The sequence below is a fragment of the Cannabis sativa genome, chromosome 7 (assembly GCF_029168945.1).
Source record: "Cannabis sativa cultivar Pink pepper isolate KNU-18-1 chromosome 7, ASM2916894v1, whole genome shotgun sequence".
Classification (NCBI taxonomy): domain Eukaryota; kingdom Viridiplantae; phylum Streptophyta; class Magnoliopsida; order Rosales; family Cannabaceae; genus Cannabis; species Cannabis sativa.
Window position 1 is genome coordinate 11,634,004 of NC_083607.1, and position 72,089 is coordinate 11,706,092.

The 72,089-nt window shown below is 34.4% G+C and overlaps 1 protein-coding gene and 1 long non-coding RNA gene across 2 annotated transcripts; both read right to left on the reverse strand.

Annotated features, from left to right (window-relative positions):
• Positions 1–965: 965 nt before the first annotated feature.
• On the reverse strand, positions 966–42,247 carry LOC133028911 (tropinone reductase homolog At5g06060-like). The gene is made up of 5 exons (XM_030624929.2): positions 42,099–42,247; positions 41,619–41,826; positions 32,674–32,890; positions 14,027–14,139; positions 966–1,504 (listed from the first exon to the last, which is right to left on the reverse strand). The coding sequence occupies exons 1-5, from the start codon at positions 42,188–42,190 to the stop codon at positions 1,298–1,300; spliced, it is 837 nt and encodes a 278-aa protein (XP_030480789.1). The 5' UTR covers positions 42,191–42,247; the 3' UTR covers positions 966–1,297.
• A 6,670-nt stretch (positions 42,248–48,917) lies between these two features.
• On the reverse strand, positions 48,918–50,703 carry LOC115697801 (uncharacterized). The gene is made up of 2 exons (XR_004007991.2): positions 49,650–50,703; positions 48,918–49,104 (listed from the first exon to the last, which is right to left on the reverse strand). It is a non-coding gene; the product is annotated as an uncharacterized LOC115697801 (long non-coding RNA).
• Positions 50,704–72,089: the final 21,386 nt, after the last annotated feature.

Below are 72,089 nucleotides of genomic sequence, written 5' to 3' on the forward strand. Positions count from 1 at the left end.
ACCTTGAATCTCAATCAGAAGATTATTGAGAATCCTCAACTTCTCTTCACACATGCCAAAATGAGTTTTATTCCACTTCGACAAGCATCTTCGGGTATTGTCCAAGCGGGCAACCAATTGGCAACTTCTGGAGTCGCGGAGTTCGATGGCCCAAGCTTGTTCGATTACTTCTCTACATGTTTCGTCTCTAGACCACGCATTAAGATATATATTATAGATTGATCATTGTGTGATGCAAATCAACTCTGTGACAATTAACACCGATCAAAGTCCACCAAAAATACAATATATATACACATAGGTATATTCCCATCAACCCATTCAAAAGAAATATATATATATATATATATGATTGTATCTAAAAAAAAATGCGGCAGCAGTATTATTCAAAAAAGAAAAATCAAAAACTTAATTTTTTTTAAAATCTCCAAATTTCATGAACAATAAAATCATCAAATTTTCAATCAATTCAGTAAAAGTGAATCTAATACCACTTGTTAAGATTTATAAAACACTCAAGAAATATAAATATCAAAGATCTAAATATATTCCTAAAAGTGCTTTAATATAGAAAATCCTGAATCATAAATTTATATAACCTTTGCTTAATTAAAGAAGACGATGATGATAAAAGATGAGCGGAAGCACTAACCTAAAGCCATTGTTGGAGATTTCAGAAAAGGTTTTGATCTTAAGAGAATACACTATTTTCTTAGGTATTTTCTCTGATGGGGAAGGAGAGAATACAGAAACTCTTAGTGTCTTGGGTACCACTACCTATTTATAGGCTCATTATATAATGAGTTTTTAGTATTTATAATTTGGCCCCTCAACAAATTATAAATTAACTTGTGGTATTTACATTATTTCTATGATAATTTAATACCCTTTTGATAACATAATTGGTCACTTAATTTTATATCACACTTTATAATAACATATACATTATACATATGTACCCACAATAAAATTTTAATCCAACAAATATAATAATAAGAAATATTTTTTTAATACAATTTTTGTAGTCCTAATTGGAATAAATATAGTTTTTCACACACAATTTATTAGTAGTGTAACATCAAATTTAATGAGCTCGTTAAAGATGCTCTAGCGTGCAAATCCCATAAAAAACGATAATATTGTGCGCACGTGCAAGTGTAACATAGTTTCATAGATATTATTAATTATTCTTCATATTTATATAAGTATCGACCAATAAAAGACACCGAACTAATTTATTTGAGGTAGAGAGTTGCATCCACACACTGCATATTTATGTATATATAATCTTCTAGTTCTAGTCCTCATCATGATCTGGAGATGGGTTTGGGAAGCCACTCACAGTAAATCCACCATCAACGTAAATAACTTGGCCTGTCACATAAGATGCAGCAGAGAAACAAAGAAAAGCCACAACCGATGAAATATCACTAGGCTCTGCTTTTCGTTTTATTGGGTTTCGATCAACTAATTCACCCAAAATTCCTTCTTTATCACCAGGCTCCTACATTACAGTGTTATGAGTCTTTATTAGGAAAGAAATGAAAAATCATTGGATAGGGTTTTATTGACAAAAAATAACATTTTTTTTTTCTTTTAGAAAGAGAGAATATGTGATTTCATCAAAAAAAAAAAAAAAAATAGAAAGAGAGAATATGTACTTCAAATATTTTAGTATTAACATTGATGTGGTCATAGGCATGATATGATATTACATGTTTTCTCACAAAAAAAGAGGTCTCAAACTTGAATACAGTCTCCCAATCTTTTTTTGTAAAAAAAAAAAAAAAAAAAATCATTTACATTGATCATTAGATATTTGTACAAAAGGTCCATCTAATTTTTTATTTTGTTAAATAAGAACTAGCTAATTAATTAATCTATATTTTCAAAAAATAAATAGGAGTTCCAAATATTTTTAATAATGAGTACGGTTGGTGGCGGAATAAAGAATTGAATAAGGGGGCCGAAATATTAAATTAATTTACTTTGAGCTAAATGTTATACATATTGAATATAATATTGCAACTAGTGCTGCAACTACTTTAGAAACTCAAACCGTAAATTTAAAAAAAAAATTAAAAAAATAATATATGAAGCAATTTCCCATTATTTTTTTAGGTTTTTTGTTAAATATGATGAAGTGAAAAAAAAAAATAGCATAGGCTATATAGCCCGCCCTTGTCATTAATGGGTTTGCCACTAAGTAGGGGTATGATGATATAGTTTTTTTTTTTTTTTTTCTGTTTATATCAATTTTTTTGATATATTTAATTAAAAGTTTTATTACTTTGAAGTAGCATGAACTCGAAAATAAACTATTTTCCCATATTTTGGTAAGAGTGATGTAGCTAAAATGATGACATGTGATATAAGGTTAGAAGAGATAAAACGGTGACGAAGATATAAGATTTCCTTAGACAAAGGATAACTACTAAAGTGCAAAAGGTACAACCCTTATACACCAAAGGTGAACCTTTACTATGAAGGGTCCTCGAAAATGGACTAGGACACACTCACCCCTTTATGGATTAGCCTAGGTCGAGTACCCCCCTAGTGATCAGCTTAGGCGGAGTCCCCTAGCCTGAGTCCCCCACTAATGGTCGGCCGAGGCTCAGTCCACCCTTAACGAGAGGTGTTGGCTCCCATCTCGTCCTCATACAACTGTAGTACAATGCCTTGTCTCCACTTGCACATCGTTTGTGATTTACTTGCTCAAGGTCCATATTCACCCCCCCCCCCATTAGAGGTTGGCCTAGGTTGAGTATCCCTTTAGGGGTCGGTTTAAGACGAGTACCCCCTAAGGGTCAGCTTAAGTCGAGTCCTCCGTCACCAAAGGGGTGTTGGACCCATCCTCCTACAACTTTGGTACCAAATCTAATCCCCACTTGGATAAGGGGTGATGGTCTATTTGCTCAGGGCCCCAAGGATCGTCCCGTGTACTCAACATCTGTTTATGCCTATGGTTCAATCTCCATACAACTACAAGTGTCAAAGTAACACATGAAAAAGACCGTCGAGTCCTAGAATTTGATCAAAGTAAGAAGCAAAGGTGTATGTCCCGAGGGTATGACACAAGGCTGAGTGTCCCTCTAGGGGTCAACCTAGGCTGAGTGTCCCCCTAGGGCGGACCTTGTCAAGTCCCATACAGACATTTGCCTAGTTGATTATTTTCCCAACACCTGATAAGGACACACGCTCACAATGTCCAATCCCACTCAAAGCTCAAAAGTGGTTACAAATCCACAAAAATAGTTGTATATCACCAAAATAATCGGGTCTTAATACATTCCGAGAATCAAAAATAATAGTTGAGATATTCTCTCATGTAGTTGGGATTCAACTGAACCTTAGGATGTGCCTCCTGAAGCGAAGTGCATCATCCTTCTCCCTATATAAGGGGTCATACTTGACCTAGAGAGGGGATCAAAAATCCATTATTCACAAGCCAAAACTCTGCGATTTTAACTTCTTGTTGCAACTCAGATTAATAAAATACAAGGGGAGTAGGCTATTACCAACACTTGGGGCAGAACCTTTTTAAATTATGGTGTTCTTTATTAACATTTATTACATGTTTTTGTTTTATTCTCATTAATTACGACTCTGTGTCGATTGGCGAAAAAACTAGTCAACATTTTAGTTTGGTGATTTCATTGACAGCTTAAGCCAATATCTCGAAGCTCTTACCCAAAACAACGGTGTTTACCAGACGATCATCTGAAGAATGACCTGACGAGGGTGTTGACAATGCCCACCAAGTCCTATTGGTGAGCAACTTTCCTGGAAACTGTGGCGAGCAACTGCCACATCCTAGTAGTGGAGGAAACACCACCATTGGGCATACCATCGCCCAAACTAAAGCTGATGGGAAAACTATAGCTTGGTGTACAGCCACAGCTCCCACCATGGGCACAGGCACAATTGGTGGTGCAATCTATAGGGACAATACAAGATATTTTCATTTTGACTGATGAAGGCACAAGTCATTCCAATGCCTTAGGGGTATTGGCGCCTTTAGGCCAAGACGTAACGAGCCCTATATGTATATTCAAGAGATAAATCCTAATATCGATCAGTTGAGGGATGCAATTGGCTAAGTGCAAGGACCATGTTCAAACTGTGCACCAATACAAAGCCTAGGCTCAAGCGACTCTTCTTGAGAGTCTTGGCAAAAAAAGGAGAGAACTCCAATCTTTGTTGGATGAACATGCTCAAGAGATGAGAAGGTGTCAATAAACTATGAATCTACATACTTGGGAAGTGGCTGACTTGATCTGGAGTTATGCAAGCAAGACAACAAAGGTTTAGGCACTCGTGCCATCAACCAACAAGCCCAATGACCAACAGATCAATAGCAAGGAGCTGCCTATCCCTAGGGACCAACAACAAAGGGTGGTCTATGAACCATACCACTGTCTTAAAGATAGGGAACATGCATGTAAGGAGTCATCATTCTAATAGAGACCCTGGCAACAATAACAACAACTTTCCACTCTCTATAGATGACCAAGTCCTTTCAAAGCACCATATGGGAAGAGAAAACAATCATAATGTTTTGATGAGGCTGAACGGAGGAGGAAACCCTAGTAAAAACAGTGTTAGCCAACATGGGAACAAACGAAGGCCAGCCAGCACCGAGTTTGGCAACCAAGGAATAATCAACCAAAAACTAGAAGGGAAGACCTCGAAGTCACTAGTTAATATTTTCCTAACTACCCTGATGGCCATGAAGAAGATAAAGCTAAGAGTAATGCTAACAACCAAAATAATAATGGTAGGAGAGGCTGCTACCAAAGGCCAAGATTAGTCTTTAACCAAATGGGAGCCTAAGGGGTTGAAGATCTTTGGAATACCATTATAAGAAATTAGGCAAATTAGGAAATTAGGGACAATCGAGGCTTAAATCACGTAGCTCTGCATGAGACGATTTGAGAAGATCAGGTCAACGAAGGCTTTAGCAGCGTCCAACCACAAGTCGTTATAGATATGGTTATCCAACCATAGTTAGACGTGCTAACCCGCTTTGTTAGGGACCTTACCGCACCAAAACCAACACACTTAAAGTTAGACAAAAGGAGAGAGTCTTCCTTCTCACAAAGAATCAATGACCTTCCAATCCCAACCAAGTTCAACATGCTGGCCTACGAGATGTACACGGGTAAAGAAGATCCCCTCACCCATGTTGAGAACTTCAAGATTCAGATGGATCTCTAAGGAATAAAGGAGGACCTCAGATATCGTGTCTTCCTCGCGACCTTGACAAACATGACACAAGAATGGATCTCCAAATTAGCTCGAGGGAGGATCACTTCCTAGGATGAGCTTGTTTAACTATTCTATAAATTCTCTTTTGATCAACAAATACCCACAAAATTGGCTGACTTAGTGGCCATTAAACAAAGGCCAAATAAGCCACTCCAATACTATATTTAGCGCTACATGTAAGAAGCATCAAAAGTAAAAACTGTAAGTGACGATGAAAAGCTAGCCGTGGTCATGGGGGCATCACTATGGGAGGTTGACTATGGATAGACATAGGGAGAGACCTGACCCACTCCTAGAAAGCCTTCCTCGATAGAGCTAACAAATTTATTAAGTCAGAAGAGGCTGAACAGAATACCAATGGCCTTGACCGTGCCAAAACTTCAAGAATGGAGCGAGTTTTAGAGATCAAGGCTCCCAAGTTGAAAGGGTAATAAAAATAATGGCTCAAAAAATGGGAAGAGTGCCAACAATAGTAATGATGTTAATAACTCTAATGACAATAATTGACTCAGAATAGTACTGAGCAGGTAAGGCACGAACCCATGACCATAAGGTATCACCCAAAGTACTGACTTGAGTAGCTTACTTGAACCATATATATTAGGATCAGAGAAGAGGCAAGAGAAAGAGCATCCAAAGGATACTTGGAAGCTTCACATTGGTGGCTCTTCTATTGAACAATTCTAAGGAGCTTGTCTTACCTTGACCACTCTTGAAGGGAAGTACATTCATATCGCTATCCACTTAAGATTCACCACTTCCAAATAATAAAGCAGAAGATGAAGAACTCATCGCTGGTTTAAAATTAGAAAGGGAAGATAATGCAATTGCGAATGCTTTGGCCAGGCTATCAAGCATTACCAAGGTCAATAAGGCCAACATTTTCCGCGTTAAGTATCTTCTCGAACCAAGACATCTTTACATAGTGACATGAAGACATGGTGGGCATAAGTCCAACCTTCTTGAGTTTGCTCTTAAATTGAAAGGACCTTACGAAGCAGTAGAGGCAATTCCCCCTAGAACATATATGTTTCCACGGTATGATTCCAACATGAACTTGGTACTAGGGCCTCGCTATTGGAACAAAGTACACCTCTGATGGTACTAGCAGTAAAGTTGCTTTTCAACAACTACTTAAGCTATGGGACAATCCCACCAACAAAGTTTGTTTTCTTTTAGGCATGTGTGCCCAACTTGATGTACTTAGGCACAATTTCCCATTTTATTCATCAATATAAGTTTTAAGTTATTTTTCATATAACAACGAAGCTCGTATGATTGTTATTGAATCTATTTATGAACCTAAAATACTCACTTATCTCGCTAACTTTAGTGACTTAGTCACATAATTTTAAGAGTGTATGTGTTGACACAAAAATTTGGCCAATATTCGTTCGCTTGATTGGTGAGAGGAAAAATAATTTTTAGTAATAAATGGAGAGAAACAAACAATTTATAGTAGTTCACTCCTCATGTCGCGGCGATAATGGACATACATCTACTTTCAATTTTTATTGCTCAAGAGAATTATAAGAAACTGACCAAGGCAAAAGCTCTAATTTTTAGAGAGAGAGTGTAGAGAGAGATTCTCTAACCTTATGGGGAGTTAGAAGAATGTGAAAAAATGAGCTAGAAGAGCTCTCCTTTTATAGGGAAGGGAGTGCTATTAAAATATTAGTAAAATAATAAAAAAATGTGAAAATTAACTTTTGACTAATCTTGGCCATTGATGATTATCTAATGGTGAAATATTGACTTTTGATAAAATCAACAATTTTTGTAGTTTGAATCTCGTTCATTGGATTATTTTTGGAGAATCTGTCAAAAAATTGCATTGTATTGGGGCAAAATTTGAACATGAAATATTTAGAATTGCAATATGGGTGTGAGACATGACTTGAATGAGATTTGAAAGAGATTTAAAATTCATGTTGAATTGCATCAATCGTATAAATATTGAGGGAGTTATGGCTGTTTAACTTAAGGATCTTTAGCACCCAGCTCCAAGGTTAACATCCAACACCCAAGTTGACATCTTGCCATTAATCAAGATGTTGAGTAAGTGGAAAAATGTCATGGACTTGTTTTTTTATGATACTTAAGTGATTTGTTAACATCACTTAATTATTCTCTTCACTTTGGTGAAGTTGTTTACCAGTTCTCGGAGACGTGGCTTTTTGGTAAAATCGGGGATACTCAAAACTCCCCAATTTTGCAAATATTCCACCTTGTTAAAGGGTGAAACACCAAAGTATGAATTTTTCCTATCACAAGTATTAGCTCTCGTCTTATACAAAAAAAAATAGTTGGATGGTCAAGACAAATTTAGATTCTAATAACTAGAACCCAATCCACAAGGCTATCTATCAGCCTAGGCGCTGGGTGCTTCTCGGGTGACTTCTCGAGGCTCATTTTGATACTTCTACGACATTTGAGATTGAAAGCAAGGTCTCCTACCTCATTTCTAACAATAATAAGAAGAATGCTCATAGTAGAATTTGTGTTTAAGGAGCGAAAAACATACAAACCAAGTTGCACATCAACCTAGGCGCGGGGCCTAATGTCCATGTCAATTTGGGGGCTAGTGCCCTATTTTGGCTCCCCAAGAACACTTGTATCTTTGTTATTTCTAAAAATAAAAAAGATGCCCAGAAATGTTTTTGAGCAGAATGGCTAGAAATAGCCCAGGTTGACAAAATGTAAGTGTTAACCTAGGCACTGGGTCTAGCTTTTTGCCACTAGATGGTTATGTTTGATTCCCGAAAACACTTGTATCTTTCTTATTTGTGAAAACGGAGAATATACCCAGAAGATTTCTTAGAAAAATTGATTGGAAATGGAGGAGGTTGACAAAATGTCAATATGGGCGCTAGGCCCATCACCTAGGTTAACTTGGGCAATAGATTCTACACTACTACAAATATCAGAATTCATGACGGTCCTAAAAACGATTTTTTTCGGGGACCGTCGCTAAAAAAATTAAGTAACTATTTAAAACCGTCGAGAAAAATTTAGTGTTCCCGGCGGTTTAAAATCGTAGTAAACAAAATAGGCGACATTTTTTTTAATAAAATGCAATTTTTTAATGGACCCTTATAGGCGACGGTTTAAAACCGTCCCCTATACTATGGGCGACTATTTAAAACCGTCGCCTATAGTATAGGCGACAGTTTAAGGGTCCATTAAAAAATCATCACCTACTTTTTGCCACATTTCCCACATGCCCACCTACTTTTTTTCTATTTCCCACATGCCCACCTATTTCTTCTCTATTTCCCACACCCTAAAACGAAAATCTTAACTCTCAAAAACCCCAGCCACGCCTCCGCACCATCGCCCTCTTCTCTCACCGTCTTCCTCCCTCTCTCGATCTCCCTTTCTTCTAGTCTCTCTCGTCCATCGATCTCCACCCATCCCTCCTCCCGTCGGTCTCACTCTACTCTTCGTCGCATAAGTCGCGCCACCACCACCTCCCGTCGGTGTCCCTCTCATCTTCGTCTCATATGTCGGACCACCACCACCTCCCGTCCGTCTCTTTCTCTCTCTCCGAGCTCGGTATAAATACATTTATTTATTTATATACTTTTTTTATTTATTATGTATATTTATTTTGTTATTGTATAAATTTAATGTGTTTTAAAGTTAGTTGTTATTGTAACAAAATTAATTAGTTGTTTTATTTTAATTTAGGTAAAATTATGAAGCTAATGGAGGAAAAAATTGGGGGAAAATAGAGATTTTTCTGCCATTAATGGCAGAAAAATGTGTATTTTTTTTTTATTTTTTTTACATTCTCGACGGTTTAAAATCGTCGCCTATAACTAGATATGGGCGACGGTTTATGACCTTGCCCTATACTATAGGCGACGGTTTAAACTGTGGCCTATACTATAGGCAACGGTTTTAAATCATCACCTATAGTATAGGGCAGGGTTATAAACCGTCGCCTATATCCAATTATAGGCGACGGTTTTAAACCGTCGGGAAACCCACAATGGCGACGGTTTTGAACCGTCACCTATTATGCCCGTTTTACGACGGTCGTATAGGCAATAGTTATAGAAACCGACGAGAATACTTTAAACGACTATTTAAAAACGTCGGGAAAACCCATTTTTGTAGTAGTGCTAGTTCGGACTCCCAAATGACTCTGTTTGTTTACCAAAAGCACCCAAATATTTTATTATTGGCAAAAACAGAGAATATTCCATGAAGACTTCTTCTGATTTGTTTCTATAAATGGTCGAGGTTGATAAAGTGTCAACCTGGGCAATGGGCCTAATGCCTAGGTTAACCTTGGCATTGGGTCCCCATTTTGGCCTCCAAGTCGATTTGTTTCTTTCATAAAAGCATTATATTCTTCATTTTAGATGGAAAAAAATAAAATGCTCAGGATACTTCTTCAATATTGTGATTGGAAGCACCATAGGTTAACAATATGTCAACCTGAGCACTAGGTGCATTAGGTGCCCGAGGCGCATGGTGCCTCAGGTGCTCAAAAAGGAAAGTGCTCCAATTCTAATTTTGATGCCTTAAATATGTTTGTGACAGGTCTTATTCATGTCAAAGTACAAAGTTTCAGCCATTTTCACTAAGACAGACCCAAAAATAAAAACCCTTGTTGGGATGTCAAACCTGGGCGCTGGGTGAAACCCTAGGCACCTCGATTGACTTCCAGGGTGTTTTTTCATCTCGTTTTAGTTTTCAGACCTTGGACATGATTCTTCTTGTCTTCTTGATTTAGAATACTTAAAGATTGTGAGTTTGAAACAACTTAGCGAGTTTTGAAAACCCAATTCGGAGTTCCTAGGGTCAACCTCGGTGTAGGGCTAGGGGCCTCTCCCATGTCAACTGATATGACTCAGGACTACTCAAATCTGGGATGCTTTCTTTCTTTCCACATGTCAAACATTGATATCCATGTCACCAGGGTCAGTTTCTTGGTAATCATTATGAAATCATAGTGGCAAACTTAAGGGATGATGTCAGTTCCTACATGAAAACCCTAGTTATTTAGCAAGTGACCAAAAGGCAAACCTTTTTAGTCACTTAGGGGGTAACCACACTCTACATGGACTAATAAGGATAAAATTTTACGCTCACTTAAATGGATTTTAAAAATATTAAAAATTTTGAGTTTTAAAGTGCTTGTGCATTGCTCAATGTCTTGAGCGACATGTATGCAATACATCATTAACTATAAATAAATAAATAAATGTTTACGCATAGGGTGGTACATGCCAGACAAGTTAAGACATAGCAGAATATAGTAATAGAATCGCATAGGTCCATACAAAGAAAAACAATGGCATAGCATCAAGGGTGTCCCAAAAAGGATAAGGTCTCAGGAATAAAAGCTGCTTGGATAGCCATAAGTCTTTACACCCATGAAAATAATTCTATATATGTTCCACAAGAAAATTAATCTTCCAAGAGAAAAATACAAAGCCTACCCGATTCAACACCTTGCGTCCAATGTAAATAACTCGGTCAGGTGTAAGTCCAGCCTACCATTCCAATGGAACTATTCATGATAGGTCTTTATCGGGATCAACATTAGTGGAAGTAGGATCATGGTCATCCATATCGTTTTCAGAACTTGGGCCCCTTGTCAAATTCTTTTGCCTTTGGTACATTAGAAGCTTGCCAAGCTACTTGCACATCATGAACACTGTTGACGCATGCCATTTTCTCAGTACGAGCTTATTAACCCTAAAAATTAAAAAGTTTAATTTTTTAGATTAGTAAACGATTAGTCTTGAGAAATGAAAGAAACTGACTTTAAGAATCGGCCAAGGAATGACTAGGTCAACGCATGTATCCTGGGGCCACTCAACTAAACCATAGCTTGAGAGGCACTAGGCTGAGTAGGGTAGATGGTAACTCGGCCAAGCATGGCTTGAAGTCACTCGGCCATGACCATTCAAGAGGCCACTCGACCATGCATGGCTTGAAGTCACTCCTCCATGTGAGCATCAAGGTCACTCAGCCATGTTAAGACCAAGGACACTCGGCTATGCTTCTCACAATGTCACTCAGCCATGCATTAGAGAAGTAACTCGGTCATGCTTCTCACAATGTCACTCTCTGCCATGCTTCTTACAATGTCATTAGGCCATCCTTTAGAGAAGCAACTCGGCCATGTTTCTCACAATGTCACTCGGTCATGCATTAGAGAAATTCACTCGGTCATGCTCGTCATGGAGTCACTAGGCTATTATTCTCGAGAGTTGCTCGACATCAACATTTGACATGCCCTCCTACAATAGCATATATATTCTTAGTGAATTTTCCTAAGTGTTGAATAACAAGGAGACAAGAGTACAATCACAAGAATAAGGCGTGCATGAAAGGTGTGTACAACTACGTCTTCTGCATGCTCTAATGGCAATGAGGTACAAGTAGTGGAGACACCACACCTGCAAGGCCTGACAAACCCGACTAAGGGTGCACTATAGCCTCTACTCCTGCAACCAAGGACCACCTGACACCAAACAAAGGTACAAGGTGCAAGACAACCACCTGCAACATGTAGCTTGCAGGCCATGGATGTCACCATGTCCCTTGGGATCACTAGTGTACCCTAGGCAATTATAGCCTATGAATACCCCTTTCTCAGATGTAAAAAGGGATTAGAAAATCATTGTAACACTTGACCTAGAGAAATATACACTTATATCTTTCTCCATAGCTATTTTGCACATTTCTTTGAAAGTTTTCAGATTTCCAAATCTTCATCTTAATCTTAGGTATTGCATCCAAGTTTCAATTTTGCAACTATAATTTGGTTAATGAGTTTTAACCGTCAATAGTTTGTCGCCATCTGTGGGAGCAACAAGCTCAAGTCATGTTGTTTCCTCACTTACCACTGCTGCGAGACTCCAAGACACTCCAGCCATCTTCAAGGCATCGAGATGATGGAGCAACTGCATCAATCACACATGTTGGTCGGCTCAAGTAGAGTATCTTCCACTGTAACCTTTAATGTTTTGAGCATATCTCTCTACTCATAACTTTGATTGACGTGATTCTAGTGGCCTTGGAAAAATCTTTCAATAATATATCAAATTTAGGCAACACAGGCCAAGTACCCCCTAAGGTTTGGCATAGGTCGGGTACCCCTAAGGGCTAGCTCAAACTGATTAATTTGTGTAGTTCAGACCGTTTTCACCACAAAAGCATCACACACAATTATTGATATGAACATGGTACTTAGGCTGAGTACTATGGGTCGTAATCTGAGTCTCAAGAGTAAAGAATTTTAAGAATTGGTAACTAAGTTAGCTTGATGTGTACCCAATCTGAATGGAATTTCTAACCACATAATAATGATGTACTTAGTCATAATTGAGTAGTATTGAGCCATTTCTTTCAGGATCGCCCAAGGTCGCGTGACAACGAGATATTATGCTAAGTAAAAAACTCGGCCTTTAGTTGAGTAAGGCCAGGCCATTCTTTGCCTAGTGAGGTACTCGTCCATGGTCGAGTGGTGTTGGGCCATGCACCCAAAGGTTATTTGTTCTGGCCCTAACAAGTGTGGGTACAAAGTTTTACCAAAGTACATACTACATCCTTTATCTACAAACATCATCCAAAAACACTTTTTAGAGAATTTTATGAGAATAAAAAATAGAAAAATAATGTTTCTCATGACCATAGCGTTCTTGGTGTTTTTCATAAATGTAAGAACACCCAAAGTCACTATATCAAAATTGGGGTATTACTAGTCCAAATTTCATGAAATCAAAACAAAAATTGGGTTACCCAAAGCCTATACTACACATCACAAGCATCAAACAACAAGATTTTGTCAAAAGTCAATATTTTACTTACCCACTACGAAGATTACAACCCAAGACCACAAGAAATACAAAGAAGAGGCTCACATGCAGACCACAACTTTGAATTTTCTTCTCTAATTTTTATTTTCACAAGGAAACTAATTATCTTCCTTGTAATCATTTATTTTTCCTCGCAATTTATTTTTTATTGTATAGTGGAAATTATTATTGGGGTTATGCTGTAAAATTATGTAAAAAGAAACTTTATTTTTTTTTCTTAAGTTTGAGATGTATTGTAGTAGTAGAGGCATGGGGTTCTCGTTATAAGGCCCACTAAGCCATCAAGACGGAGCTAAAGCACGCAACTCTAACAGGATAAGTTCTTAGCGTATTGTCATACTACTATAATGGGGCCATTTTCACAAAGATGACCTGGTGTGTATGAAGACACGTGGCATGGGATTACAATAGAATAAACCCACAAAGAAGACGTAAGGTCACCTTATACAAGGGTATAACCCCTATGGACTTAGGTTGTACCATTAGCATGAAAGACCCTCAAAGACGGACTAAGCCACAATCACCTTATAGAGAGTTGGCCTAGGTCAAGTATCCTTAGGGTTCGGCTTAGGTCGAGTAGCCCCTAAGGTTGACCCAAGCCAGAGTCTCCCTAACAAAGTGGGTGTTAGCCTCTGTCCTTGTCTAACCTTGGAACCATAATTCATCTCGACTTAGACATGGATGAAGATTTATTTGTCCAGTATCTCAAGGTTCGTCCCGAGTATTCAACACTAATTCCCGTTCATGAATCAGTCTCCATAAAACTACAAGTATTGAACTAACACATTAAAAGGGGCATGGAGTCCCAAGTTATTTATATTTATGAATTCTTAATTGTTATTTTAATTAAAGAATATTTCTTAATGAACAAAATAAAAATAAAACAAATTTATTGAAAAAATGAGTAGAATACATACGGAAAAACTCCCCAACATGTCTGTTCTAGTGAATCCTGGAGCAACAGTGTTTACACGAATGTTGTCCTTTGCCCATTCACATGCTAAGTTTCTTGTTACCTGATTCATTGCTCCTATATATTGTTAACACAAATAACAAATTAAGGTGAGTATAATAATAATAATAATAATAATAATAATAAGATAATTCAAACATTAAAGCAATTTAATTACTCATCAAAATTGATCATCGCCTAAGTAAGTTAACATTCGTTAAGATTTAAGATAATTGTTCATACTTTATTATAAAAAAATTTACTTTACAAAATCTGTTGGGTTTAAAGAGCTTTTTATTGAATTAGTGAATGAAATTACATGATATTAGAATTTTATGTATTTATGTATTTATGATAGAATTTTATGGATTTTATATGTATCTATTGATGATATTTATTAAGAATTTAGTAGGTTTCGCTTACTTTTAGGAATTTAAAGATGAAGTAGTTAGGTTTAGAATTTAAAATTTTTGGCTTAAGTGTTAAAATATATATTATTGGGAGATTCATTTATGTTCAGAAGTTATTTATGATGTTATGCATTCAATGTAGAGTCCAAATTGTTATTGGAGCATTGGTCTGTGCTTTAGTAGCCAATCGATCGAACTTCAACAATTAGTCGACCATTGTGTGGTAGAAGTTTTAGCTAGCATTCGTTTAGTTTGAATTTTGACACTTAGAATTGGAGATATTTTCTTAAGGTTCGTTGGGTATTGTTAAAGATATTTAATGTATGTTGTTTGGGCTTATAGTAACATTCATTGAGAATTTATGGCTAGTTTTTCAACTGAGTTTGAAACTAAACTTATTGTTATACATGTTATGAACTAGGGTTTCGTAAGGCTACTTAAAAGGAATCGTAGGACATTGTTGTGGATTGTTGGGACCTAATATAAGAAAGAGTTGACATATGCACACAAATCCTATACTTGACATAATTCTATTTTGTTGATGTTGAGAAATTGCCAATATAGTATGTCTAATGAGGGACAGTTGTCAAAGAAATGAGTGCTAAGTAGAGACAATGGAAATCAGATTTATTGTTTTTCACTTATTCCCTGTAAGTTGGTAATAGAGGTACGTTCAGTTGAGCTTTTATTATCACGAAGCCAAATGCTTTACAAGAGTAGACTTGGAGTGTAGAGTCTAATGTTTGAGAACCATAATTTTAGAGAGAAAGTCTAGTGATTAGAATGAATGACTTGTAAAAATATCTAAATGAGTCTCCAATTTATAGGAAATTATGGCCGCATGTTTAAATTTAAAAGAAGAATAATTAGTAATTTTTTTTCTGTGAACTTTCAACACTACCTTATGGTGCTCCAAAAATATACGACTTGTTAAAAGTTTTCCCTAAACTTTTACATTTATAGAAATGCAGTTGTTGTGTTAAGTTGCATCTCATTATTTTATTTAAATGCAGACATATCTTTGTATATTAACAATTTTTCTCCTTAAATTTTAACAACTATCACATTGTACCCACTTCTAAATAAAAATGAGAAAAATTCAACATTTTGTTTAATCTTAAAAAATAATTTGTATCATAAAAAAAAAAAAAAAAAAAAAGAGTTTTGAATGATTAAGAAAATTAAAAAAGTAAATTAAAATTTTTAAACTAATTAAGTAATTTAAAAAATTAATTATTTTTATTAAAAAAAATCTATTTAGAAATAAAATTGTATATTAATACAAATTCAATTTTTGTAAAAATTAAATTTTACAAGAACAAGTTTGAGCCTATTCTTTTCTCCAAAAATCTAAATTTTTTAAGTAAATGTAATATTTATTTTAGTTTAATTTCTACTTTTTTTTTAAATAATTTTATATTTACATTGAATTTTTAATTATTTTTTTTTTATTTTTAAGATATGAATTTGTAAATATAAAATAAACTTGATTTTCTCTACACAATATCTAAGTTTGTTTAAATATAATTATTGAATTTTTAATAATTTTCGTTTAATTTTTTAAGATGTGTTTATAAATAAAATAAAGTTTGAAAATATTTTTTTTAGAAATAATGCAGGTTTTTTAAGTAGACATAATATTTTTTATTACTTTAATACTTTTATTAGGTTTTTTAAACTTTTTCATAATTAATAGAAAATTATAATTTTTATAATTAGTTTCTTTTAATAAAAGGGGAAAATTTTAGTATATTGGTCAAAGTTCAAAGAAAAAAATGCTAATTTTTAATGGTAAAAGAAACGAAACCTCACAAAGGGGATATAATTATGTAACTATTAAATTTTAGGGCAAATTTTTAACAAGTCATATATTTTAAAAAGTATGATTAGGTAGTGTCAAAAGTTCAGGGGGCAATAATACTAATTATTCTTAAAATAATAATAAAATATTACAAGTACCAAAAATATACAAGAAATATTTCTTTTAAGATGATATGAGACTAATAAATGATGACATGCTTATGATAAATGGTTGAGATTACTTATATTGATCTTGAATGGTGACAATCAATTTGAGAGATCGAATACGAGTCGTTCGATCAGTTCTTGGTGCTTTGATAATGACAAATCACAATTCAAAATGTAAGACAATTTTTGATAAGAAATAAGTCTAATTTTGATATGCATATGAGAAATTCATCAAAAGATTATTTAAATAGCTTTCTAGTTTAGTTGGAATCACATAAACCCGAGTTGTATTGATTGAGATACTACCAAAACACTACAATGTGTGCAACTGCTTTTATACCAACAACAAAATTGGCGTACTAGGGACAAGGTAAGCATTTAACGTCAACCTAGTTGCAAATTTCTCGGTTTGGCTTGATTTTAACACATTTTAAGATTTCGAGTGATATTGGTGCAACACGAAGCCAAAATCATGATTTGCTTACATGACTTTGGAAAAAAACATGATTAGAGCCCTCGGTGGTGCACGCTACACTAGCTTGGCGTAGGCATCGTCTTGACACCCAATGCCTAGGCACTAGGTGATGTTTTTTACTACTCTCCAAAAATGTTAGTGAAATAGCATGATTGAGCACCACATAGTTGATTATAACGAAGAAATTTATACACTCTTCCATTCTTAGTGATTGATGCTTGGTTGAGCACAAGGTGATGATTGGAGATCACTTGAATGCATCTATGTCAATCAAGCCATAGGTTAATATACTAGAATGAGATTTACCTTTACCATGAGTGCTTATTCTTGGTGCAAAATAAGCATAATGCTCTAAGTGCTTATTCAACCTGAGCGCTAGTTACTCTAGGTGTGCATAACCTAGGCACAGGGTGTCAACTTGAGCGTTGAGTTTTGAACTAAAGTGTTATGTTGAGACGTTACAACACTTAGGAGCTCTTGGATAAGGTTTACTCACACGGAATTTTCAGAAAGCTTAATAGAGCCCAAGTGTGACCTAATTGTCAATCTGGCCACTGGTTTCATGAGGATGTCAACGTAGGCACCCCCAGGTGTTTCAACATCGAGATGGATTCATTTAGTTTTAGAAAGCTATTGTTTCCTCTTATTTGATTAAAATGGAGGAAATTCTTAGGAAACATCTTCAGAAAACATGTTCTAAGGGTCCAAGGTCAACCTAGGGACTGGGTTTAGGTTAAGCATGCTTGAATTCTGCTTCTTTTTCGCCCAATAATTTTCTTGGTGGAAAATGTTCATGCAAATCTAGTTTCATCTAAAGCAGCAATGATTTGCTCAGATTTTTCACTTGGGTGACCTGTGCGCCCAGTGAGTGCACACTACCAATGAGGGCCCTAGTACCTATTTGTCCGCCAACCGGGAGCCCACTGCACAAACTCAAGTACACACATTGTTCCATGACAGATTTGAGGAATCATTGTTGAAAGAAGTTCTCATAAAACCTAAACACTTGTCGTTGTGTGCCCAGGGTCACATGATGTTAACCTGGGTGCCCCCTAAGTAGGGATCTATTCTAAAATTGGTTATGAGGCTTGAAACTTGATTATGGCATGTCTTCCATGTACTTTGTTGCAATTGTCTAGTCATTTGCCTATGGTATTGAAACTTAGAATCGAAATCGATGTGATCTAGGGCACATAAATTAACATGGGCACTAGGTGCTTACCTAGGCGCCGAAGTGGACTTCTAAGATGTCCAACTCATATCTCTAGCTTCCAGATATCATTCTAGTGTCTTCGTAACCCATTCTCTTGAACTGTTGAAAGACAAAACTTAAGTGCTTACCTCTATATCCCCATATGTCAACTTAGGCCCTACTACAGTGCCCAGCATATAGGTTGATTGCCTTGTCCAGGATGTGGGGCCCAGGGTTCTTTCGTTTGTGCCACATGTCAAAAACAGTGTCCATAGTATTTACATTAAGGATGAGGACTGGTGGAGCTACAAAGCTCTAATTCAAGGGAGCTAACACTGGAAGAGTCTTGTCTCCCTTAAAGATCAGATCAAATCCTTGTTGAATGACCAACAGTTTTTATAGAGCAAATACATAGTTTCTAATGCTATAAAATGTTTTGTCCCTCGCAAAACAAAGCTCACTGGAGCCATGAAGTTTGGGGGAGATTCATTACCTTTAAACACAACTTCATACTATGAATGGTTGTTCATAGTATGTATGAAGAGACATGTATGATGTGTAACCAACAGAAAGAAACAACATTGCATCTGTTCTTTGAATGTTAGTATGTTGTCCAATGTTTGTTGGAGATTAATTAGAATTGGCTACAACGTAGAGCAATTTCTACTGCTCTTCCTATTCTAATTCGGTGGATTCGCAGAGCAAAGATTAGTAAGTTTCAAAAACTTGTGTTGGCAGCTGCTCTGGCTAGCTTGGGACGGATAAGTTAGAGGACCCTTCCAAGCTTATATGTGCTATTAAAGCAAACTTGAAGCAGAGGATTGATTTGGTTGGCCTAAAAAGGTCAATGAGAAAGACAAAGAGTGGTTTCATTCATTGTAAAGTTAAAAAACGAAAAAGATTTGTATAGTTGATATATTTTAGGCCCTCTTGTTAGGGTGCTAATAGTTTTTAAATAATTAGTTTGGAGCAATATAATATAACTTGATTTATATAAATATATATATATATATAAAAACAGTGTTCACGTCATGAGATAAAATTTTAGGTGAACAAGTTTGATTTATGGTTCTTATATATTATTTGCATGGTGATAATGTTACAATATTAGAAAATGGCTATGATACAGTGAATTGGTCATATGACTATCTTGTATGTTGTATTTATAGTTGATACTTATGTTTTGTGCTTAGATGCACTTATCGTCGTACCGGACCCGGATCCTGACTTGGGACCCAGACCCGAACTCGGACTCAAGACCTGGACTCGGACTCGGACCCGGACCCGAACTCGGACCCTGACTGGAGACCTAGATCTAGACCCAGACCCGTAACCTGGGACCCGGACCCTGACCGGGACCTGGGACCAAACCAGGACTTGAGACCCAGACCGGGACCCGGGACCCAAGACTAGGGGTGTTCATTGGATCACATCCAATGGATTTGGACCCAACCGATACAATCCAACTATTTATTGGATATTGAATTTTGTTATCCGATCCAATCCAATCAAATTGAGTCATCTCATCTTATCCAATCCAATAGATATATTAGATTGGATCGGTTCCGACCATTGGATGCATTGACTGGTTTTTTATTTGAATGGATTGGATCCATCCAATCCATTTCATTTAAGTTAATTTCATTAAAAAATATATGTATAAAAAAAAAACAATTTAAAACTGAATAATCCAATATATATAATAAACATTATTTAGTCTAACCTAATTCTCATGATCTCATAATAAAACTGTTAAAAAAATAAAATTTATTCAATACGTATTGACAGTTTTATTAGCGTTTAGGAATATGAGAATTAATATTTTAAATCTAAGGATTGTTTTCTTTAATATCATGTGATAAATATATATTAAATCAATTAATATATATTTTTAAATAAAATATATTAAATATATAAAATTATAAATGTATTTTTAAAAATATATAAATATAATTGGATGACCATTGAATGATAATTGGATCATTTTGGTCGGTTATCCATTAGATCGGATGCCTAATCCAACAACCGATCCGATCCAATTGGATTTTTAAAATTTACATCCGATCCGATCCAATTATGATTAGATATCCGATTTTATTAGGTCAGTTAGGATTGGATCGGTTGGTTGTAATTGAATTGGATGACTTTCTACACACCCTTACTCGGGACCCCGGACCCAGACCCGGATCCGGACCCGGACCGAGACCGAGACCCGGACCTTGACTGGAACTGGGACCGAGACCCGGGACCAGGACAAGGACCCGGACCCAACCTGGCCCAGAACTCGAACCCAGACTCGTGACCCGAGACCGGGACCAAGTCCATAACCCGGACCCGGACCCAGGACCCAGACTCGGATCCGGACCCAAACTTTGACTTGAACCTAGACCTGGACCGAGGCCTAGACCCAGACCCAGGACTCTGACTCGAACCCAAACTAGGACCCAGACACAAACTTGGACCCGGACCCGACCTGTAGTTGGTGTTGGGGTAGAGTTTATTGAAAATATATTATCTTTACACAATCTATTAATACATATCAATACCAAACATAGTATTGTATAAAATAATACTAATACAAAATTAAAAGAGATTTTTTCAATAATATACTTAAAATAAAACTATTTACAAAAATACCGTAATAAATCTCAAGAACAATAATACCTTGCCACGTCATTAAAAAATACCTTATCTCTAATGAATATACCTGGAACGTAATTAGTCCCGAATTTCGTTTTTTTTAATTATTTTCTCGGGTTTTCAAAAGTAACCTTTTGGTTACTTAATTATGATGCTAATAAGAAAATAATTAGTTACTTATATGTAAAAAACTTCAATTTAAATTATATAATTTGGGATACAATTTGGTTACCTCTAAAATCTTATTTGTAAACATCTTAATAATCAATTAGTTATTTTTTAAGTTATATTGTGCTATCGTATTATTTAACATACATTTGGGTAACCTTAAAGTTTATTATTTAATATAATAATCTACTATTTTTATATACCAATTATTTTATATACCTTTTTATTACTTTGAAACTTATGTGTTTACTTTTAGATTATATTAAATTAATTTGTTATTTTAAATACTTTTACGCTACTTATTTTTTATTTTGCTTTTATAAAAATATTTATGTTACTTTTAAGTCTATTTAATAAACTAATAAGTTGCAATAATTTTTTTTTTTTTTTAAAAAAAAAAACTCACATAATAAGTTATTGGTAAACATTCAAATTGCTAATTAGTTATTTTAAAGTTATATTTTTAGTTACCTTTTAAATTTACTGTAGAAACTAATTAGTTTTCATATAGTATAACAAATAAGCATAGATATGAAATCGATTTATTTTGTATACTTTATAGTAATATTTAAATTAATTATGATTTCGATAATATACCAATGAATTACTTTTAATAAAATTATCCACTTTAAATAAAAATATCTCCTATAGATAATCTTTAATTTTTAGATTAGTTATTTTAAATTATAAGTTCATTTTTTTTCTTTTGTGTAACAATATTTATATTATCTTCCATACTATTCATAAAACTAATGTGTTACAATAAAGTAAAATAAATCATATAATTTATTAGCAAAAAGTTTAGACTTCTTACTTAATAACCAATTAGATATTTTAAATTTATGCTATGGCATCGTTATATTTTTTGAAGTAATATTATTTTAATGTAGAAACTTATTAGTTAATATATAATATCTTTTAAATAAAATAACAAAATAGTAATCCGGGAATTTTATTGCGTATTATATTTTATTTAATATTAAAATTTAGTTACTTTTTGGTTAACTAAAAGAAAAATGAATGATTCTTGAATGTGGTAATGTTGACATGTAAAATATATATATTTTTTTTATGGTCACCATAATGAAAAATAACAATTTAATTGCTTATGATACTTAAAATAAAGTAACTACGATGTTACTTTTCCATACACAACACAAAAAATAATTAATTTCTTTATTAATTATCCTACTTTATTGAAGAAAAAAAATTAGCTGCTTGAGATGTCAATAAAAAATGTTGAAATTTTTTTATGGTGACCAATAATAATATAATTGGTAAATTAACATAGCCCTAATAGGTTACTTGTTTTTAAAATTTTATTTTTTAAATTATTTATATACTATTAGAAATGTAACTAATGAGTATATAATTGAGGTAAGTAACTAAATATTTGCTTTGATTTTAAAATAGGTGAGAAAATATATTTCTCAAATGATCACATTGAAAAGTATATTGAATAGTATTTTTTTTTTAAGCCAAATAATTTGCCGTATGATTAGAATTTTTTTTGAAGATGATGATAATTTTTTTTTTTTTGATAGGAAGTTGGGAAGAAGATAGAGAAAAGAAAGATTTGTTTTATTTTATACTTTAGAGGCCTTTGTTCAAATAAGACAAAAAAAAATTAAAGAAATAGCTGTCAGTTAAGCTATACACAATAAATTATATTATAATTTAAAAAAACGGTACGTTAAAATTATAAATGAGATAATTAAAGTTATTATTAATAACCTTTCAAAAAAAAAAAAAAAAGTTATTATTAATAATAAAATAAAAAAGGCGCTTATAAATGTAAATTATCTAAATTAAAATGGATATAAAATTATAATTTAATATTCATATTAAAAAAAAAAAAAAAAGAGTCAGGTGGGGTCGGATCAGATCCGATCCGAATAAGTTGAGTCGGATCTAATCTGATTCGAGTATCTTATCTTGCGGGGCAGATCCTTACACGATTTGGATCAGGTCGGATCATAGCCGAATTAGATCCGACTCAACCCATTTACACTCTTATTTATCGGTTTATTGTACATTTGTTGGTTTTGCATATAATTTTTTTTTTCATAGAAGTATCTTGTTAAATTACATTTTTTAAGTTATATTGTTGGGATCCCACGGGGGCGACCTTAGGTATAGGTGGGTTAGGCCTGTACTTAAGATTTACATTTTTTCGAAGCCTAAAATAAAAAATAAAAAGTTTTATTATGCATTTAAGTAAAATTAAATGTATTGTAAACAATAAATATTTATAACTTAATCGGTTGGAGTATATGATATATTATAGGGAAACTTACAAAAATACTGGAATTTGAGTTAATTTTTACAAAAATACTGTCACACGGAAATCTTTTCAAAAATACTGTGTTTTTATAAAACACCAATAAAACACAAACCAGAACAACTCAAAACAACAGTAGAACACTAGTAAAACATTAGTAGAACACCAGTGAAAACTTAACACAGTATACTGCAGTATGAAACTTATAAAAAAATACAGTAAAAAAGTAAAAAATTCCGTCTGACAGTATTTTTGTAAAAAAATGACAAAAGTTAGTATACCATGTAAATTTCTCTATATTATATAATGTTATGGGTTATTCTATTACATTTATTTTAAATAATTATTTATATATATTTTTGAGAGTGAGGGTTCAAAAAATTAAGTCACCTTAAACTCATATATTTTCAAGACGGACTCTGCACTCACCCTTTCTAATAACTATTGGCCACTTAAAATTAAGTCTTGCATATAAAATCTTAATCAACTATGTATGTCTATGATGATCTTTCTAATCAAGTTTTTTATATATAACAGATCGTTGGTTATTCTAATACTTTCGTAATGTTATACTTTCGTAATACTTTATATTTGTTTACTTACAGTATTAAAATTAAGAAAGGTAGAACTTGATTAAATAAAGGGGAAAAGAAAAGGAGAACTTCCCCCACCGATTTTATAAGGAAGACTATAAAGGGTAATAAATTTTAATTATTTTTATTTTATTTTTTAATATTAAATATATAATAATAGTTTTGTCCTTTAAAATATATCTTACAAAATAACTACCATATAATATAGTTTAACTCAAAAAGGCAATTTAATCAATTTAAGTATTCCAATTATGTTTCCTAATAAAATAAATAAGATAAATCACTACTATTCGATTTCCAAAAAAATTTAATAAACAACATATTACAAATATTGATTTTGATTATTTTTCATTTATTCCGTTACATTTCTCCATTAATTTATTCTGATTGTGAATATTGTATAGTAATCTTAATGACTATTTTATTAAAATAATCAAGTTTGGCATCAGTTTGTTCATATACACAAATTACATGCCTAAAATTATTGTATCATTTTTAGATGTTACTGTAAGTATTTGTCATGGAATTTGAAATAATAATGTGAGTTAAACCCTATATTTTGTATCTTAACAAAAAGAGTATTTAGTTGGGATATTTAGTTTGGTCGTGTAACTAATGATCATAAATCAGACCTCTCCCACGGAAGAGCGAGCTGAATCGCCGCTTAGGGGCCTCGCTCTCAGCTGAAAGTTCTTTAGATAAACAATTTATTTTATTTTGCAAAAATACTATATTTTTGATTTAAATATTATTTGGTACAATAAATAACCAATTTAGCTTTTAGAAATGCTACATATTTTAAATTTTATTAAAAAGAATGTCAATTTTTTTTTAAAAAAAATATCACACTTTAAATTTATATTAGTACTATATAATGAAAATATGTGATTTTTTAAATAAAGCCTAGTTGAAATTTGTTTACAAAATCTTGAATTATCTTGTGGTGGCCTTTGATACATAATAAGCATATATTTGTTGGGTATTTTCATAAATATATATTATATGAAAACAGAAAAAAAAAAAAAATAGAATCTACAGTTTTTTAATATTTTTATACATTTTTTTTTTCACAAAAATACGAATTATTAGTTTTACGTTAATTTTACAAGAACAATATTATACATGTTGATACTAAAAAGCAGTCAACACTCGTTCGCTAAATTGGTAAGATAAAATAAGAGATGAGTAGGGTAAATAGAGAGACACACAAAATTTATGTAGTAGTTCACTCCTCATGTCGCAATGGTAATGGAGTTACGTCTACTTCGAATTTTTACTTCTCACGAGAATTACAAGAGAATTGACTAAGTATGGAAGCTCAAAATTTTTAGAGAGAAAAATTGGAGAAAAATACTCTGACTTTATGGACACTTTTCTGAATGTGAAAAATAAGCTAGATGAACTCTCCTTTTATAAACAAGGAGGTTCTATCAAAATAATAATTAAATATTCAAAAAATGTCTAAAAATAGAATAATATTTTTTACTATTAATGATGATCTAATGGTGAAATTGACTCCGGTGATCAATCATCAATTCTAGAGCTTGAATCACGTCCGTAGGACTTTTTTCGGGTAGTTGTAGTTGAAATTCGTAATTTTGTTGATGACAAAATTTGGATTTGATATCTTTAGGGATTGAGGTATGAGACATGACTTGATAGATAATTGAAATAGTTTCAAAACACAAGTTCAATTGCATCAATCAAATCATTATTGAGTGAGTTATGACTATTTTACTAAAAACTGCTATGATATTAATTAGTACACAGGTTGACAGTCCAGCTCTCAAGTTAACATATAACATAACTTTCGACGCTGAATCAGTGGGAAAATATTCTAAGAATGTATTTTTTGATGCTAAGTGATATTTTGATATCACCTAATCCATTTTTTTTATTCTAGTGAAGTCGTTCATCATTTTTCAGAAATATTCACATAATTTATATATGAAATATATTGGATCATTATGATATGATACAAACCTCAAAAAAAAAAAAAAAAAAACCATAATATTACGTGAAAACAAATGATAGTCACATTCACCCTATCTATTCTATTATATTATATACATCCAAACCTCAAACGAGAAAAATTATAATATTACATAAAACAAATGTGGATTTTAATTATGTCAAAAAAAAGAGTGGATTTTAATTAAGGCGCTTAGTATACATGTTTTGTTTTTGTTTGTTTTTTTTTTTTTTTTTAATAAGTTGAGAAATATTTTTTTTATTTATGAATCAAAAATACTTTTATATTATATTTCATTAAAATATATTTACTTTTGAGTAGATTGTTCAATATACTCTTATTTTTTCACTTAAATCTAACACATATTTTACATTAAAATAGGAACATCATTTATAAAATTAGATATATCTTAAAGAATATAAAAATAAAAGTAAAAATTAAAATAAATAAAATAAAATGAGTATTCAATGGAATTTTCTTTGTTTTTTTGGGAATTACCTCATATACTATTTTTTTTTAACTTTTTTTTTCAAATTTACAGTTTGAGTTTCTAAAGTAGTTGCAACGCTAGTTGCAATAAGGGTTTCTATACGATTTTTTATTGCACTTTAGGTTGCAGCGCTAGGTACAATAAGAATTTCTATGTAGAATTCCGTAAAAAAAAAAAAAAATGTTTGAAGTGTAAAAATGAAAAAAAAAAAACCCCTTTTGTTTAATAGAAAATAATAACTATTATGATAGTTTCATTATCACAGTTCCATATATGCAGGTTTTATGTAATTTTTTTAGAAATTAACACAAATTACTGTTCAAATAATTTGTTGTAGGATTATATATAGGAATGTATTCAACACTTTTCATTTTTTTTTCAGTAAAAGTTGTCTCAGTTCCGATCGTGCCTTACCAGAGCATCAATATTTCGTCAAATTCTCATTGTAAACAGTTTTGTATATATGTAGTGAAAGTTTATGTTCTTATATTTCTTGTCAAGCAAAAACTAATGGAGGGTTTTTCTCTCTCTGAACATGGCGATTGGAAACTCCCCTATGCTCTCTTTGGAAGAGCCTATTCAACAGAGGTGCTATGAAAGCATGGCTCAAATGGAGGATCTGCTATCCCGAACAAGCAAACTAACCGTCACAGATGAGGAAGGATGGGAAATCAATGAGGATGGGGCTGAGGATATAGGAAAGTTGTGTCTCATTGGGCGACTATGTACTAGGAAACCATTCACCCGTTCTTTACTAAAGAACATACTCTGTCGGCTATGCAATTTGGGGGAACTTGACTGGGATCTGAAAATCAAGAAAATAACAGACAAAGCTCTGTTCTTGATCCTCTCTTTCAAACAGAACAATACGTTAGAAAGGATCTTGGGAAGAACTCCTTGGGTTTTGAATGCTGGGTTCCTGATATTAGAAAGAATGAATGGAATACCCCCGGATTGGGAGACGACATTGACTTCTTCCACCATCTCTGGGCTAGTGTTGAACTTACCAATCAAAGCAATCACGAACACTAATATGCTTCGATTTGCTGGTATGGCAGGAGAAGTGATGGACATACAAGAATCGGATATCAATCGTATCACAATTAATGGATTCTTTAAATTCATAGTAAAGAACTCCATTCAATCCAAAATGTTCCCGGGATATTTGTTTCCTCATGAAGGACGGCGTAGATGGCTTCAATTCCAATATGATCGGTTACCCTATATGTGCTTCAATTGTGGGAAGATTGGGCATGAATTGCACCAATGCTCAGAAATTTGAGCTACTTTGACGAAGGAAAATGGAGAAGTGGCTCCGGCTTATGGTGCGTGGCTCAAAGTAGACATGATGGGGAGAATAGAATCAAATAACAAAAGGGAGACACATCAGACGAACCAAACCAATGGCCAAGGAATAAAAAACATACCACCATCTCGGGTGATAGAACAAAATTCCAAAGAGGGAGAGGATACAATTCAACAAGCAAACCAAATGAAAGGTAGCCCCCTTCATACTCCTTACATTAATAATTATCAACAATCTATTACACACAAAGATGAAACTATTCTAACCATCAACTCTACTCCTCCTTATAATACTCGAGATGCGGATTACATCCAAGGAACTATGAATATCAACCAGGAACAGACCGAAATGACCATCAGGAAAAGAATGAGAGCAGCCATGGGGAATGATGCAACAATGAGTCCAAACATAAATAGATCTTGCAAGGCCAGAATCAGTGAGACCGAAAGTGTGGAGTTGGGATCGAGCGGAATCCTCTTTGATGTCCCCGTGACCTTTGATGCTGGGAAAAACATTCAGCGGGAAAGGCAGCGGGAAAAGCGAAGAAAATTTGTGCCAAAATTGGGGAATCCTTCCAAGATTCAAGCAACTGAGACTAAAGAATGGGGTACCAGATTTGATGCTATAACAGGGGAAGTTTCTATGCCAAATGATTCAACCTCTGAGCAGATTAATGAAGCGGCAAACTCTGCGGAGCAGGGTCGCTGAGGACAATGAATTCAATTATTTGGAATGTCCAAGGGCTTGGCAACCCTTGGACAGTGAATGCTCTTGCCACACATGTGAAAGACTTTAATCCTGGTATTGTTGTCCTCTCCGAAACGCGTTCGAAAAGCCATTAAATGGAATCGATCCGTATTCGGTTGGGGTTTGAGGGGTGCTTTTGTGTAGATGCCAAAGGAAAAAGTGGGGGGCTGGCCCTCCTTTGGAAGGCTCCTTTCTCGGTTCAATTAAGGTCCTTCAATGACTACCATATTGATGCTTGGATCAATACGGAGGAGGATCTTAATTGGCACTTTACGGGATTCTATGGGGATCTTGATCCTTCTCAAAGGAGACACTCATGGACTCTTCTGAAAAGGCTTGCAAGAAACAACTTTGGGTCGTGGATGTGTGGGGGTGACTTCAACGAAATCAGAGGCATTAATGAGAAACTTGGAGGAGGAGGGAAACCGGGGTACCTAATGAAGAATTTTAATACAACCATTGACAATTGTGCTCTTCGAGAACTAGATGTGGAAGGCAGTAATTTCATTTGGTGTAATGGAAGGGCAACGAATATGGTGTTTGAGCGTCTTGATAGAGTCATGGTAGATAACAATTGGTGGAAGATATATGCAGTAGCCAAAGTGAAACATTTAAGTAGATGGTGTTCTGATCATTGCCCGCTATTGGTCACCTTTAATTCCATGTCGAATGAGGAGGAGACTAAACAAAGATGGGGCTCACAGTTCCACTACGAAAAGTCCTGGGCTGACATGGATGAATGTAAACAAATCATCACAGAAAATTGGCAAAATGGATGTACTAGGGGGTCGGCTAAAGAGTTTGGAGAGAGAATCCAGCTATGTGGCAACTTACTGGAACAATGGAATCATAAGCAGAGGAGGGACAATCAAGCCAAAATAAAAGAATTGAAAAAAAATATAGAAAAGTTATCCCGAGACCAAACTCCTCATGGCTTTTCTTGTCTCAAGGCAAAAGAAAGAGATATCAATGGGTACCTGGCAAAGGAGGAAATATTTTGGAAACAACGAAGCAGAGAATTATGGTTGGCCCATGGAGATAGAAACACCAAATACTTCCACCAAAAAGCATCCCCGAGGCGAAAAAAGAATAGAATCCGTGGGATATTTGATAAATATCTGAAGTGGATAAGCACAAAGGAAGAGGTAGAGATGACCATTTATGACCACTTTCAAGAGCCTTTTTCAGCCAAAGACTATAAGGGAGATATGATTGCCTATCTCCAACGATTCGTACCACTTAAAGTTAGTAGAAATCAAAATGATTTCCTACTTTCTAAGTTTACTGAGTCGGATATAAAAAGTGCTTTGTCCCAAATTAATGCCATGAAGGCTCCTGGAATTGACGGAATGCCTAGACTTTTTTATGAACACCATTGGGGTGTGGTGGGGAAGGATATTACTAGGCTATGTCTGAATGTTCTCAATAACCACATCGATTGCAGGCACATCAACAAAACACTTCTATGTCTAATTCCGAAAGTAAAGAGCCCAAAACAAGTTGCTGATTTTCGGCTTATAAGCCTTTGCAATGTCAGCTATAAAATAATTGCAAAGTGCCTTGCAAACCGAATGAAGGACAGTCTAAAAGAAGTCATATCTGAAAACCAAAGTGCATTTATACGAGGTCGGCTAATTCAGGATAATGCTATCTTGGGTTTTGAAAGTCTCCACTGCATGAAAAAAGGTAGATTTGAGAATGGGAAAAAGATGGCTCTCAAACTGGATATGTCAAAAGCGTATGATAGAGTGGGTTGGCGGTTCATTGAAGCGATGATGATTTGTTTGGGGTATGAACAGAAGTGGGTAAACAAAGTCATGAATTGCATCACAACGGTTTCCTTCTCAGTTCTCATAAATGGTGAAGTTTGCGGCTAAATTCAACCTAATTGTGGGATCCGCCAAGGGGACCCTCTCTCGCCTTACTTGTTTCTACTATGTGCGGAAGGTCTTTCTTGCCTTATCCAAGAAGCGGAGAGAGCCGATAAGATTCACGGGCTCAAGTTTGGAAAAGAAGGTATCAAATTATCCCATCTATACTTCGCTGACGACAGTTTCATATTTGTAGATGCAAAACCTTCGGAGGGAAGAAGTTTGAAAGCTGTCTTAGATGAGTATTCCATGCTATCGGGTCAGAAAATTAACTTCACCAAGTCAGAATTATGTGTTGGCTGCAAGATTAAAAAGGAAGAGGGCGAGTACCTTGCGGCAGTGCTAGGAGTCAAACTTGTGGAATGGCACACAAAGTACTTGGCGATGCCGGCGACAATTGGAAAAAGAAAAAAGGAAGTTTTTGAGGACATTCGTTCTAAGATTAGAGCCAAACTTCAAGGATGGAAAGCCAGTCTATTCTCTCAAGCGGGAAGGGACATTCTTCTCAAAGCAATAATCCAAGCAATCCCTACTTATATCATGAGTTGTTTCTGCCTTCCAAAAGAATTAATAAAAGATATTCATGCAATGATGGCCAGGTTTTGGTGGGGATCCTCGGATTCAAAACATAAAATCCATTTGGGGAAATGGTACAAATTATGCAAGCCTAAAGAGAAAGGAGTTATGGGATTCAAAAACTTGGAAAAATTTAACCAATCCTTATTGGCGAAACAAGGTTGGAAAATTTTACATAACCCCCAATCAATGATGGCTCGGGTATTAAAGGCTTGCTACTTCACCAATTCTAGTTTTTTGGAGGCTAAAATAGAAGGATTTGGATCTTTCTTTTGGAGAAGCATAATTTGGGGAAGGCAAATCGTAGAAAAAGGAATAAGATGGAGGGTTCTATCAAGAAAAGACATTCGAATAAACGAAGACAAATGGCTTCCCCGTCCTTTAACTTTTACATTGCGCACTCCGGCAAAGGTCCCCAATGGAACAACGGTGGATACACTAAAGGAGGAGAATGGCGAATGGAATCAGGATCTAATTAAAGATTGTTTCCATCATGATGATATTCCTATTAGATTAGGAATGGCCCCTTGCAATAGAAACTCCAATGATCACTTTGTGTGGCACTTCACCCCGGATGGAATGTATAATGTAAGTAGTGGCTATAAGATAGCCGATGCAAATAACTGCATTCCAGGCCCCTCCTCTGAAGCAACAACAAAAAACTGGTGGAATGGCATATGGAAGATCGAGGCCCCTCCCAAAATCCGAAACTTCATTTGGAGGTTATGTAATTAATGGTTGGCTCCCTGTGAACACTATATTGCAACACCGCAGAATGAAAATTAATATCAATTGCTACTGGTGTGGACAAGAGGAAGAAACCATTGAACATTGCTTATGGTTTTCCCCCTCTTCAAAACAGATCTGGAAGAATTATTCAATCTGGAAGATAATCAAACAGAGCAAAGGTACAATTATTGATATTCTCATTCACATTAAATGACAGGTGGTGAAGGAGGATTTTGTTTTTTTTTTTCATAATCATGTCTTGGCTGCTGTGGAATCGAAGGAATAAGAAACGGCTTAATCACCATGTCCTTTCAAACGAGTCTTGGACAAAATGGGCTCACATAGAAGTTGACTACCTAATGCACCATGATCCATCAGTAGACAGATGCAAGATAACCCCTCCTATTAAGCATATCGGCTGGGAGCCTCCTCCCATGGATAGCTTCTGCATTAATAGTGATGCTAGTGTGCTATGTACTGAGGCTAGAATCGGTCTGGGAGTGGTCTTAAGGACCCATACTGGCGAGGTTGTTGCTGCAGAAACTCAGTATAAAGCAGGTGTTTTCTCGGTTGAATTGGCTGAAGCTTTAGCTCTTCGAATGGGGATCTCTCTGGCTGTCCAAATTGCAGCAACCCCTTTCATCATTCAATTAGACTGTCTTCGGGTGGTTGAGTACATCAAAGGAAACTTCAAAGCAAAATCAGATTGGGGGGCTTTGCTGGATGAAGTTCGTGAAGCTCCGGAGTTCACTCATTGCTTGGTCGTGACTCACATCAGCAGGCAATGCAACATGGTTGCCCATTCTTTGGCCAAATTGGCTATCTCTTCTAATTGTAATAAGTTGTGGTTGGGGAATTACCCTTCTTGTGCGTCTGCCTATATAATGGCGTACTTGCCTAAACTTTTGTAGTTGTTTTTGATTGATGAATATACATGTTTCAAAAAAAAAAAAAAACTAATGGATTCCTAAAAGCTAATGTTAGCTGAATGGACTAAAATTAAAAATTATGTTTAATTTTAAATTAATTCAATAGGATTTAATTCTTCATATATGGTGTGGAAAAAATTTGAAAAAAAAAAAAAAACTGATGGATACAGGTTTTAATTAGCATGGAGAAAGGAATAGAAAAAACAAAAATAGCCAACAAATATAGTTTCAATTAATACTAATATATATTTATTTGTATGTCTACCTTTTGTTGCCCCATAGATAGCACAATCTGAAATTGCCATGGCCCCAGCGATAGAAGAAATGAAGACAATGCTTCCATTGCCAGAAGCTTTGAAAAGAGGATGACTCAATTGTGAAATATGAAAACCAGACACAAAGTTGGTTCCCAATAGGGTTGAAATATCTTCATCATTGAACTCTATGGACTTCTTTCGTATTAATACCCCAGCATTATTCACCTGAAACATGGTGTAACCATATATATAATACTGAATTCAAAGGATTACAATTATATCGCTACGACTAGTTACAACAAGTAACTGGTACCAATAACAGAAACACAACAAAAAAGTTTAACAGTTGTTATTCAAAAGTAGCTTAGTCTTAACAGTTAGCTAACACATGGAAACACTAGAATATACACACTAACATACAATATTATACTCTTTAATTTTAGCTAATATTAAACATATTTGATTTATGTTTTTTATTGTATGGATTTAATTTATGCTCTTAATTAATTATATTAAACACCCACAATCTATAAAAACAGTATAGTATGTAGAACCATATTTATGAACTTGAAATTCTCATTCTAGAACTTTCAAAGGGTACTTTGGAGTTCTAACTAATATTCTAACTTTAAATTAAACAAAAATATGGGCACTTCTCCAAAATATATATTGTTTATAATTTATTGAACTCGGTTTTAGCTAATAACATTACGTCTTTAACGTCTTTAAAGCGATCAAATTGAATGAATATTAAATAATAATAATAAAGTAATAAGAACACAAGAAATTTATAAAGATTCAACCTAGTGATAATAGTAATAACCTACCCGCCTTTTAGTTGTATTACTTAAAAAATTATTAAGATCACAACGGTCCGGCCAAGTGAGTTTCTTATCAGTCTCAAGAAAGCTTACAAATATTTTAATAACATAATAACTCTTTCAAAAGTTCAAAAAATGATCCCACTCCACTATAGGGAAAATACAGGGTGGAATGTCTCGTGAATATAAGTGAAGAATTCGGGAAACTAAATATTAAATGTCACGATTCTCTCAATGAGATAAAATCAGTACCATTAAAATAGAAATTCTAATTAAGCTATAATTGAGGAAATATTTAAAGGAAATATCTTTGGAGATCTTCAATTACTGCATTTTTTTTGCATGAAGAATGGAACTCAAATAGGTGTATGTGATTTGCTTGGAGAAGTGCAAGGCATTGAACCTGCTCGGATAATACCTGTTGAAGAACTAAACTTAATCGGTTTGGCTCTGAATTGTTCTTGATAGAACCTTAAACTAGTATATCGTGTCCAGGTAAAAACATACTTAATATATGTTACCTTGTTGAGTGCCACATCACATTGTGCGAAGATTAGAATAACATTTTTCTCCCAAGTATGCGTGGGAACTGATGGTCGCATTGTTAGTAACACGTTTTAGGGTTCACATGCCTTATTGGAGTTGATTTTTTCCCTACCCGAGACGTGTGTATCTTCTTAAATCTCTTTAAATCTCTACATTTAATGCTTATTAAAAGACCGAGAAATGGGAAAACGTCTTTTAACGGTTGCACACCCCAGACGTTTAATGATTCTACATTTTGGCATTTTTTGAGGGTAAAACCTAATTTCAATCGCATACCGAGACTACCCTTTTTTTGGTCTACAAGAGGAATTTCCAAATTCCAAACTTTCACCAGTTCTTCACTCTTCAAAGCTTCAAAAAGGAAAAGTTGTTCTTCAAGCTACGTGAGATTCGTTCTTCGTCCAGACCTTCTACCAAGAAAAATTTATTCTAGACACATCAGTAAGTAAGTTATTTTCTTTTGAATTCTTCTTTTTTTACTTTGCTTTTGCATGCCTAGAATTACTGGAATATATGAGTATTCGTTGTTGCTTGCTAGATTCTAAGTTTTATTTGAATTTATTTTTATAAAAAAAGAAAAGAAAAAACAAACCCAAGAATCGTGCGCCTTGACTCAAAAATGTTTGGTGAGGAATTTTTGCAAGAATAATTGTCTCTTTTTCCCTTTTTATACTCTTCAGAGATTCTGGGTTTTAAAACCCTAAGATCAATTTTTGCACTAGAGTGGATTTCCTTATTTTAATTTGTTTTTTTTTTCCTTCTGTTTGAAGTACCTGGGATGTTCTTCTTTTGGAAGGACAATCCAAACCTGTTCGGATACTAACCTATTCTTCTTTTTTATAGATGAACCCAGGTGACTTCTGTGAGGAGGTGAATTCTGAATAGACAAACTGCTCCAACTTCTTCATAAGAATTAACCTAGACTTTGAGCAGACATCCTCATCTCTGAGAAATTCTTCCTATACTTCATGTTTCTGTGAGTGGTAAGTTAGCAGTGATTTCCCAGAATCAAAAACATAACACCACCACTACTTTAACCAAATCAGTGGAGACGTGTACATGCGTTTAATGTGGGAGTGGAAAAGATGTTAGAGGAAATTTCTTCACTCTTGTGGATGTACAGAGTTTGGGAAGATGTACAAGATACACTGCATGTTGGTCAACTAGGACCTTTAAGGAGAAGATCTGTGCAGGCTGAAGTAGCAGTCACGGTTGCTCGTCATAGTCAAAGATTATTTTTGAGGACAAGTCAAAACTGGCCCGTACAAAAAAAACTTTTTATATTGTATCAATTAACGACCCCCATACCACCAGGTATATGGAAGTTGTTAGGCAAGCCGCAGTACCCGTGGAGCTTGAGGAGCAGGAGGAGCACACGGAGCAGGAGGAATATGAGAACCCAGAGGCTCCTGAGAGGGAACTAGAGCTTGATGTTGATGAATTAATCAGTCGTTGGTTCAATTAATTAATTATACTTTATAACAAATTTGTTAGTTATATTGTTTAAAATATCTAAACTTATTTACTTATTTTATTATTTAATAAAATTAGTTAGATATATTTTCTAATAAATAAATTTCAAACAAGATTAAATTTTATATATTTAAGAAATATTATTATATGGTCACTTCAAAAAATAATTACCTTTAGTCACAACTTTTTAGTCATAATATAATTTTTTTGTGACTCAATGTGACTTTTAGTCGCAACAAAAATTACTTGTAACTAAAACATAGTATTTATAGTTGTCACTAATTTAGTTTTACTCACAACAAGTATTGTGACTAAAAATATATTTATTCACAAAAAATTATAATTTTTGTGATTAATATTTTTAGTTACGGACTTTTTAGTCACAACTATTTTACTTTTAGTCACAAATTGTGTTGTGACTAAAAGTTATTAGATTTATTATTATTATTATTATTAATTAGTTAATAGTAACTCTATATGCAGAATTGAATTATTAAAGAAATAATGTTCATGTCTATTGACATGGTTTCTTGTTTTGTCTTGTCTGGTGTTTGTTGAGATTTGTTCTTTCTGTTTTCAGTGAGATAGTGTGTGTAAGGTGTTGTCTTGTTGCTGTTGGAGTGGATCGTGTGGAGTATACTGGTTTTGGTCTCTTGTCTATTTTTTCTGATTGGGCTCTGGACAGAAATGGCTTCTTCTAGCCGTCATTCGGAGGCGATGGAAGATACAATACGATTTAATATTGAAGAAGAGGATCTGGAAGCAGTCATAGTGACAGCGGGGGAAAGAGAAGAAGGCATAGACGATCGATGGTGCTTGGTGGGGAGATTGCTATCAAACCGGGTTATTGATTTTGAAAAAATGCAAAATGTGTTAGCTTGTTTATGGCAGCCAGGTATGGGGATGTTTGTTAAACAACTTGATACTAATCGATTTCTATTTCAATTTTATCACGAAGTCGATATCCAACGTGTGATCAATGGTAGCCCTTGGACATATGTAGAATGCAATTGATTATTGAAAGGTTGAATGTTGGAGGAGACCCGAAGCTACTAACTCTGAATACGCTTGACATTTGGGTTCAACTTCGTGATGTCGAACCGGGATGTATGTCGGAATCAACGATACGCAAAGTGGGGAACACAATGGGAACATACTTGGAGTCCGATCCTAAGAATTTCATTGGTGTATGGAGGGATTATCTTAGGATGCGAATCACTTTGAACATCGATAAGCCACTACAAAGAAGAATGAAGATCACAAAGGAAGATGGGAATTGGTTTTGGATCAATTTCAAATATGAGAGATCTCCTACTTTTTGCTTCATATGTGGTATCATTGGCCACTCCGATAAGTTTTGTCCACGTCTCTTTCATCAACCGATTGATCAAATTGAGAAGCCTTATGGAGAGTTTATGAAAGCGCTTCCTCAACGTAATCATAAGAACATCGGGGCGCGGTGGCTACGAACAAGAGGATGGTGTCCAGCGGCGGCGGCGACGACTATAGCTGCTGGTTCTGGGGTGCATGAATCGGCCACCATTAATGGCCAAAATGTTCCAGCTGCTCAATCCGAGAATCAAGGGAGAATGGCCGATATGGGGGGAGGTGATCAGGGCATTAATGTGGCAAGAATGGGGGGAGAGATTGGGGGGGATCGGGCTGTAGTCTTGGGGAGTCAACAAATTGATAATAATGGTAAGAATTTTGGAAAGGATATCATTATTCCACAAAATGATAGCCTAGTTATTTTTGATAATAAAAAAAGAAAGATGACAAAAGAAGATATAGAAGGAAATGCTGACGTGGAAAAGGTTATGAGTAACTTTTCCAAAAACTCATCTTTGGCGGGCCTTGGTGTTGGGGCTCGCCAATCATCATGAAAATCTTGTCATGGAACTGTCGTGGGCTTGGGCCATCACGGAATGTTAAGTTCCTTAAAGAGTTGATTACTAATCAACGGCCCAATATGGTGTTTTTATGTGAAACTTTGAGTAAAAAAATGAAGGTGGATAATTTGAGTAGAACTTTGGGCTTTGAGGGGTGTTTCGTGGTAGAAGCTCAAGGTAGAAGTGGGGGATTGGCGTTGCTTTGGAAGAATGAAGATGAAGTTTCGGTGGACACTTTTTCTGAGAACCATATTGATTGTAAAGTTTCTTTTGAAGGACAACGGGAATTTAGATTTACGGGGGTGTATGGTGAGCCAAACCGGAGTCTTAGAAGGAAAACTTGGGATCTTTTAACAACACTTCTTAGCCGCTCAACATTGCCATGGTGCCTTATGGGAGACTTTAACAATGTCCTCAATCAATCCGAGAAAGTGGGAGGACAACCTTATCCGGTGTGGCTTATTGAAGGGTTTCAAGAAGCACTTCGATTATGTGGTTTGAGAGACATGGAGTTGCATGGTCATCCTTTTACTTGGGAAAAAAGAAGGGATTCTCCTAATTGGATTGAAGCTAGATTGGATAGGGCTTTGGTGAACAATGATTGGTTGAGCATCTTTCCGATGGCCAAGCTTACTAATCTAGAAATTTCCCCTTCGGATCACTCTCCGTTGCTTAAGGAGCTTTGCATGGGTTCGGCTCCTGCTCATGAATACCGGTTCAAGTTTGAAAATTGGTGGATGACTCACCATGGGTGTGAAGAGATAGTCTGAAGATGTTGGGAGAGAATGGGAGGCCACGGCATTGAGGAAAAAATTGAGGAGTGTGGCCGAGAGCTTCATAGTTGGGGAAAAGAAGTCTTTGGGAGCTTTGCCTCTCGAATCAAAAGTTGCAATCGGGAGTTGAAAAGGTATAAATGTAGGCGGGATGATGAGGGGAAGCAACTTTTTTATAGTGCTAAAAAGGAGCTGTTTGCGGTGCTTAATCAGAGGGAAACTTTTTGGAAACAAAGATCTAAACAACTCTGGTTGAAAGAAGGAGACCAAAATAGTAAGTTCTTTCATTCTAAAGCTAGTACCAGGAAACGCAACAATCAGATTTTTTGTTTGAAAGATGATGATGGAATTCTGCGCCAATGGGATAGTGGATTAGATAATGTCATTGTTGATTTCTATTCTAAGCTTTTTTCTGCTGAGCCTACTAGATGGGAGGATGTACTGGATTGTGTCAGTCCCTCAGTTCGGGAGGAACACAATGAATTCTTGCTTCGGCCGATTGGGGAAGAAGAGGTCAAAGATGCGGTTTTCTAAATGCACCCTGATAAATCTTCAGGACCTGATGGTATGAATCCTAAATTCTTTCAAAAATATTGGTCAATTGTTGGTAATGATGTGATCAATACTGTTAGAATTTTTTTCTGCAATGAGGTAATGCCGAATGGGATGAATGATACTAATATTGTTCTTATCCCTAAGAAGAAGAAGTCGGATCGAATGAGTGAGTTGCGTCCTATCTCTCTTTGTAATGTTATTGCTAAGATAATAACCAAGGTTCTTGCTAATAGAATGAAGGGCTTATTATCTGAGATTATTTCCTTGAATCAAAGTGCTTTTATCCCTGGGAGATTAATCACTGATAATATCATGGTTAGCTTCGAAGTTCTACATTATTTAAAGAGAAAGCAAGTGGGCAAGGATGGGTACATGGCGCTTAAGTTGGACTTGAGTAAGGCTTATGACAGAGTGGATTGGCATTTCTTGTGTGCTATGTTGAGACGAATGGGCTTTGCTGATAAATGGGTTCGACTAATTTTCGGGTGTCTTTCATCGGTGCAATATCAGATAGTGACAACTGGCCATACCTTGGGGCCGATTGTGCCAAGTAGAGGACTTCGACAGGGGGATCCCATATCTCCTTACCTATTTCTGGTTTGTGCTGAATGTTTTTCTGCTGTCATTCGAAGATTTGAAGAGAAGAAGTGGATTCATGGAATCAAAGTTGCTAATGGTGCTCCGGTTGTGTCTCATATGTTATTTGCTGATGATAGCTTCCTTTATTGTAAAGCTACGAATGGTGAAGTAATCCGTGTGTTGCAACTTCTTCAACTTTTTTCTATGGCTACTGGTCAGCAAGTGAACTTTGAGAAGTCTTCAGTGTTTTTTAGTACAAATACGGCTTCAGCAACAAGACAAATCATTTGTGCTAGGATGGGTATTTCGGAGGCGGATGAGCATAGCAAGTACCTGGGCCTTCCTAGTACGATAGGAAGAAATAAAAACTCTGTATTTGGTTATGTGAAGGACAAGGTGCATAAGCGAATTCAGACTTGGGACAACAAGTTTCTTTCTAGAGCTGGTAAAGAAGTGCTCATCAAATTAGTTGTTCAAGCTTTGCCTGCTTACACCATGAATGTTTTCCGTATCCCTGTTGGAATCTGCAATGATATTGAGCGTGCCATTAGTCAGTTCTGGTGGAGATCTACTTCTAACAAGGGGATTCATTGGATGAGGTGGGATAAGCTTTCAGCTCACAAAGCTAATGGTGGCATGGGATTTCGGGATTTCAGAGATTTCAATCTTACTTTGTTGGCTAAGCAAGGGTGGAGACTTCTCACTTGTGGCGAGAGTTTGATGGGAAGAATCTTTAAAGCCCGATACTTCCCTTCGGGTTCTTTCCTTTCGGCTACACTTGGCTCCAATCCGAGTTATATTTGGAGGAGTGTGTTCGAAGCCAAAGACTTGGTTCGGGCAGGGGTTCGAAAGCTGGTAGGGGATGGGTCTACAACGTACATATTGACTGATCCATGGCTTGCCAATGATTTGAATCCTTACATTGAGTCTCGGCACCCAGCCCTCGTGGGAAATATGGTTAGCTCTTTGATGAAAATTGACTCTTTGGAATGGGATGGAGAAGTTGTTTGGGATGTTCTAAATGAAAGAGATCAAGCTTTGGTTTGGCAAATTCCTCTTACAAGGAATGTTGGCAATGATACTTGGTATTGGATGAAGGAAGACAATGGCTTGTTCACAGTTAAAAGTGCTTACGCTTTGCAACAAGTACTCAAAGGAAGCAACACTATGGAGGCTAATTCGGGCTTTTGGAAAGAATTATGGCAGCTGAAACTTCCTCCAAAGGTGCTAGATTTCTTATGGCGAGTAACCTCTAATTGTCTTCCAATGAGATTTCAGCTTTCAACCAAACATGTGCCCATCGATACCCAGTGTCCTTTTTGTAACTCGGCTCCAGAAACCTCTCTCCATGTCCTTGTTCGATGTTCTTTTGCACAAGGTTGTTGGAGTTTGTCTCATGTTCCTACTGTGGCTACTGCTGCCATGACATTTGCAGCCTGGTTTGAAGAGGGCCTTCGGGCGTGGACTGCGTCCGAGAAGCTTGAGGCTTCTATGATAGTTTGGGCCATTTGGAAGCATCGAAATGAGTTAGTTTGGAATTCCAAAAGACTCGAGGTTAGTGAGGTTGTGACATTAGCTAAGTTGAACTTTATTGATTGGTATAATGCTCATAAGAACACCGTTCCTACTCATGATGTTAATGGTTCGGATGTTGAAGTTCTAGAGCATTGGACCGCCCCTCAATTTCCTATGATTAAAGTTAATGTTGATGGTCCAATCTTCTCTAATGAGAGGCGTTTTGGCATTGGGTTGGTAGCAAGGACAGCGGCTGGGGTTGTCTTACAAGCTAAGAGCCTACTCAAAGAGGGTGTGTTGAAGCCCCACGTGGTGGAAGCAATTAGCATAAAGGAGGCTCTGAGTTGGATTAAAGACAACAGATGGACGAATGTGGTGGTGGAGTCGGATTGTTTGAGAGTCATCAGGGATTTACAAAAGTTTAAACATATGGCTTCTCCTTATGGCCATATACTTTCTGATTGTATGACTTTGTGTTCGGGTGTAGATGATGTTTCTTTTAATTTTGTTAAGCGATCTGCTAATAAGATTGCGCATGCTATTGCGCGATCTTCTCTTGTTGAGGCTGATTGTACTTATTCTGGGGATGCGTTACCCATGGATTTTGCATCTTTAATTTTGAATGATTTGATTTAATAAAATTTTATCATTATTCAAAAAAAAAAAGTTAATAGTAACTCTAATACAACTTTAAAATAACACCTAGCATATACATATATATAAAGAAATTTAACATTGCAATATAAAAGAAATATAATCCTTTTCAAATATAATTATAAATCAATTAAGTCATTAAACTTACAAGAATGTTCAGCTTTCCTTGGAAAATTGATGAAACATGTTCAATAAGTTTTTCTCTTTGATCTCTTTGTGAAACATCGCACACTGAACCAGTTACCTTGAAACCCTTCTTTTTCCACTCTTCCAAACACTTCTCCAACTCACTTTCCTTGCGACAACACGTGTGAACTATAGCTCCAAATTTTGCAAGTTCCTCCACTATGGCATGCCTAGAAAAGGAATTAAAGAGGTTTTTTGATTTTACAATAAATATCCAAGTTAAAGGCAGAGTACAGCATTCACATTTCTCACATGTAATAAATAATTCGTTCGTGTAGTATAAAAGTTGAATAAGAAGATCCAAATCCTTGATACCACATATTCACAAAAAAAAAAAAAAAAAAAAAGTGTGCAAAAACAAGCTTAATTAAAGAAGTTTTGTTCTTTCTTTTTATGATTGTCGTACTTTGCATAACATAATAAATTAACATTATTTACATACCCTATTCCTCGAGATCCACCGGTAACCAGAGCGGTTTTTCCATCAAGATTCCACCTCATTTCATGATTGGTATAATTCTTTGGTTCAGCCATATTGTTATTGTTTATCTTCCCACTTTACTTGCCTATTATGCACAATGCTTGTCTTATTTATAGCTATAGTTTGAAGCAGAGTAATAATAATGGCTACTGTAGTAGTGATTTGTCCTCTGAGGTGGTTGAGACGTCCACTCTATAACTTAATTTCTCTCTAGAGTCTTTATGACACTGTACAAAAGAAGATTCTTGCTTATATGATCAATTATGGTGACCACTATAATACAAAACAAAATGGCATTTTTTCTCATATAGCTTTATTTTAATAAAAATTTACCTTTTTGCTCTCATATAAAAAATTAAACAAAAAAGGAACACTTAATTTAAAAAATTAATTAGGTCTCTTCAATAACCTTCCCAAATTAGCTTTTTCAATTATTTGAGATCTGAAATGATAACTCACTAAACAATTCAAATCTATTCAATAATTAATAGGAAAAAGTTTTATTATTATTCAAAATGTAATAAATGAGAATAGAAATAGTGTTTATATAGGGAAATAGTTATCCAACCCTAGAATACACACCAAACTTAACTAAGAATAACCTTATCCTTATACCCAAACATAAAATATTTATTTAATATCTAATATGCCTCCTCAAGATGGAGTGTACAAGTTTTTAACATTCATCTTAGAAAATAACTCCTTGAAGTGAGATGGAAAAAGAGGCTTGGTGAGAAGGTCGGCAAGGTTGCGTTTGTTGTTGACATGAAGAAGCTTCAACTGGCCACTTTGAACCCGTTCAAGAACAATATGACAGTCAATATCGACATATTTTGTTCGTTCATGAAAGATCGGGCTTTCGAAAATATGAATAGCAGCTTTGTCATCGCAATACATTAGGGCTGGATGCAGATGAAAGGTCCCAAATGTTAGACTTTTATTTGGGCTTACATTAAATTTTATTGGTTTTATTAAAACTTGGGTTGATTGGATAGTTCTTTGATGTGTTAGCCCATGTTGTTGGTGATCAATTGTTAATGGGCTTAGCATCTGTGAGTAAAGTCTAGGTGAAGCAGAAGTGTGGGCTTTTCTAGTTGACTGAAGCCTTTGATGAGCAGGCCCAGCCCAACTAGGGTTTTGTAGCTAAGTCCCCTCCCTAACTCTATAAATACATATTGTCTCATCACAATTGTATACCTTTTGATAATCAGATAAATAAACTGCTTCTGATTTAGAGATCTAGGGAGGAAGACTTAGTTGATAGTATTGCACTATCAAATTTGGAGTAACTGTTGTGGATCAAACTGAGATAATTGTTATGGATCAATCAGGTACACATACTCAATTATCATATACTACTATTGTGTTCTATGTTTTATACAAATAGATCTTGGGTTAATTGTTAATTTATCTAACATGTGGTATCAGATTGCCTATTGTATATGATTTAGAACCTATAATTAGTATAATTAATTTTTATATGTTAATTATCTAAAATTACATATAATTTTGTTATTATTTTATGTGCAATTTTTTGTTTATAAATCTTAAAACTTTAGGGGTTTTATTGATCGTTAAATTCTCTTTCAATTGATATATTATATGCATGAAATCATTGTGTATATTAAGAGAATTTTAACTTTAAAGTTTTAGGATTTATATAATTACATTATGAAATTATAATTTGTGTTTTTTAATTTTATAGTTTTTGATCTAAAATTGATAATAGATTTCTCATAATTATTTGTTTATCAATGTTCTTACACAATTTATTTCGTGTTTCAACCGAGAATTTATATCACAATCAATTTTTTAAAGTTCTTCAATTTTTCGGATTGATTTTAAACATAGATCTACCCATTTAGTCTTTAATACACGAAATTAATAGTGTAAATCAACTAGAAATCGATTCCTGATCGAAACCCATCCAAAATCCCCATTTTTCCGTCGGTTTTTTGGCCGGTTTTCACCTGCAGACCCGACTGAACGAACCGGGTCGCGTGACCCGTTTGCAGGACCCGGCTGGAGGAAGAAGAAGGTTCCAGCCAGCGAAGCCCACTCGCGGCAGTGGCGCGTGGGGGCGCGTGCGGCCACGTGGGACATCGTTTTTCGACGTTTTTTTTTCAGCGTGCTTAAAATTCATTTTCTGATTTTTCTATGATTTTTAATTAATTTTTTGACTCCGTTTAGTAATTATTATTATTTTAATGATAATTATGTAGTTAAAAAATTATTAAAAATATTTTTTGATAATTTTTCGAAATTTGTCGATCATAGAAAATTTTTTGAGTTTCTTCTCGTTCCATAAGACATAGTCACTCTCTTATTTAATTTATTTTGACTATGTAGTCTCCACCAATTTTCTTATATTCAAATCTTTTGATTATTTGTTGTTCTAAAGTTATAAAACTTGGTTGTTTGATACAAAAATAATGTGTTATGGTGTACACTTTATTTTTTGACTATCAATATAATAAAAGCAATTATATATCTCTTTTGGAAATTTGGTTGAAAATTATTAATTTTCAATGATTGTTTTATCACCAAATTTCACATGTTGAAGAAAATATTATATTTTTGGTTGACTATATGTGTAATTACTTGCCCAAAGGTAGTATTTACATATATTAGTTCACATTCCATGAAGTGAGTTAATATTAAATGTATATATTTTAATTATTTGCCCAAAGGTAATAATTTAAATATATAAATTTATTATTATTTTTTGCTTGAATTAATACATATTTTTAAGAAATTTATTTGCCCAAAGGTAATAAAATTCTTAAATGATATGTATTTTTTTTCTTTGTTGTAACTTCATGAAGGTAGATCATGTGTGTGTTATATTCTCACCCCAAAGGGGAGTTTATAATGACCAGTTGATTCTACAATATTTTCTAATACATTGCTCATATTGCTTATTCAAGTTTTAATTTTTGAATTTTTCAGTCTCCTTTTCTGTGAACAACAATAATGCTTCCATCCATATTTTGAATGCTTCCAACTACAAGACATGGAAACGAGATGTGGAATTTACTTTAGGCATAATGGATTTGGACTTGTACCTACGAGAAGAAAAACCTACTGATCTTACTGACTCCAGTACAGCTGCCGAGAGAACTCATCATGCACAATGGGAAAAGTCAAGTCGTCTTAGTCTTCTTACTATGAAAAGATCCATTCCTGAACATCTATTGAGTGGTTTGCTAGACACTACATATGCCAAAGAGTTTTTCAATGCTGTAGAAAAATTATACGACACCGGTGAAAACGCTGAAGCTGGACATCTTATGGATGAAATGACAACGATTAAGTATGATGAATTAAAAGGAGTGCGAGATTTTATTCTGAAATTGGTGAATGTTCAGTCCAAGTTGAAAGATCATAACATTCCTCTTCCTGACTCTTTCATTATTCATCGAGCTCTTCATGCTCTTCCTGCCTCTTTCAGCCTTATCAAGACAGCATACAACACTTACAATCAAACATGGACTATCAGCGACCTAATTTCTCAGTGTGTAGCTGAAGAAAGCAAGCTTAAAAGGGAGAAGAATGAATCTGCTAACTATGTTTCTCACCTCAAGCCCAACAAAGGAAAAGGAAAATTCAAGAATAAAAATGATGGTGCTACTAAACAGAATGGTAATGGTAAGGAGCATTAGAATAAACAGAAGAATAACAATGGAAAGTCCAAATACTCTAATGTGAAGTGTTACTTTTGTGAAAAATTGGGGCATCGGAGAACGGACTGTCACAAATTTAAGACTTGGTTAGAAAAGAAGCAAGCACAATCAGGTAATCCATTAGCATGTGTTTGTTTTGAATCTAATCTAGTTGATGTTCCTATTGATTCTTGGTGGTTAGACAGTGGTGCTACTGTTCATGTTTCTGCTTCCTTACAGGGGCTAAGGGATCTCAGGAAGCCAAGTGAGAGGGAGTCTAAGCTTAAAGTGGGCAATGATGTTGGAGTTGACGTTATCTATGTTGGAACATTTATTCTTGAATTACAGTCTACTGTTAAGATTATTTTGAACAATACCTTTTATGTTCCTACTTTTAAAAGGAATTTAGTTTCGCTTCCGCTTTTGGTTAAACAAGGATATTCTTTTCATTTTGCAAATGATAATGTTGACATTATGCTTGACTCTCGAATTATTGGAAATTGCTTTTATTCTGATGGTCTTTACAAGTTGTCATTGGCTCCTTTAGATTCCTCTTTTAATGTTGTGAATACTGTGGGTAAAAGACCTCATATTAAGGAAACATCCTTATTGTTATGGCACAAAAGATTGGGTCATATTTCCAGAGAAAGGGTTGATCGTTTAATTAACACCAAAGTCTTTCAACAATGCGAGTAACCATAGTATCTTGTAAGTAGTGTTAGCCATGGCGCGGTATTTGGCCTCAGCCGAAGAACGAGAAACCATGTTTTGTTTCTTGGATTTCCAAGAGATGAGAGAGTCTCCCAAAAAGATGCAATAACCTGTGACAAAACGTCTATTATCGAGGCAAGCACCCCAGTCAGCATCAGAAAAAACTTTAAGTTGTACCTCATTAACAGACAAGTTACTCTCAGTATAAGCCTTGAGTTGTGTAAAAGGAGTGGAGTGGAAAAACAGTCATTGGCCCGGGGAGCCCTTCAAATATTAAAGGATGCGTTGAGCGGCATGGAGATGAGGTTACCGCGGGGCAAAAAGGAATTGACTTAACCTGTTAACAGCAAAAGAAATATCAGGTCTAGTTATTGTTAAGTAAATGAGTTTTCCAATCAAACTTCTATAGGTGGTAGGTTCAGAAAGTAACTCCCTTATGTCCTTACTGAGCTGTGTGTTTGGTTCCATCGGGGTTGAGACGGGTTTGGCACCAATGTAACCCGTATCATTTAGAAGTTGTAAAATGAATGGTCTTTAGGAGACTGAAATACCATTGGTGGATCGCCCAACCTCCAGTCCAAGAAAGAACCGCAAAGGACCAAGATCTTTGAGTTGAAATTTGGAGTCAAGCTGTCTTTTAAATAAGTCAGCATCCCTAGAATTATTGCTAGCAATTAAAATGTCATCAACATAAACTAAGACAACAAGAAAATGTTGTTAGAAGATCTAATAAAAAGAGAGTGATCGGAAGAGGATTGTTGGAATCCTTCACTTACCAAAGTAGAACTAAGTTTGGCATACCATTGTCGAGAGGCTTGTTTGAGGCCATAGATGCTTTTATGTAATTTGCATACATCATTGGGAGGAAGGTCTCCTTGGTGTTTGTAACCGGGAGGAAGTGCCATATAAACTTCCTCATTGAGATCACCATGGAGGAAGGCATTGTTAATGTCCATTTGATATAGTTGCCAATTATTAATGGCAGCAAGAGCAAGGAGGACTTTGAGGGTATTAAACTTTGCTACGGGAGCAAAGTTTCAAGGTAATCTATCCCAAATTGTTGGGAGTACCTTTTAGCTACTAAGCGAGCTTTAAATCTTTCAATTTCACCTTGGGCATTATATTTTATTTTATATACCCATTTGCAACCAATGATTTGATGGCCAGCAGGAAGAGAGACAACAGTCCAAGTTTTGTTTGCTATAAGTGCAACAATTTCTGTATCCATATTTTTTACACAGACTAAAAATTTAGAAGCTTGAGAATAAGAAGTTGGTTCAGAAACCAAATAAGCACTTGAAATGACAGCACGAAACTTAGGAGAAAATTTGTCATAAGAGATGAAATTTGAAATGGGATGTGAGGTAGAATACTCACAAATGTAGTTTTAGAGATGGGGTGGACGAATGACCGTCCGACCAGACGTTGTGGTGATGTTGGAGTCACTTGTAGGGGCTGGAATAGCCACTGGTGGTTGTGGTAATTCAGCAAGAATAGTGGCAGGAGTGGCCACATGTTCGAGCGGCGGTGGAGGGTTTATAGGCCCAGGGGCTGCAGCCTTTAAAGGAGCCTGTGAAAGACCACTACGTGAACCATTAGGGTTGGAAAAAAACGCATCAATATTATCATTATAACATGTATTTTGAAGAGGAAAAATATGTTCATAAGAAATGACATCTCTAGAGTGAAATATTCTATGTGTTTCAAGATTAAGTACAGTATAAGCTTTCATACCAACTAGGTATCCAATGAATGCACAAGCGCGAGATCTTGGGGAAAATTTATGACTTAAGCATATGCAAGGCAACCAAAAGTGCGAAGATAATCATAAGAGGGCAACCTGTTATACAACAACTCAAAAGAAAATTTAAGGTTAAGTAAAGTAGAGGGTGTGCGATTTAGTAAGTAAACAGTGGTATTAATAAAGTAACTCCAATACCCAAGGGATAAACGAGATTGAAAAGCAAGAGAGCGAGCAACATTCAGTATATGTTGATGCTTGCGTTCAACAACAAAATTTTGTTGAGGTCTTTCTACACAAGAATGATAAAGAACAATGCCTTTAGTTGTAAAAAAAGATGACAAGTTTAGTTCTTTTGCATTATCACATCGTATGCCTTTAATAGAAATGGAAAATTGATTGAGTATATGAGCATAAAATTGAGGTATAATAATGTTGACATCAGATTATTTATTTTTAAGCATATAAACTCAAGTAAATCTAGTATGATCATCAACAATAGTAAGAAAATATTGATAACCTTCTATGCTTGTTTTGTGAAAAGAACACCAAATATCCAAATGAATTAGGTCAAAAGCAGTAGGAGCCATGTTATTAGATGAATTAAAAGGTAGCCTTTAATGCTTAGCTAAATGACATACATGACAAGGAGATAAAGATGAGTCAGGATCATCAAAATGAAGAATTTTATTCAAGGATTTAGTAATCTGTAAGCAGGGATGTCCTAGGCGTAAATGCCATTTGTTTACATCATTACAAGAAATAGAATTACAATAGCGTTATTTTCTTGTTGAAGAAAGAAAAGTTGTCCAACGCGATTAGCAATCCCAATTTGTAGATTCTGACTCGTGTCCTGAATAGAACAACTAGAATGTGTGAATAAAACAGAATATTTTGGATCTTGAACAATACAGGTGACCGATAAAAGATTAAGCTCAAAATCAGGTACAAAAAGCACATTATTTAAACAAAAATTAGCATTAATGTGAACAATACAAGATTTAGTAACAGGGATTTTTATGCCATTAGGTAAAGTAATATGCGAGGCACTAGGAATATTATCAAAAGAGTTAAAACAAGATTTATCAAAGCAAAAATGGTAGGTAGCCCCACTATCAATAATCCAGAGATTGTTGGAGAATGATATAGATTTACAAATTAGGTTAGATGACAATGGAGTGTTGACATCAACAGTTGATTGAGACTATTGAGCATGGTTAATCTGTTGGGTGAGTTGTGAAATCATTTCTTGCAGTGAAGCAAGTTCGTCCAAAACGGAGTGAGAAGCGGAAACATGATTGACAGTCGGCCCTTTGACTTGGGAACCCAGATCTTGAGATGGCTGCAAAGAAACAGAGTCAACATTTTGAATGACAAAATGAGTGGAAGGAGCGTTACCATTCGTCACGGAAGGGACGGATCTTGTAGAACACCGGTGGATCGTGAAGAAAAAGGTGGAACAGCCGCGGATGTGGCTCCGATCTGAGGTGGGGCGGCGATCGGATCTTGGACAAAGGTAGTCACCACGGGAACAGTGGTGGAGTCTTCCACGATGTGACTGGCGATGGGAGTAGCCGTGGGAGGAGAGATCAAAGGAACGTCGGAGCTTGCAGCGAGAGGAGACATCACGGGAACGGTAGTGGAGTCGACGCCATGGTCGGAACTTGTAGCAGTGTTATCGATCAGAGCTTCAATAAAGGACACCATGGGAACGGTGGTAGAACCAGCGAGGACATCGCCGACGATGGAAGCAGCGGTAGAGGGAAGATTAGAGTTCACAGCAGGGAAACATCGAGTTCTTGCTATGGAAATCGATGAGATCGTTGAAGAAAAATGATGGAGTCGTTGAAGAACCGACAAGATCCGAAAAAAGGGGATCTGAGCCGAAAAAAGAGGATCTGGTTTCCTTAGGAGAGAGTATCTGATACCATAATAGGAAAAAGTTTTATTATTATTCAAAATGTAATAAATGAGAACAGAAATAGTGTTTATATAGGGGAATAGTTATCCAACCCTAGAATACACACAAAACTTAACTAAGCATAACCTTATTCTTATACCCAAACATAAAATATTTATTTAATATCTAATAATAATCCACGTAGCTTCTCCAAACAACACTACCAACAATGTAGAAGTTTTTTTCGATTACTATGAATACCGATGAGAAAGCTTTTACTAATCACCATGAACGTCGACAAGAAGTTTTTTCCGATCAACCATGACAGCATGACCAACGATAGATATCTCCATGAAAAGTTGATGAGAGAAGATCACGATTGATGCAGATCTCCATGAACGCTTAATTACTTGCCAATTTTTTTTGGGTTTTTCTAAGTAAAATTTTTTTTATGTTGATTAGTATGTTTGCTTTAATTATTTTCTTAATCAATTGTTGTTGTTTAGTTGATTCACATATATTACTTGTTTTAGTTCATAGATTTCAATGTTTTCTGGTATTTTTCAAAAATCTAGAATGAAAACCAGTGAATTGAAGTTTCTAGGTAGTATAATGAGAACAATGAGTGCTTTTAAAATTTCAAAATAAAACTATGTTTAATATTGTTGTCATATTTTTTTAATTGTCCATGATTGTGCGATAAAAGATGTACAAAAATAATGAAGAACTGATGTAACTTTATTATTGAGAACAATAAATACTATGAAATAAAGAAATAATTGTGTTGACCATAAGAGAAAAAGAAAAAAAAAATATTGTATCATAACATTTTGACTCATCTCATCTAAAAATGATTAAATTTTTTATTCTGCAGGATTAATCTTTCCATAATTTTTAACATTAAAAATATAAATTTAAAAGATGAAAGTATAAACATAAATTTCAAAATATAAAAAAAGAATAAAAAAGTTATTTTTATGTTATTGTGAAGTTTCATTTGCGTTGTTTTGCAACATCTTATCTTTAACTTAAAAATATTATGTTAAACCAAGTTATTTTCAAGTTGTAGTAAAGTATGTTATGAGTTGTTTACACTATACTATCAAAAAATAGAAGGTGCTAATACTTTAACTTACTTGCCAAATTTTTTATTACTTGCCAAATTTTTTATTACTTGCCAAATTTTTTGGGTTTTTTTAGTGAAAAAATTTGATGTTGATTAGTATGTTTGCTTTGATTATTTTCTTAATTAATTGTTGTTGTTTAGTTGATTCACATATATTGGTTGTTTTAGTTCGTAGATTTCAATGTTTTCTGGTATTTTTCGAAAATCTAGAATGAAAACCCGTGAATTGAAGTTTCTGGGTAATATAATGAGAACAATGAGTGCTTTTAAAATTTCCAAATAAAACTATGTTGTTGTCATATTTTCTTAGTTGTCCATGATTGTGAAATAAAAGATGTACAAAAAATAGAATAACAATACAAAAATAATGAGGAATTGATGTAACTTTATTATTGAGAACAATATATACTATGAAATAAAGAAATAATTTTGTTGACAACAAGAGAAAATTAAGAAAAAAAATATTGTATCATAACATTTTGACTCATCTTATCTAAAAATGATTAAATTTTGGAATAATTACATAAGGCACCATTTTTTGTAAAAAATTACATTTTTACGTTTTATAACTTTTTTTTACATTTTTACAGTTACCCGTGAAAACAACATGAAAGCAACAAAAAAATAACATAAACGTAACATAAAAATAACATCTAAATAACATCAAAACAACAACCAAAAATAACATACATATAACAAAAAATTAACATGAATACAACATAAAAAGACCGTATTTTGTATAAAAAAATTAAAAAATTCGTAAAATGTTTAAAATTCTCTGAAACCGTATTTTTGTAAATTTTTGTTGTTTTTGTGTATTTGTAAAATTATCCCTTTAATTTTTTATTCAAGATTAATCTTTCCATAATTTTTAAAATTAAAAATATAAATTTAAAAGATGAAAGTATAAACATAAATTTCAAAATATAAAAAAAGAACAAAAAAATTATTTTCATGTTATTGTGAAGTTTCATTTGCGTTGTTTTGCAACATCTTATCTTTAACTTGAAAATAATATGTTAAACCAAGTTATTTTCAGGTTGTAGTAAAGTATGTTATGAGTTATTTACTATCAAAAAATAGAAGGTGCTAATACTTTAAATTACTTACCAAATTACTTGCCAAATTTTTTATTACTTGCCAAATTTTTTGGGTTTTTCTTAGTAAAAAAATTTGATGTTGATTAGTATGTTTGCTTTAATTATTTTCTTAATCAATTGTTATTGTTTGTGAAATAAAAAATGTAAAACAGATAGAATAAAAACACAAAAATAAATGAAGAATTGATGTAACTTTATTATTGAGAACAAGAGAAAAGAAAAAAAAAATATTGTATCATAACATTTTGACTTATTTCATCTAAAAATGATTAAATTATTTATTCAGCAGGATTAATCTTTCCATAATTTTTAACATTAAAAATTAAAATTTAAAAGATAAAAGTATAAACATAAATTTCAAATATAAAAAAAAGAATATAAAATTATTTTCATGTTATTGTGAAGTTTTATTTGCGTTGTTTTGCAACATCTTATCTTTAACTTGGAAATATTATGTTATACCAATTTATTTTCAAGTTGTAGTAAGTATGTTATGAGTTGTTTACACTATACTATCAAAAAATAGAAGGTACTAATACTTTAAATTACTAGTCAAATTACTTGCCAAATTTTTTGGGTTTTTCTTAGTAAAAAAATTTGATGTTGATTAGTATGTTTTCTTTAATTATTTTCTTAATCAATTGTTGTTGTTTGTGAAATAAAAAATGTAAAAAAAATAGAATAAAAACACAAAAATAATGAAGAATTGATGTAACTTAATTTATTATTGAGAACAAGAGAAAAAGAAAAAAAAAAATATTGTATCATAACATTTTGACTCATCTCATCTAAAAATGATTAAATTATTTATCCAGCAGGATTAATCTTGCCATAATTTTTAACATTAAAAATTAAAATTTGAAAGATAAAAGTATAAACATAAATTTCAAATATAAAAAAAGAATATAAAATTATTTTCATGTTATTGTGAAGTTTTATTTGCGTTGTTTTGCAACATCTTATCTTTAACTTGAAAATATTATGTTAAACCAAGTTATTTTCAAGTTGTAGTAAAGTATGTTATGAGTTGTTTACAGTATACTATCGAAAAATAGAATGTACTAATACTTTAAACATTTTCCTTCATAACTAGGTTGTTATTTAATATTTCTGAAGTAGATCAAAACAAATTCATGCTGAAAATTAGCTGATCTGAATAAATTGGTGCAAATAATTCATATTTTAAAAAATAGTGATACATTTAAGGTCATTTACTGAACACTATCATGAATAGTTATTTATACGTTATTCTTATGTATTAAAATTGTTGCATAAAAATATTAAAAAATTAATACACATGTTTTAGGTATGGAACCTCTGCAAAATTTTGGTACAGGGCCATGGTCATTGGAATAACAATGACCACTATGTTGATTATGAATTAGAGTATTAATATCAAGAGATTGCACTTTTGCTGAACTAGTGCAAATAATGCTGTGTTGGAATTATTTTACCAGGATCTAGATTTACTAACAAGTATGTTATTAACATCCTAAATATGAACTTCTAAAACGATATGAAATAAACAAATATAAAGTATGAGGAACCTTACAGTGGTTGCAGCGGAATATAATACCTCATTCCACTCAAATCTTTAACCCTTGTATCCTTTCTATAGCAGGGTATCACCAACATCTGAGTCCGAATCTCCTTCTCTTGAAACTAGATTCTTCACAGCCTTACACACTATGATTGAGTACCACTTGATGTGTCTGGGAACTCACTCTTTTTACTATGAGGCTTCCGTTTTGAAAAGAGGAGGAGAGAGAGAGCGGTTTCGGCTAGGTATAGGAAGAGAGGCTCAAAAATTTTACTGAAGGAATGAGATGCATCATCTTTTCCCTTTAGCCATCATTACCTATTTATAGGAAACCACTTAGGGTTAGGTTAGATTTAATTAGCATTAAAATAATGAAAAAATAAAGTGGCAAAACCCTTGTGAAGTGGCCGGCCATGGATAGTGGGCCCCATTTTACAATTTCGCCATTTTTTTCATTTTCCATCTCATTTTCTCAAAAATGCTATTTTTCCAATTTAACTACTTAAATGCCAATTCTAATTATTTAATAACTAAAAATTAATTATTAAATAATATTTTCATTTAATAAATTTATTAATTAGACTCAACAAAGTCTCTTAATTAACAAATAAACCCTAGAATCTCTTTTCTTCACAATTAAGCCCTTGCTTAGTGAAAATTCATAAACTAGACATAGTCTAATTTTAGAATTATAATTGATTAATTAAAATTAATTAACTCAGTCTTATAAGTAGTATTGTCTCAACTAGTATGGGGACCATGGGCCTATATATCTGAGCTTCCAATAAGTAGATCTAGAATTTACTAAGTAAATTCACTGACTTATTAATTCCTCGTTGCATCCATTATAGAACTTGTAATTGCACTCTCAGTTATATAGAATGCTCTATATGTTCCACGATATAGATACGCTATTAGTTATCTATTGTTATAATCCCAATAATCAATGATCCTCTATAGATGATCTACATTATATATGGATTAATTTACCGGTACACCCTTCAATGTATTTTATCCTTAAAACACTCAACCACCTATAAATGATATTTTAGTGAAGTAACATAATCACTGAAATGACTACTCAACCATTTATCTCTGTTTAGCCAAGCTCGAAGGAAATCATCATTTCACTTCTATGTCCAGATAGAAGCTATAGATTCCATATCTATGTTTAGCGCTCCCACTCAATTGCACTATCATGTTCCCAAAATGTTTGTATCACCCTGACCAAAAGTAGACTTTAATAACAAATCAAAGAACATTAATAATACTATTGAGATCGAACCTAACCATGTCAGGATTAAGATCATTTGATCTAGGATCAACTAGGTGATATTGAATTGAATAGATATTACTGTAAATTTATCATATCTAGTCAAAGTTCAATATCAGTCCCTTCTAATGCATACTCCATGCATCCAACCCAAGATTTACTTTAACCAATGCCCTAGAAATGACATAGCACTTATCCAATGTGCAAGTAAACTATGTTCTATATTATCATATTAGTTTAACCCTGTGTACTGATAAATCTAGGAATATATATTTCATCATATAATCTTGATTACTTTCCACTGTGCTAACGACATAATAAACAAGAATATTAATGTGATAAGGGTTTGGATGAATTTATAAATCAAATAAACATATAAATGATAACATGAACCAAATGACACATTAAATAAGTGATGAAAATACTTCTGTCTCTTTATTAATATTTTAATGATAGAGATTACATTGAAATAAAGTTTTATTTAGGGCACAAAGACCAACATGCTGAAGGAACTATAATGCATCCCTGAAACGACTCAAAAAAAACTAAAATACTAATTGAAGGAAAGCTGCCAACCACTCCAAGTCAAGGATGACAAAAGTGTAACGTCCCCACTTCAAGCCTCCATTGGGTCCTTACACCCACGGAATGAATGGCTCTTATACACGAGTACGTCACTCTGGCTGCTTCATGGATTGATGACTGACCCTACAAACCAACACGAGTGTTTCCAGCGTGCTTTTTCCTCACTCACACGCATCCTGGGAAAACTTCCCAGGAGGTCACCCATCCTTGAAATCGCTCCAAGCCAAGCACGCTTAACTGTGGAGTTCTTTCGAGATGGGCTACCGAAAAACAAGATGCACCTTGTTGATATAGGTAGTACCAATCAATCCATTTAAGTTCTCTTTAACTGTGTAGTCCCATACCTACACAGTCTCAGAATCATCCCACTTGACCTTCCCCAGGCGGTGTGGGATTACAGAGCTTACCCGGTGTTTCCCCTTACGGATCACGGGACTACTGACTGTCACAATCACTCCCCCTTACGGGGTCCGACGTCCTCGTCGACCACACTTCCGGCTGGGTCAAGGCTCTGATACCATTTGTAACGTCCCCACTTCAAGCCTCCATTGGGTCCTTACACTCACGGAATGAATGGCTCTTATACACGAGTACGTCACTCTGGCTGCTTCATGGATTGATGACTGACCCTACAGACCAACACGAGTGTTTCCAGCGTGCTTTGTCCTCACTCACACGCATCCTGGGAAAACTTCCCAGGAGGTCACCCATCCTTGAAATTGCTCCAAGCCAAGCACGCTTAACTGTGGAGTTCTTTCGAGATGGGCTACCGAAAAACAAGATGCACCTTGTTGATATAGGTAGTACCAATCAATCCATTTAAGTTCTCTTTAACTGTGTAGTCCCATACCTACACAGTCTCAGAATCATCCCATTTGACCTTCCCCAGGCGGTGTGGGATTGCACAGCTTACCCGGTGTTTCCCCTTACGGATCACGGGACTACTGACTGTCACAATAACAAGTCTTAAGCAGTGGGATTTGAGGATCTTGTCCTCAACAAGAAAATTCATTGAGGTGCTTGGAGTAGCAAGAAGGTGTTCTTAACAACTGAGGTAAGAAGAGTGGACATCTGTGCACAGGGTGTATGTTGAAACATACAACTGTATTATGGGTTTGTATTTACATGTTTTATGGTAGATTGTTGTTTTATGCTAATGTTATTAGTGTGTGATAGTGATAAGGCTTTTGACTGTTTGTGTGAGGATAGCACTTATAGGATAGGTTTTCTGCTGCTGGTGTGAGCATAGCACTGCAGGATATATTTTTGGCTGCTTGTATGGGTTTACTTGCAGGTTATCCTTTCATGGGTGAGTACAACTTGTGAAAAGGGATTGCCCTATTGGATGCCGAGTGTGAGAAAAGCACAAGGCAGGGCAAGTTACACTTCATGTCTGATCAACATGAGTGGGAGTAGATTATCGTATGTGAGGACAATGTGCGATAAGATACTATGTGTTATGTCTGTGAGTATAGCATGCGTTAAGATTACACTGTGATATGATGTTGTATTGTATGTAAGAATAATATGTGATATGACATGTTGTTATATGTATTCAAGTATGGTATGAATTGATTTGATGTTGTGATATTGTTATACTTATGACTATGTTATCTGGTTGTGGGGTTATGTCCTACATAGCTCTTCTTACTGGGCGTTAGCTCACGGGTACTCTGTGTGCAGGTAAAGGCAAAACTATACAGTGAGGGTGGCGAGCTCGAGGAATGGATTACATGTTAGGGGATTGTCATGATGTTTTGGTTTAAAAATATTTCATTAAAGATTATGATTCAAATAGTTTTTGTAAAGCTTTATATTTTAAGGTTATGAATAAATAAATGTTTTGTTTTAAAAATAATGAGATCTCATGCTTAGTTATTTTTCATTAAAGAAGTCTTTTATTGTCTTTATCTTAAATGGTTTTAAACGGACTAGCTAGTGTGACGTCTCGGGAAATCGGAGCGTTACAAAATGGTATCAGAGCCTTGACCCAGCCGGAAGTGTGGTCGACGAGGACGTCGGACCCCGTAAGGGGGGGTGATTGTGACAGTCAGTAGTCCCGTGATCCGTAAGGGGAAATACCGGGTAAGTTGTACAATCTCACACCGCCTGGGGAAGGTCAAGTGGGATGATTCTAAGACTGTGTAGGTATGGGACTACACAGTTGAATAGAGTTTAAATGGATTGATTGGTACTACCTATATAAACAAGGTGCATCTTGTTTTTCGGTAGCCCATCACGAAAGGACTTCACAGTTAAGCGTGCTTGACCTGGAGAAATTTTAGGATGGGTGACCTCCTGGGAAGTATTCCCAGGAAGCGTGCGAGTGAGGACAAAGCACGCTGGAAACACTCGTGTTGGTCTGTAGGGTCAGTCATCGGTCCATGAAGCAACCTTAGTGGCGTACTCGTGTATAAGAGCCATGATTCCGTGGGTGTAAGGACCCAATGGAGGCTTGAAGCGGGGACGTTACAAATATTGTGACAGTCAGTAGTCCCGTGATCCCTAAGGGGAAATACCGGGTAAGCTGTGCAATCCCACACCGCCTGGGGAAGGTCAAGTGGGATGATTCTGAGACTGTATAGGTATGGGACTACAAAGTTGAAGAGAGCTTAAATGGATTGATTGATACTACCTATATCAACAAGGTGCATCTTGTTTTTCGGTAGCCCATCACGAAAGAACTCCACAGTTAAGCGTGCTTGACCTGGAGCAATTTTAGGATGGGTGACCTCCTGGGAAGTTTTCCTAGGAAGTGTGCGAGTGAGGACAAAGCACGCTGAAAACACTCGTGTTGGTCTGTAGGGTCAGTCATCAATCCAGGAAGTAGCCAGAGTAGCGTACTCGTGTATAAGAGCCATTAGTCCGTGGGTGTAAGGGCCCAATGGAGGCTTGAAGCGGGGACGTTACAAATGGTATCAGAGCCTTGACCCAGCCGGAAGTGTGCTCGACGAGGACGTCGGACCCCGTAAGGGGGGGTGATTGTGACAGTCAGTAGTCTCGTGATCCCTAAGGGGAAATACCGGGTAAGCTGTGCAATCCCACACCGCCTGGGGAAGGTCAAGTGGGATGATTCTGAGACTATGTAGGTATGGGAGTACACAGTTGAAGAGAGCTTAAATCGATTGATTGATACTACCTATATCAACAAGGTGCATCTTGTTTTTCGGTAGCCCATCACGAAAGAACTCCACAGTTAAGCGTGCTTGACCTGGAGCAATTTTAGGATGGGTGACCTCCTGGGAAGTTTTCCTAGGAAGTGTGCGAGTGAGGACAAAGCACGCTGAAAACACTCGTGTTGGTCTGTAGGGTCAGTCATCCGTCCATGAAGCAGCTAGAGTAGCGTACTCGTGTATAAGAGCCATTAGTCCGTGGGTGTAAGGGCCCAATGGAGGCTTGAAACAGGGACGTTACAAAAAGTTTGTTGTTTTACATAAAACTATTAACTAAGGAAACCAATTTTACACGATATCCATTGTGTGTGAACACATTCAGCAATATAGAAACACAATAATTTTTGAAAGCTACCCAAACAATAGTGTGCAACAATGTGATAATGACAGAAAGTGACAATGACTAGTACACTCAGATGTGCAGCAACCTGAAAACAACAGAACAACAACAATTAAAAAACTTTTACCTGCTCCAAGGAGGGAATAAATTTCAAAAGATATTATTTTGGTTGATACTAGCACTTTAACAACAGGATAAACCATACAACAACAAGAAAACAATCAAAAGCAAACCCCCGAAGAAGCTGAATAATCAAAAAATAAAGACAATAACGATATCATGAAGAAACTTATCTTAAAAGATGAAAAAAAAAAGCACAATGAAGATGCCTCTTTCTTTTAGGCATTATATCAAACACATGGCATGCATTTCTTTATATACATATACACAAAAATTAACTTAAGAAATAAGAAAAACAAACACAATAATCACTACTACAAAAAAGGACTTTTTGCTTCGGTTTTAAAGTAACACGTAAATAATTTGCTTCAGTTTGTATAACCGACGTTATTAAATATTCATTTTTTTTGCTTCAACTTTGAACTGACGCTAAATAATTTTTTGCTTCAGTTATGAATCGAAGCAAGAAAGAAAAAGGTTTTACTTCGGTTCATAACTGAAGCAAAAAAACTAATGCATTAATGCTAATTGGTTTTTTGCTTCGGTTATGAACTGAAGTAAAAGAATTTTTTTTAAAAAAATCAGAACCATCACACCACCACCACCACCACACCATTATACATCTCACACCACCACATATACAGAGATTTGAACAACCATTTAAACCCAAAATCAACAAGTTTAAACCACTGCACCACCACCACTACACCACAACCACTACACCACCACCACCGCACCACCAACATCGCACGCCACCACCACACCACCACCCATGGCGACTGCACCACCGCAACCTTAACAAATTAGCAAGCAACAATGAGAAAAAGACAGATCGAAAGAGAGAGAGAGAGAGAGAGAGAGAGAGAGAGAGAGAGAGAGAGAGAGAGAGAGAGAGATCAAAAGAGAAAAATAAATAGAGAGAGATGAGAAGGGAGAAAGAGAGAGTGATATGACCGTGATAGGGTGGCTGTGCGGGGTCCTTTCGAGCCAGTGGTGCGAGCGGCGACCTTCGTCGTGTAGCCTCTATCGTCGGCGGTCCATCATAGAGAGAGAGAGAGAGAGAGAGAGAGAGAGAGAGAGAGACAGAGAGAGAGAGAGAGAGAGAGAGAGAGAGAGAGAGAGAGAGAGAGAGAGAGAGAGAGAGAGAGAGAGAGAGAGAGAGAGAGAGAGAGAGTGTGTGTGTGTGAAAAGAAATGGGGCAGTTGAGTTAAGTTAGGATATATATATATATAAGTAGGGTTTTTAAAGATGGGTCGAAGCCCATAACTGATTTTTTTAATGTCTTTTTGCATCGGTTGTCTACCGACGCTAATAGTGTATATAATGGCTTTTTGCATCAGTTGTAAAAATTTTAAAGAATATAATTTCTTTGTAAAAATTTCTTTGTTATAATATAATTTTAAAGTTTGACTAAATTTTAGTATGTGGTGTAAAAATCACAAAAAAAATCCTAAAATATATATTTTAGTGTAATTTATGGCGTAAATACTTAAGTTTAAATTTCGATTGCTAATAAATATTTATATTTAATTTTTAATGGTAATAATACTTAAGCTATATTTCTAAAACTTTCGTAGATACCTGACTATTAAGTGTCAAGTTATTATTCACGTGTCATTTTCTTATTAGTATATGTAAATTAATTTTTAAATAAAAAATGAAAATTTAATTACATGGACCAATTAATGACTGTCACGTGGTTATTGACTTGACATTTAATTTCCAAATACCTAGGTATTTATCTCCAACCATTTTCTTTAAACACAGTTCTTAGCAAAAATAAGGAGTGAAACTTGAAAATATGAGCTCCAATATAAAAAATGGCTTTCTATAATAGAAGATGGATATGAACTTCTCTAAATGTAGAGAGTTTGGTACTTTTTACTAAACACTTTTAATAATATTTTAATCAAAATCACAGTTATTTTTTTTTATTATTTTATCAAATTATTTTATATTTGACAAATTCAAATTATAAAATATTATTAAAATAATTAAATATACTAACTATAGTAGAGAGCATGGTTAAAGAAATAATAATAAAAATAGCTCTCTATTTTAATATTTTAGCTATTTTAGCTAAAAAATAGAAAATACTGTTAGAATTATTTTAACATGATCTAGATTTACTACCATGTATGTTATTTAACATCCTAAATATGAATATCTAAAACAATCACTACAACAAAAGGGACTTTTCATCCCACTTTTTACACATGAAAAAAATAAAAAGTGGGATAAAAACTTTTGATCCCACTTTCACATTTGGAGCCTTAAAAAAAAATAGAACAAGGTCCTTGTTTGGCAAACGGATAAAAAACGGTGTTGAAAGGGCTATTTTTATGCATTTGGCAAACGCAACTTTAGTTTTTAAGTGGGACTTTTTATCCCGATTTTTATATAAAAACCAGGATAAAAAGTCCCATAATATCAGGGCCTTTTAATGTTGTTGGGCCTTTACACATATAAAAGGAACATTAGGTTTTAGGGTTTCATTTACACATATCCGTCCCTCCCAGCAGCCTCTCTCTCCTATCCCTCTCTAAGCGACTGTGCAACATTTCTTTCTGCCATTTTTTTTTTCTTCTTCATGCTCAAGCAGCTCAACCTCCAAAACGGTCTGCTATTTTTTTTCTTCAACCTCTAAAGCTCCAGCCACAACAGAACCAAAAAATTGACGACAAATGACGCAGTCTCTGCTATCTTTTTGTTCATCTGGTATCTTAATCCAGCCACTCCAACTGTAGAACCAAGATCCCAATCTCGAAAACTCAAGGTTGACACCACTTGAACTCTTTTTACTTCTTTGTTTCTATGTGCCTCACTTGCTTTTTTTTTTTCGTGCAGTCGGCGTTGAAGAACAAGCTTCGGCGTGGTGTATAGTTTTTAGGTTTATTTTCTTCATATTTATTTTTTAACTATTATGAAAATTTTCTAGGTTTGTATTGAGCTCAACACCCATATTCAAGCTATGTATTGATTCATGGGAATATTTCAGTTCATAATGTTGTGTTTTTTTTTTTTAATTAATCTGTAAATCAATTTTTGTTTTGAGTGTATATCGATTATGTATATCCATTTCTTATTTAATTTTATGGAGCAGATATAATTTTTTTATTTTATTTTTGACATTTAATCCCGATTTTTACATAAAAACTGAGATAAAAAGAGGTCTTTTATCCCGGTTTTTAAAAAGAGGCCTTTTATTCCCGGTTTTTATATAAAAACCAGGATAAAAGACCTCTTTTTATCTCGGTTTTTATATAAAAATCGGGATAAAAAGAGGTCTTTTATATAAAAACCAGGATAAAAGACCTCTTTTTATCTCGGTTTTTATATAAAAACCGGGATAAAAGACCTCTTTTTATCCCGATTTTTATATGACTTTTTATCCCACTGGCGTATATCCCGATTTTTATTTTAGCGAAAATCGGGATAAAATGCCCTTAAAAACTAGGATAAAAAGCCTCTTTTTGTAGAAGTGAATGTAAATAAACACATATAAAGTTTCCAAAAACCTTACATTGAGTGTAGCGGAATATTAATGGCTCCTTCCGCTCAGATCTCTAACCCTTGTATCCTGTCTGTAGCAGAGTATCACCAAGATCTGAGCCCGATTCTCCTTCTTGTTGATTGGATTCTTCACAGCCTTACACACTATGATTGAGATACTACTTGGTGTGTGTGGGCACTCACTCTATCACTCAAGGTATGAAATTATGAAGAGAAGAAGAGAGGGGCTAGTTCGAATTCAATAGAATAGAAGGCTCAGGAAATTTCTTTAATGAAAGTGAATTTTTCATCATCTTTAAGTGCGAGCCATCACTATCTATTTATAGGAAACTACCTAAGTTTAGGTTAGGAATTATTAGGCATTAAAAAATGGAAATATTAGGTGAAAAAACCATTGCAAGTGGCCGGCCATAGTTAGTGGGCCACACTTGGGTATTTTCCCAATTTTGACAATTTTTCCTTATTTTCTCAAAAATGCTATTTTTCTAATTCTAACCAAATAAATGCCAAAACTAAATATTTAATAATTAAAATTAATTATCAAATAAAATTGCCATATAATATATTTATTAATTAGACATAATAAAGTCTCTTAATTAATAAATAAGACCTAGAATCTCTTTTCTTCACAATTAAGCCCTTGCTTAGGGAAAATTCATAAGCTAGACATAGTCTAATTTTAGAATTATAATTGATTAATTAAAATCAATTATCTGAGTCTTACAAGTACTATGGTCTCAACTAGTATGGGGACCATGGGCCTATACAACCGAGCTTCTAATAAGCAGAACTAGAATTTACCAAGTAAATTCCCTAACTTATTAATTCCTTATTACATCCACTCATAGAACATGGAATTGCACTCTCAGTCATATAGAACGCTCTATATGTTGCACGATATAGATACGCTATAAATATTTAACCATCGTTCTAATCTCAATAATCAAAGATCCTCTATAGATGATTTACACCGAGTGTGGATAAATTTACTGTTTCACCCCTTAATGTATTTTATCCTTAAAACAATCAACTTCCTATAAATGATGTTTCAGTGAACTAAAATATAATCACTGATACAAGAGCTCTTCCATTAATCTCTATTAAGCTAAGCTCAAAGGAAATCATCATTTGACTTCTATGTCTTGATAGAAGCTATAGATTCCATATCTATGTTTAGCGCTGCCACTCAATCATACTATCATTTTCCAAAAATGTACGTATCACCCTAACTAGAAAGTAGACTTAACTAATAAATCAAAGAACATGAATAGAACTCCTGAGATTGAACCTAAGCATGTCAGGATTAAGATCTTTTGATCTAAGATCAACCAGTGATATTGACCCAGAAAGATACAATCGTAAGTATTATAATATCTTTACCAAGATCAATATTGGTCCTTTCCAATCTATACTCCATACATCCGATACTCGTAAACTTTGCCAATGCCCTGGAAAGGACATAACACTTATCCAAGGTGTAAGCATACCTATCGGTGATTATCATGCCAGTCTAAATCCAGTGAACTGACACATCAAGGAATTAAACTTTTGAACATATAATCATGATTATATTTCACTGTACTGACGGCACTATAATCATGAACAAATACATATGTTTTGGACCTAATAGAATTTATGCATTAAATATAATCATGAAATAAATCATGTGAGCCATGCAACATAAAATGATTTCTGATCTTTATTAACTTGTAAATCTGATTATATTGAAATGGGTTTTATTTAGGGCACAAAATCTAACAAACTCCCCCTTGCACTAATATAAAACAAAAAGTGCATTTCAAATAATCTCAACATCTTTATATCCAAATCAAGTGTAGTATGTAGTATTATGTCCGTAATAGGATCTGACAGGTTGTATTCAATACAACCTTTTCTCCACCATTACATTTCCTTAATCACAAAATCCTTGATATTGTGAAATTCCTCTCTATATGTCAACTCCTCTAGGGATACTGGATTCTTTACCTTTTTGCAAATACTTTTGTGTTAGTCACGAAGTAACACTAGTAGTTAATAAATGTTGGAACAATGCTAAAAATATATAGAACTTTCCTAAGACTGAATAAGTATCTTTCCTGCAACTTTAACATTCAGTCTCTCTGGTAGACTTAGAGACTTTAGATAGGTTTTCACACTTCTCCAAAATCGCTACTCTACCCCAAGAGTAATCACCATCTCATCAGCAGACTTTCTAGCACTAAGGCAAGTCTAGAAATCTGATGTGGTGTAGTCTAAGAGTATTAAATACACCCTTATCGACTAATATATAGTTCCTCTTCTTAATCTTAATATTCACTTGATTGTCTTCCAATGTTCATTTCCTGGATTAATCTGATACCTACTCATTACTCCCACTCAACAACAGGTGTCTGGTCTAAGGCATACTAAAGCAAATCGGAGACCTTTCACTGTTGATTCTAAGAAATTCTTTCATTGGCCTTTATCTTTTCTGGAATAGTTGAAACTTTTCCTTAGATAAATAAATCTATATCTAGAAGTCGAGAAGCTTGTATAGATTGCCATTAGGAAAATGCTTCAGCAACTTTCTAAAGTAAATTGCTAGCACTAGAGTAAGTAAATTACCATGCATACCACAAGCCATAAATTTAGATAATATCAAACCTATAATACTAGGAACAGGAAGTTTTGTTAAGTCCATTGAATAGACTTACTAAAAAAATTTCCTTTCATGTCCTTGTAATAGAAAGCTTTTGGTTGTTCCATATGAATGGTTTTAACCGTAGTTCTGTTGGCTTTTCTTCTTAGTTTCTTATTATGACAATCCATTACTTGTTTAAACTAACAATGGATTTTCATCACAAGTGTCTTCCAAGTCATAACAGGGTGAGTTCCTTGAAACTCTCCCACTACGACAAGGTACCGTGACTTTTTATCTAAGAACATTACATAGTATTAACCTCTTCGGTTGTGTCAAAATAACAGAGGCAGTGGGATCATCTTATGTCGAATAAGATGATAGAAAACTTTTGGAATCAACAAAAAAAAATATCTCCTTTATTTGCTACTTTATTTTCAAACTTAGTCATTTTCTTAGAAAAGTAGTGTTTGTTAAAACAAACACTTTCTTATCTAATGACTATGGGATGGTCCACCCCTAATCACTTAGAATAGCTATCAAACATGCAAACCTTAGTTAACAGGTCTAGTTTTTCTTAAGATGACGATTAGGTCATCCATGAATCTAGTACCTGTTTATACTAAATACACAACCATTCCATCATTCTAAAATTTTCCTATCACTAGGATATTTCCTTAGAAGGACTTAGGAAATGACTAGTAATTAATCATAGACCTTATACTATCATCAATATGCAAATCGAATTTCTGGGAAGGTAAGTTTGGATATAATTTAAAAAATTAACTTAATGATCTTTGAACTACATAATTACCAAATATTTCTCCTCCCCTATCAGTTCGCAAGATCTTTAACCTCTTACCTTAATAGTTTTCCACCATTGCTAGAAATTCATGTAATTTTTCAAATATTTCAAATTTCTATTGCATAAGGTAAAATCTAGAGTGATCGTCTTAAGAATATAACGAAAACTCATATCCACCCCTAAAAGTACATCCATATGCGAGATGATATTACTTTCAAGTGGACATAGGCATATTGACTCTTTACAGAGAATGATCTTGTCAAAACAACTATGCACAAGATGCAAATGCCATAGATTTATAAGAGAATGTGGTTGTGGTCTTTCGATGACTTAGGTCTAGTTACATCAAAGAGTCCTTAGAATATTCCAAGTGGATTTTGGTCACAGAATACTAAATTCACATTCCATACATTAACATACAATTTGAATCCATTGACAGAAAATGGATATTAAACACTTGTGAAAGTTTAACTGCATTGTATCCTGGATATAGAAATATAAAATTTCTATTTGGAATCTAAAATTTAAGGTCCAAGACTTAAATTTATACCAAATATACAATGAGTAAAGATTCTAGCTTGGACCACCACTACTAATCTAACTCTTAGTCTAATTTGCCTAAAGTAAGCATATGTAAGTAGGAGACTCTAAGATCGAGGATTATATCATTTCGGGATAGAATGTCGGGATTATAGTCATATGTGCCATTCAATTTCATAAAAGAAAATAGAATAACATTAGAAGCAGATGATTTATAAACCATTCATCCAATGATATACTATGTAAGCAAATTCAAAATGAATAAGCTAAGAGGAATAAGTAAAGGATAATCTTGATTTAAAATAAGAATCCACCGATGTCCCGGTAACTTTGCCAATGCCCTGGAAAGGACATAACACTTATCCAAGGTGTAAGCATACCTATCGCTGATTATCATGCCAGTCTAAATCCAGTGAACTGACACATCAGTGAATTAAACTTTTGAACATATCATCATGATTATATTAAAGTGTGCTGACAACACTATAATCATGAACAAATACATATGTTCTGGACCTAATAGAATTTATACATTAAATATAATCATGAAATAAATCATGTGAGCCATGCAACATAAAATGATTTCTGATCTTTATTAACTTGTAAATCTGATTATATTGAAATGGGTTTTATTTAGAGCACAAAACCCAACAAACTCCCACTTGCACTAATATAAAACAAAAAGTGCATTTCAAATACTCTCAACATCTTGATATCCAAATCAAGTGTAGTATGTAGTATTCTCTCCGTAATAGGATCTGACAGGTTGTATTCAATGCAACCTTTTCTCCACCATTACATTTCCTTAATCACAAAATCCTTGATATTGTGAGATTCCTCTCTATATGTCTACTCCTCTAGGGATACAAGATTCTTTACCTTTTCGCGAGTACTTTTGCGTTAGTCAGGAAGTAACACTAGTAGTTAATAAATGTTGGAACAATGCCAAAAATGTATAGAACTTTCCTAAGACTGAATAAGTATCTTTCCTGCAACTTTAACATTCAGTCTCTCTGGTAGACTTAGAGACTTTAGATAGGTTTTAACACTTCTCCAAAATCACTACTCTACCCCAAGAGTAATCACCATCTCATCAACAGACTTTCTAGCACTAAGGCAAGTCTAGAAATTTGATGTGGTGTAGTCTAAGAGTATTAAATACACCCTTATCGACTAATATATAGTTCCTCTTCTTAATCTTAATATTCACTTGATTGTCTTCCAATGTTCATTTCGTGGATTAATCTGATACCTACTCATTACTCCCACTCAACAACAGGTGTCTGGTCTAAGGCATACTAAAGCAAATCTGAGACCTTTCACTGTTGATTCTAAGAAATTCTTTCATTGGCCTTTATCTTTTCTGGAATAGTTGAAACTTGTCCTTAGATAAATAAAATCTATATCTAGAAGTCGAGAAGCTTCTATATATTGCCATTAGGAAAATGCTTCAGCAACTTACTAAAGTAAATTGCTAGCACTAGAGTAAGTAAATTACCATGCATACCACAAGCCATAAATTTAGATAATATCAAACCTATAATACTAGGAACAGGAAGTTTTGTTAAGTCCATTGAATAGACTTACTAAAAAAATTTCCTTTCATGTCCTTGTAATAGAAAGCTTTTGGTTGTTCCATATGAATGGTTTTAACCGTAGTTCTGTTGGCTTTTCTTCTTAGTTTCTTATTATGACAATCCATTACTTGTTTAAACTAACAATGGATTTTCATCACAAGTGTCTTCCAAGTCATAACAGGGTGAGTTCCTTGAAACTCTCCCACTACGACAAGGTACCGTGACTTTTTGTCTAAGAACATTAAATGGTATTAATCTCTTCGGTTGTGTCAAAATAACAGAGGCAGTGGGATCATCTTATGTCGAATAAGATGATAGAAAACTTTTGGAATCAACAAAAAAAAAAAATATCTCCTTTATTTTCAAACTTAGTCATTTTCTTAGAAAAGTAGTGTTTGTTAAAACAAACACTTTCTTATCTAATGACTATGGGATGGTCCACCCCTAATCACTTAGAATAGCTATCAAACATGCAAACCTTAGTTAACAGGTCTAACTTTTCTTAAGATTACGATTAGGTCATCCATGAATCTAGTAACTGTTTATACTAAATACACAACCATTCCATCATTCTAAAATTTTCCTATCACTAGGATATTTCCTTAGAAGGACTTAGGAAATGACTAGTAATTAATCATAGACCTTATACTATCATCAATATGCAAATCGAATTTCTGGGAAGGTAAGTTTGGATATAATTCAAAAAATTAACTTAATGATCTTTGAACTACATAATTACAAAATATTTCTCCTCCCCTATCAGTTCGCAAGATCTTTAACCTCTTACCTTAATAGTTTTCCACCATTGCTAGAAATTCATGTAGTTTTTCAAATATTTCAAATTTCTATTGCATAAGGTAAAATCTAAAGTGATCGTCTTAAGAATATAACGAAAACTCATATCCACCCCTAAAAGTACATCCATATGCGAGATGATATTACTTTCAAGTGGACATAGGCATATTGACTCTTTACAGAGAATGATCTTGTCAAAACCACTATGCACAAGATGCAAATGCCATAGATTTATAAGAGAATGTGGTTGTGGTGTTTCGATGACTTAGGTCTAGTTACATCAAAGAGTCCTTAGAATATTCCAAGTGGATTTTGGTCACAGAATACTAAATTCACATTCCATACATTAACATACAATTTGAATCCATTGACAGAAAATGGATATTAAACACTTGTGAAAGTTTAACTGCATTGTATCCTGGATATAGAAATATAAAATTTCTATTTGGAATCTAAAATTTAAAGTCGAAGACTTAAATTTATACCAAATATACAATGAGTAAAGATTCTAGCTTGGACCACCACTACTAATCTAACTCTTAGTCTAATTTGCCTAAAGTAAGCATATGTAAGTAGGAGACTCTAAGATCGAGGATTATATCATTTCGGGATAGAATGTCGGGATAATAGTCATATGTGCCATTCAATTTCATAAAAGAAAATAGAATAACATTAGAAGCAGATGATTTATAAACCATTCATCCAATGATATACTATGTAAGCAAATTCAAAATGAATAAACTAAGTGGAATAAGTAAAGGATAATCTTGATTTAAAATACGAATCCACCGATGTCCCGGTAACTTTGCCAATGCCCTGGAAAGGACATAACACTTATCCAAGGTGTAAGCATACCTATCGCTGATTATCATGCCAGTCTAAATCCAGTGAACTGATACATCAGTGAATTAAACTTTTGAACATATAATCATGATTATATTAAAGTGTGCTGACAACACTATAATCATGAACAAATACATATGTTCTGGACCTAGTAGAATTTATACATTAAATATAATCATGAAATAAATCATGTGAGTCATGCAACATAAAATGATTTCTGATCTTTATTAACGTGTAAATCTGATTATATTGAAATGGGTTTTATTTAGGGCACAAAACCCAACAAACTCCCACTTGCACTAATATAAAACAAAAAGTGCATTTCAAATAATCTCAACATCTTGATATCCAAATCAAGTGTAGTATGTAGTATTCTCTCCGTAATAGGATCTGACAGGTTGTATTCAATGCAACCTTTTCTCCACCATTACATTTCCTTAATCACAAAATCCTTGATATTGTGAGATTCCTCTCTATATGTCTACTTCTCTAGGGATACAGGATTCTTTACCTTTTCGCGAATAGTACTTTTGCGTTAGTCAGGAAGTAACACTAGTAGTTAATAAATGTTGGATCAATGCCAAAAATGTATAGAACTTTCCTAAGACTGAATAAGTATCTTTCCTGCAACTTTAACATTCAGTCTCTCTGGTAGACTTAGAGACTTTAGATAGGTTTTAACACTTCTCCAAAATCACTACTCTACCCCAAGAGTAATCACCATCTCATCAGCAGACTTTCTAGCACTAAGGCAAGTCTAGAAATCTGATGTGATGTAGTCTAAGAGTATTAAATACACCCTTATCGACTAACATATAGTTCCTCTTCTTAAACTTAATATTCCCTTGATTGTCTTCCAATGTTCATTTCGTGGATTAATCTGATACCTACTCATTACTCCCACTCAACAACAGATTTCTTGTCTAAGGCATACTAAAGCATATCTGAGACCTTTCACTATTGATTCTAAGAAATTCTTTCATTCGCCTTTATCTTTTCTGGAATAGTTGAAACTTTTCCTTAGATAAATAAAATCTATATCTAAAAGTCGAGAAGCTTCTATAGATTGCCAATAGAAAAATGCTTCAGCCACTTACTAAAGTAAATTGCTTGCACTAGAGTAAGTAAATTACCAGGCATACCACAAGCCATAGGTTTGGATAATCTCAAACCTATAATACTAGGAACAGGAAGTGTTGTACAGAACCTTTTTCCATGAAAAATATTTTTTCTATTTTTCAAAATATTTTATTTGGATTTCTTGTGAAAAATTAAGCAATTTTTGTTTTTACGGAACTTAATTCTGATAAAAATTGAGAAAGTTATGAATTTTGGAAAATCGGGTGTCATGGATGCTAAATCGCACGCAACAGGCTTCGGACTAGGAAGCCGTGCGCGCGCGTGTGCCTCGGACAAGCATTGTCTAACGCCGAGCCTCACGCCCACGAGGACCCTGCACATTTCCTTCCAAGAGGCTGCATCCACCGAGAAACCTCGGCTGTGCTCCATCCTTCCGCGCGCGCTGAGGCTGCTAGCAGCCTCCTGGCAGCCACCTCACCTAATGCGATTTTTGTGGGATTTTCCCCGAAAATCCATTTTTTTTGGGATTTTTTCCCCAAAATTCAATTTTTTTCCAATTTTAAATATTTGCTTTTTAAATATTTCCAATTATGGTCAGATTTAAAAATTTGTTAATTTCTTTAATATTTATATATTATTTAATTATAAGATTAGATATTTTGATATTTAACATATTTTAAATTAAAAGATAATTTTATCTTTTTATTTGAAATATGATATTGAAATTATCTTATATGACAAATTAAATAATTAATAAATTTGAAATTAACCTAGATATTTTTATAAATATTTTAACCATAATATTTTAGAATTCAAAAGTTTGTTATTTTGCTAAATATTTAATTATTTATAAATTATAAGTTAAAAAATGATTTTTTTTTTATCATTTTACTTATTAGAAATTTGAATAT

Bases quoted from the DNA above. Each gene is read 5' to 3' on its own strand.
- LOC133028911 (XM_030624929.2), bottom strand. From the start codon at position 42,190: ATGGCTGAACCAAAGAATTATACCAATCATGAAATGAGGTGGAATCTT. The intron at 32,891-41,618 runs GTAAGTTTAATG...ACCATGTTTCAG, and splicing joins AAGGAAAGCTGAACATTCTT to GTGAATAATGCTGGGGTATT. The intron at 1,505-14,026 runs GTATGTATTCTA...ACTGTAATGTAG, and splicing joins ACATGTTGGGGAGTTTTTCC to GAGCCTGGTGATAAAGAAGG.